Consider the following 72,089-nt stretch of genomic DNA (forward strand, 5'->3'; position numbering starts at 1 on the left):
AGTACACGAGAAAAAAGGCGTACGATTTTGTTTTTGCCCTCTTGTAAAATGTAGAAAATGTGAATTATTAGTGCCTTTTTCATAGTACGGAACGCCCACGATGCAGTTTATACTTTATATATACGACATAATGATAATATATATTGGACACGAAGTGTATATTATATAAATATAAATAATTGATTAATGACGTGTACGATGTTGATTTCGTGACTACAGAGAACCACAACAGTGTGGGCACCTATCAAAGATATTGCGATAACGATATTAAATATAATAATATATCGCAGCCAATTCGCGGGTGTAGGTCGCGTGATTATTATCTATCGTCACTTATGATATATGAGCCATAATTCATACAAATACTAAAATATTATATAGTAGGTACATTGAGAATAATATATATGATAGTAAATACATTTAATGTAATGACGTATTCGGTGAATAAAATCTAGCTATTTATTATCTATATATAGGCAGTGTATATGGCGCTATACATATATTATATACCTAGGTGGGTGGTGTAAAACTTTCTTTTTATACGTTATATTTTGAAGGAATTATTATAATACATTGCATTTGGGTGTGAACAAAATCAACATGTATTCTATTTTTTTCTATCGTTATTGATTTATATATATATTAATAAAAATAAAATTTGAGATAGTAGAAATATATATTATAATCTTAGAGTACCTACCCGCTATATATATATAATATTAAATATATATATATAGATAGGAAGGGTACTAAAAGAAAAATCCACACTGGACTATTGGAGTGACAGAAATATAAACGCACGAAGTAAAAAAAAAACGCATCAAATTACAAGATTATTATAAGCCCAATAGAGACTAATTATTAGTATAACACAGTTAACTAGCTGTCCCGTGGACCGTGTTGCATATTATAATATGTCCATTTACAAAATAAGAAAAAACGTCAAAATATAATTGAAACTTTCTGAAATGTTTAATATTATTTTTTTTTTGTTTATAGCTATGTGGTATAAGTTCAAATACCTACCTTACCATTAAGTATTAATGTATATGAAATTTGAAATTTATTAATATATTGAACTCTTTAAGGGAAATATGCCTCAGAAAGGAAATGTTTATATTAAGTATTAAAAAAAAAATATAGTTATAGGAATTAATAAATAATATGTCTATTAACCCTTATATTATATGTACCTATACTTTAAAATTCCAAACGTTATAATTTAAATAATTTCACTGTTCAAGGAAAAATGGAAAACAGCATGCTCGGTGAATCGACGCAGTAATCAGCCTAATTTTATACAATTCAGATACCTATTTATATTTAATATAGGTTCCTATAACCTATGTGTAAGGCGAATGAATGCAGCTAGGCCGTTAGGGTGACAACCGAAAGATAAACATACAGGTAATATTAGGTTATGTAGTTATGTTGTATTTTCTTGTTTTGACTAAACTGCAGAAATATGTACCAAGCAATTTAATAAGTTATTTGTTTTGCTAATTTCAATTATATATACATTATGTATATCCCTATATATGGCCTATATACACCATAATGTTAGCGTTATATTATATATAGGTACCTACATAATTGTTATAAGCTAGGTGTAGACTGTAGGCCGAACCGTTGGCATCACCAACCCCCACGCTAACCTAACCTCTGGCGAATCCGGTCGAGAGACCTTTGAAGATAACCGTGGGGCATCTTCCCCGCGATGATTGATATTAAACTTGTCGAGGGTTCTATTTTCGAGTTCCTTCCAATAAACTCGTATAATATACGTATGAAGGTAAAATGTGGCGATTATATTATGTATTGAGAAGTTTTACGTTTACGGTCGGAACCCTATTTATACGAGTATACAGTAGGTACCTAACATATATGGTATATATAAGTATTTAACGGCATATGGTGGTTAAAAATCACCCCATATTCACTCTTATTTTCACCCACGCTACCGTAGTAGTTGCTGTGCGGCGTCCGCAATTAAACAGACATTTTATACCTATAGGTAGCTAATACCTACCGTTATTTTGTTTTAAACCAACCCTAATTTTTCTGCATAATATTGCTACATAGTGTTACTATTCTAAAGTAAGAGAAAAATGTTTTTACAGATAAATGTTGTATAAATAATATACTATAGGTTGTTTATATACCTATTATTATTATTATTGTTAATATATTTAGGTATTTTAAACTATTATATTATACAGCACAATTATTAAACAATACTGGTATTATGAATAAATGTGATATGTTCAAAATACTATATTATATTAGATATTATATCAGGGGTGGCCAGTGGTAAAAAAGTTGTGAGCCGCACAATATTATGAAAAATAATGTAAAGAGCAGGAAAAGGCTATTGCCTATTGGCTATTACCATATTAGTAAAAATGTTAAAGTCTATGACGCGAGATGTGGTTTGGCCACCCCTGATATATATATCATGGATAATATCGAGTTCTACAGTTATACATAATGATAAACATTTAAGTACACACGAATGGTGTAAAATAAATACCTAAATTAATATCAAGTATATATAATAATACAAATATTTACATGTGTAAATACTATAAATAAGAATTTGAGATGTTGAGATCATAATGTAATAATTACCTAATTTAATTGAACCGATTTTCACTTTCAAAACCAGCAAGCTAAATATACATATATATAAATTATAAAGACTGAAGATTTTAATCGAAAATAACTGTTTAAGATGATTTTTTTTTAATTTATTAAATTGGTCGAATAAATCAAATTCACGTTGGTATATATATAATATTTGCATAATAATATACGTTTTGCACTCGTACACTATAAATATATGCATGCAATTACGGATAGTGCAAATATTTAAACTAGAAAAATTCTTCGAATTCCATATCAGTATATTACCTATATATTTTACCACTGAACGTTCACACTTCACACATGAACATCACACCGTCGTGTAACTATTGGCTATATACTTAATATATAATAAATTATGTTCTAACGCATTATGGAACTCAATTTCACGAAATAATTTTATTCCTATAAAATATATTATACTGCGGTTGTCCGTTATATACATAACACGCTGCATTATTGCGTATAGGTACGTATGTAAATTATGTTATTATATATAGGTATATATATGTATACGTCATGTTCATATGATATACAAACGTAAACATTGGTTGCGAAATGTGCACCATGCTCTGTATACCTATATATATAATATGCTTACTTGCTGTATGAATATATCATCACAATCATTCGTATTTTTTGTGTATATAGATACCTACATTAGATATAATATATTATATAGGATTGATATCCTATATTAATAAATAATTTAACAGGGACATATACATAAATAATATTATGTAGGTACCTACATATAATAGAATATACAATCATAATTATAACATACACAATCGAGACCTGCTGGCGTACGCCATGATGAGAAAGTGTAATTGGGATTTTTTTCAAATATAAAATAAGACCTATATATACGTAGCTACCCTTCTACTGCGTCCCCCAAAAAAGAGATGATAGCAGGTATAGTTTAAACTCAATATATAGTCAACCTGCATCCAGCTAGCCGGACACACGTCGTATAGGCTGGTACAACATATTATAATATGTTTACCTTATGGCTTATACAAATTATTACCGACATCGATAACCGTACATTTATATTAGGTATATGGATGTAATAATTATTTTGTTTAAGTTTTAAACTGCAGCTGTTGGTACGCAGTTAGTACCTATATAATATAATATCTTAATGAAAATATATAATACAAATTATTATTAAAATACAATTATTATTTACTGCAATTATCATAATATTATATTAGGTACCTATATATAGTATTAAATTATTATTACAATTTACATTTAAACTTTTTTAAGATAAATTATAATCATTATTATTATTATCTATATAGGTGTATAATATTTAAGTTGTATAGTTAATAAGAAATAAATGTATACATTTTAAAATTTAACCTGTATAAGTAACTATACTATAATATTATGTACTTACTAAAGATTATTGATTTATAAATATTTTTGCCAAACATATTTTTAAATATGTTTTATAAATATTAGGTATAATATATATTAAACAATTCTTATGATTATTTGTCTGCGCTTTTTATGAAATTGTTATAATATAATATATAAAAAAATAAAAAAAAAAATTTTAAAAACACACTTTTCCATAAAAACATTTAAAAAAAAATTTAAAAAATTGCACTAAAAAGACAAAAATAATTCTCTGTACTTAAAAATAATGAAAAATTTATTGATGAAAAATTTAAAAGTGTGTGGTGCATCATACAAAACATTAAAAGCCGAGCTAAGTCTCACATACACTTCTTTGTTCAATCCTGTTTATAAGATAGTGACTGACAGTATATGTCAAGTATAAGAGCAAAATAATGAAAAATTTACTGATGAAAAATTTAAAAGCCAAGGAAAGTCTCACATACACTTCTTTGTTCAATCATGTTTATAAGATAGTGACTGGGAATATATGTCAAGTGTATGAGCACCACACACTTTTAAATTTTTCATCAATAAATTTTTCATTATTTTTAAGTACAGAGAATTATTTTTGTCTTTTTAGTGCAATTTTTAAAATTTTTTTTTAAATGTTTTTATGGAAAAGTGTGTTTTTAAAATTTTTTTTTTTATTTTTTATTTTCTACTTTTTAGTTGAAAGTAAATATTTTTATTAAACGTTTAAGAAATATGTTTTCGGTACCTATATCAGAATACCGGTATAATGTTATTTGGTAATAATTACCGTTGTTACCATAGATATTATAATAATGGATAGGACACGCCTATACTTGCTTCGTAAGAGGTTGCGGTTTTTTTTGGGGAAGAGAGAAAGTTCAATATCTGCGAGAGATATTACGGCGACGTCGTGGGGACAATCCTTTTTTTTTTTTTTGGTCCATGTCCCAAAATGACAACGGATTATTGTATTGTCATCCAAGACCAAGGTCTATACCAATTTTCAGAATTTTTCATCTTCAAAAAGTGCCTCAAATCGAGCGCGCAAGATTTGATCACAGACAGACGTGAAACCAAACTTAAGAAAAGTGTTAAAAATATAAATTATGATTAATATTATTCTGTTTGTTAAATTATTACATAATATTATAATATATCAATAGTTAATGATAGGTATTGTTATCGATATGTATGCAACTATATATAATAAGTTTAAAAAAGACAAGCAGCTGGAACAAAAATTATTATTTTAAGTCATACCCTTTCCTGCGAACCTTTTATTTATTCAGACGTAGACTTGTATATAGTATATATGCACCGGGTTATACCCACCTTAAAATGTTTATTGGATATTACAAATAGTTATTTGGTATTATAACAAAAATTTGGGTGCAACCATTTTTCTTCAATGTTCATTATTTCCAAAAACAAAAAAAAATTTAACACAAATCATTATTGTTTTGTATTCATTTATATAAGTTTAACACTTCTTATATTAATAATATACATAAAATATATCCATACATAGCTAATTAAAAAAATGCACAACTATTTGTATATTACATTATATTTTACCACAATTATTTTTAATTTTAAATTATATTTCGAATTTCATGTTCATATAAATTATAAATATATTATAGAATAATACACTTGGCCAAAAAATTATAGGTATCTATATACAAATTAAAAATATAAGCTATACCTATATATATAGAGTTTGAACATTTCATATTTTAAAAATATTTGAGGTAGAGGGGGATAGTCAATGGACTTGTGGAGACTAAGGAAAATAGTCTATTTAATAAATCGGCTCATATCTAAGGAAAAAAAATGAACACTTAATAACTAGTTTATAAATATATAGGTAGGTATAATATACCTATCTAGTAATAAATACCTGCTAAAGAAACAAAATTTTAAATTTTAAAATTGTTAATGTAGGTGTATTATACATTATACAAGCAATCACCTATATATATATACCAGCTTTATAGTATTATAGTAATTATTACAACGACGGTCATCATCACTGGAATATAAATTAGCAGCTATATAGGTAGATATAACGACCGATAGCAACATAATATTATATTATATCGTCGACGCCATTATTATATATATTATATTATGCATAAACGGGTGTATCTATATAAAATATATTAATTAATCCAATTGTGCGCACAATATAATTTATAAGAATACGCGTTTTTTTAACAACGTCGGGAAAAAATCTATTCCAAAAAAGTGTAACAATATTATATTATTATTTAGGAATACGCGGGCCATGTACAATATAAAATAAATTTGGAAAGGTTAGGTACCTACTTTTAATACTATATAATATTATACTATGATAAACCGCACATTTTATTATATATAGCCATAAAAAGGTATATATCATATTATAACCGATTGGCATTTGTATATAAATATAAATATAAAATAATACCTAACTAGCATCTCGGTAATGCTGCATCGATAGAAATTGTCAGTATACCCGCGGAAGAAAAATATTGTTCCAAAAAATAACAAAATAATAATAACTTTACAATATTATACAGGTACGTGTGCAAACGCGTCTTTGGCCACGGTGCGGAGGAAATATTATAAGAGTCGGACGCGAACGGTCCGTCGGCAGTGCTGTCGCGGCGGTGAGTGGAACGGTCCGTCAGCTGGGGGAGGGGAGAAAAAAGACTGTACAACGAAACTGAGCGAAAAAAATAACGAAACGAAACGAAGAAGAAGATGAAGACGAAGTAGGAGAAGGAGAATGAGCCGGAGGACAACGATGATAAGGCGGTGGGAGGAGGAGGAAAAAACGGCGGCGGCGATGGGGTCTTCGTCACCGGCCGCCGCCGTCGCCGTGACGACCGTGGCGGTGCCACCGCACGCCGCTACGTCTGGAGGAGAAGGCGGGCCGACCGAGAGGCGTCGCGACTCCCGTGCCGACCAACGGTGGCCACGCTACCTTGCCGCACGGCCGCGCCTCCCACCGTCCCACCGCCGCGGCGGCCACCACCACCACCATAGACGCCGCGCCGCCGCGACCGTACCCAGGCGGCGGCACATACGCGAACCGCTGCTCCGAGCACGGCACACCGCGACAGTGTTCGGTTTCCGGCTTTTCGCATCGGTCGACAATTGCTGCTGTCCTCGCTGCTGCTGCTGGTGCTACTGGCCGCTGCTGTTGAGTTCGGCGAACGCGCGCGCGAATAAAATTAATATAAAAATACGTATATTGTCATTACCGACTGTGCACATAATCCTTCCGCTCGATTATTTTATTTTTTACCGCTTGTAATAATCGTTGTCGTCGTATACGTCATCATCGTGTCTAAACATATTATAATATTATCCTTACGCGGGGATTATATTATTTACTCGCGATCGCTTACACGTGTCCGTCGTCGGTATACACGCGGGTGTCGTCATCATCGTTATCGTCGCCGTCATCGATCGTTTTACAGGCACAAGGTGCCTATACTGTACTATATAATATTATTATATACGAAACGGGAGAAGTAGCAAATCAGTTTGTGTGCGCCGCGTATGATACGTCGCATCGTCTGCAGGTGGTCGCCGTCGTCACCGCGCTATTACCGTGCTAGCAGCTCTACCGGCCGCCGCCGCTGCCGCCGCCTTCGCTGTAGCAGAGGATCGTCGTCGGCAGTTGCGGCGGACGGAACGACGTCGCGGCGGGCTGCATCACCGCCAACCGTCGCCCGGCGGACGGCCGCGCATTGATCATTCCCGGCACCGGTTGACCACAGCCATCACGACGCCAGTGGGTCAGGACGCCGCCGGGGCGGTGCACCAGCCGCCTTATGCCAGGGGTTGCCGGATCCGCACGACGGCCGTCGGCGGTCCACAGCACCACGGCGGCCACATGGCCACGTCGTCACTGGCCACCACGTTTGGCCTGCAGTTCTACCCGGACGAGACGACCACCACCGCCACCTGCACCACTACAACCGGTGGTGGCGGTGGTGGCGCTGTGGACCCGTTGGCAGCTCGGCCACCCGTGGCCGGTCTGCCCGTCCAGTCGTCCAACGCCACCGGCAACTCGTCCGCGGCCGGCCAGCAACAGCCAATGTACGCGACGTCCGCCAACCGGAGCACGTCGCCGTTGAACCCGCAAAACCATTTGGCACATCCGTTTCACATGTCCTTCCCGGTCACACAGACCCACAATATAAGTGAGTACCTTTGCAGGATATACTTTTAATATTATAATTTATACCAAGTATAAGTAGCTATAAGTATATTATAGTAACTATAGGTTTATTATAATATACAATATGCGTGTACTAGAGCTTCGAAGTAAACTTTTTTTCCTCCCCATTTGTGAAATCCGTGGAAAAATATTTCTATATATTTATTATAATAGGTAACCTGTCTATTGTCCTACATCATTATAATATAATAATATGATATATATTATTATGATTACGCGTGCCGAGTTTTGTACATAGAATTTTTATTTTATATTTTATCCCACGGTGTCTCATCGTCTGTATAGAAGACAGACACGTCGTCGCGTATATAGTCGTCGTCGTCGTCGTCGTTGTCCCCGCAACTCGAAATCTATATAGAATCATAATAAAATATACGAGAGAGACAGACTGCAGAGAGGGAGAGAGAGAGAGAGGATCGCCGTCGTCGTAGGCACGATACGTCGAATTGTCAGTCATGCATGTCAAAAGAGAATCTTTTAACGAAAAGTGACGTTTATACCAACACGCAGTATATGATATTATACTCACAATACCTCTCTGGTGCTCTGTTCGTCGTGTACTGTGTAGTATATAGGTATATTAGTATCTTGTATACTACCTAAGTATAGAGAGGTACCTATACGTGCGTACACATACATGTGTCCGAAGGACAGATATAGACGGCGCGACACGACGAACGGCAACCGCATAACGTAATAATACACACACGCACGTACAGCTCACGAAAACTCTGCGTCCTGTGTAGGTATATACATACCCGCTGTACCTATATATAATAATATGTATGTTTATTATACTTAAAAATAGGCTACACGTTCGTCGCGATTGGTTATGCACCTGCAGCACACGGCATGTAATAAAAGATTTTATTAAATTTATAAGTTGTACCATGATGGGCTTCCTCGCACTATGCTTAACCGGTAGCTTCTACCACGTGTAGAATTGGAAATTCTTTAAAAATATTCATGCCGTTTTTTATCGAGTGAAATTATTTCAAGATATTATACAAAAGTATGCAACAAACTTTCCATACTGTCTACATTTTCAACTATTTAGATATGCTGACCTTGACAGCTAGATGAAATAGTTCAAATAGATATATAGGTATAGGTATATATAATACTCCAGGTACATAATAAGAATTTTTATTCCAACCACAAATCAATCCCGAATTTAAGCTTTAATAAGGGAAAGAAGTCTAAGTCCGGTAGTCAGGGCTCTAAAATAAGCCCACAAAGCATTTACTAATCAAAATCCGATTATTATTATTTTCTCATATTAGATGATAAGAAATAGGAATATAGAATATAGATACATCTAAACATCGTATATAAAATTCAACAGGACGGTACCTCAAAACACATATATGCACGACAAAAAATGTGTTCATAATAAGAAACGATCACTGTGTTTAATATAATATATACCTATTGTAACGTATTAGGTACCTATTACCTACTACATATCATATACATATAACAAAACAAATACTAAAAATCACATAAGACTTCATACATTTAGAAGCATAAACTTAAAACCAACTTTGATAGAGTCAACATTTTTATAAAAGCTTATTTTTTTTCGTCTATACTCTATTGAGTGTTTTTTGTAGTTGATTTTGTATATAGACGCATAGAGGAACCTATAAATATATATATTCATATACTATTAAAAATAAAAACTTAAATCAATTACCGGTTAGTAGGTTACCTATATATTATTATACTGAAAGCTTTGTTGGGATATTTAAAATTTCACAATGATCTGCTTTTGAGAAAATATACACATTTCATAATTTATTGAAATAATTATCTGTATGGACATATTATATTGTATTTATGTAGCTAATTAAAACATTTAATTTGTGTAAGTATATCTATAATAACACTATATTATCGGAAAGCATTTAAAACTCTCTGTCATCTGTTTATATAAATTCAGTTTTTGGGTTACCAGCTGTCACATTTTATTGCTTCACATTTACAGCCATTAAAATAGCGATATATTTAGCAAAACTATATAAATTGGCGTTAAAACTTTATTTCTGGTTCATATTTAATGTGTATAGGTAGGTACTCGCGTGTATCCATTTTAATGGATTTGGACGTAAATCGTTTCGTGTTATATAAACTACAGATCACGTTGTATATTTAAATACAAATATCTACATATCAATTCACATTGCGCTTGTTCAATAAATTAAATATTTTAACGTATGCAATTTTCTTGTATATTATTAACTATATTTTATACACAACTATGAATGTAAAATTTAAAGCAAAATCCTCTATAAATCATCAAAAGAAAACCCGTATTTGTATTTATTTTTTTAGATCGCTTACACGATTAATGATCTAATAAAAGGTATTTTTTCAACCATTTATATATAGCTATATTAGTTGGATAGGTATTATAATATATTTTTTTCACTCATAAAGAAGGAAAACATGGCCATTAATAAGAGTATAACCATCACTCAACAATTGCATTATATCGGTAAACCGCGGGAACTATATTATTTATTACAGGCAATTACCACCTATATATCTATATTAATAAATTTCTATAATATACATAATATTATCCAATTATTGTAAACAGCTATAGTATTCATATTTAGCGTTTTAATTTTTGTTTGCTATTTCTCGAGCCCTCCTTGTTCGGCGCGGTGGTTGCTGCCGAACATCATTCGAATCTTTCGCGCGTGTACTTATAGACAATTTTTTTTCTCTTCGAACGCCTTGCATTATTATTGTATTATAATATACAGTCGGCGCATTCCAAAAGACACACCGTAACATGACGACGGATAATTTTCCGAGTGTTTTTTCTTCCATCGTCCGTTTTATTATACACATACAGTATGTATATTTATACGTATAGATATGTACTCGTCTGTATGCTGTGTGCGTGTGTATACGTTTTTCTGATTTTTGTCGCTGGCCAAGACGACGGCGGCGGGTTAACGACGGCAACTCGTGCGTAACTCGACTTGTAGCGTGCGGTGTCAAAAAATAGTGGTCATCGCGGCGGACAGTTTGTTTTTTCATTCTCGCGTGGTACGTCTTATAACGATATGCCATCATGTATATGGATGGAGAAAAAAAATAATACGTAGATATAGTCTATCTGGCCGAAGCACGCGTAGCTCGTGCTCGTGGCGTCTTCGTTACGGATGATCGACTTATAACTCGACGCGTACAACAACAACAGTCACAGTCCTGCATGCACAGGCGTTTTTTTCGACCACTATAATACCATCTACACTCCCCGCCCCCCACCGGTCACAGACTACGGTATATAGGTAATAAAATAGGTATATACCAGGTTTAATGCCATGTGTGTATATTATAATATCAATATATATGTATATACGTCCTATGTAAGCGTAAACTCAAAGTGACGAGATATATATAATAGGTATATTGACGGCTGAGAAGTCAAAAGTTGTACGCCACAAAATGTCCAGTCATAACATAATATTATACATTAGGTACCTATACTTATATATATATATATACATCAATTCGAAATTAAAATATTAATTTACATTGTACACATTTTGCTATATTATTATGCTTTATAGATTTAAACTTAACTGAAATATCACACGTTTTTTGAAATTGCTGCAATATATAATATGGATGATCATGTATCTTACCACGTGTATTAACGCATACCTACCGATCAATTACCATACATAATATTTCTTATATTGTCTGAACATTATTTGACGATACAAACAAAATATAATATTTTTGAATTCTTATAGTTCACTCAATAATAATATCGTTACTCTATATTCAAACAAATACATTACTACAATATTAGTACCTATACCTACATTTTGTTAATATAATATATACAATATATAGGTACATATTATAAATAAATTATTATAAACTGAAATAAACATAAAAAAAAATTAAATACAAATAAACTCACTAAAATACAAAAACGTATTTTCATGTTCTTAACTATACAATCAATATATCTACCTGCATTTTACATAATCATTTTAACTTACACGTGTTAAATTTTGGTGGAATGCGGATGACATCGCATCATTCATCATTTATACAGTACCTATATTAGTATATTAGGTATATAGTAACAGTGTATCATTAAAAAAGTGTATATATATTAAATGTATAATAATATGATCTATTTAGTAAAAAAAAAGGGGGGAGATTATTGTCGTTGGTACATAGTACCTACAGTGAATTATACACCCGAAATAGGTTTACACAAAACGATAAACGCGTTATTATAGTTTATTACATAATGCGTGCGTGTATTAACGCGACGATATTTGAGACATTAGCGCGAATCAATCGCCCTCAATGACGTGCATTATACACCTAGAATCGCACATACTTAATACCACACGACCATTATCAATTATCATAATATACGATTTCCGGAATGCGTTGAAAAACGCGGGTGTGAAATTTAAAAACCAATAGTATTGTGTTAGGTATATACCAGCTAAATTATAGTATAATAATATGTATGTGTGGTTATTCAAACGCGGTATAATATAGGTACGCGTGCATATAGGTATAGTTTATGTAGGTATGCATACCTATATAATAATGGTATAGTGTCGAGTGTGCAATGTGTGCAGAATAGGACATTATTGCCCGCGGTGACTATATAGACTTTTCGCGCACGCGCAGGAGTGTGTGAGTGAATAATTTGTGCATATACCTACCATAAACACATACATACCTATTATTATAGATATTACTATAATGGCCGACATAATATTATATATATTTTCTTATAACACGCGTTTGTTTAATAGGCGTCGCGAGTCGCAGCGGTTTTCTATGTACGCGATCGTAAAAACGCCTTGTCTTATATAGGTATAGGTTGGTAGGTATATTTATATTATTGGCTGCGGCAGCGTATACTATAATACACTCTACATATATAAAAGCGACACCTATACAATATATTACATATTGTTTCTCTGCGGTTTTTATAATATATTTCATATTTTACATAATATAATAATACATTATAATAATGATCGCTTTTCGAATCGCGTATACCTACCCGACGCGTAAGCATATATGCTCACTACACTCCGATCACAGGAAAACCGTTTGTTAAGTATATATAACTTATATGATGCAGATAGTTATACAATTTACACCGATGCCATCAGAAATATATAATAATTTAATATTTCAAAATATTCATCATAGGCCGAGATTTTCGTTGTGCGACCGTCGTGTAAATACGGAACGAGATAGGTTTAGTGTGTAAATTTTTTCCCGCGAAAATCGGGGAAAATTCCCGCCAATGTTCGATCCATATACCATTGCGTCCCGTCATCGGCTCGGCTGATCGATATTATACCGTACGTATACCACATCGTATTTAGACAAAACAGTGTCTACTATTCGGCACACTGCACAGCATATATAAACATAACGTCTTATAAATCATCATGTACACGCGCTCGAGTATATACGCCAAAAACGGTTTCTCAGAAATAACCGCAAATAATAACATGATATATTATATATATTGGATCTGAAATTAGAGCATGACGAACGTGTCCCGGTCGCGTGTGTAAACGCGTTATTCTATAATATTATATGTAGGATTCGGGTATTTTATTTTTTTCCGCAATATTTATCGGAACACGTCATGAGCGAGCGTGAATCTCCGCGAGTGTTTTTTACTGTAAATAGTTTATGATATAGTCAGTGCTCACAGTCTCAAATACGCTCGTTGTGCAGGGCTCACACAGCATATGGTACAAAGGATGTCCAGTACAAAAACTTCATAAATGTACGAAAAATCTCCCTACGACTAGATCAGCTAACCTCGCGCAGTCCGATAACCCCGCTGTAATTCCGGTCATAAACGATAAATTACGCCGTTATCGCAGTCAACCGACACTATCAGCCGTATCGCGGCGTATTATCTTTATACCATCGATTTATTCATTTATCAACCAATTCAAAAGCATAATAATTATATAATATCTGCAGCTCTTAAAGTCATATATATATGTCAATAATAACTTATAACAATGTGTACTCAATATAAGAAGGTACTCTCATATGTTATCATTATTTTATTATATATTGTTTAAACGTTTTAAATACAATATTGTATCTGTACTCTATTGTACTTCTATACAAAACTTTGGTATATACAGATAGGCTTTAACCTATATCGAAAACGCTTGAAACCAAAAATATCGTCGGAAAATAATTTTATTTATACCCGTGATAGTATGCTTAAACCATGTGTCTGTTCCCACACAAACGCTCTCTGTTTTTCGCATGCCGCCTGTGACTATGTGACTACTAACTGACTATGATGGTGAACACTGTACATTTAACTTTTAATAATAATAATAACAATAATAGTACTGTAGCTATTAGATATAATATTGTGATGTTTACGCACCCGTTTATAACACGTTTCTCGACGTTTTATCTGTGTTTTCAGGCAGAGGCGGTGGCCGGTGCAGCAGTCTGATGATGAGTTGCGCGGGTTGCGACAAACCCATTATGGATAAGTTCCTTTTGAACGTGCTGGACAGGGCGTGGCACGCGGAATGCGTGAAATGCGCCGACTGTCACGGCACGTTGTCCGACAAATGCTACAGCAGGGACGGCAAGATACTGTGCAAGCCCGACTTTTACAGGTAAGAAGATTTTTCTGCATCGCGGTGACTTTTATAAAACAATAATAACCATTCGGTGCCACGTAATATATTATATTATTTTATTCCCACAATCGATACTTAATGTCTCATACTATTATAATGCCCGAGGAACTAAATCCGAAACGTAAACTTATACGGCATATAGACAACAATAATAATATTAAAGTATTGTAATGGGCGTGCGTTTACGACATCGTTTTATTGAAATTGTTTTCATAAATAACATACGACGCCGCGCGCGATAAAAAAAAAAACGCCTACGATTCGTACGCGGTAACTCGCGTTTTGCGGGCTCCGCCGCTTCGGGGAGGGATATTGTTCGTGGGTGGATATACGACACTATTATGTTATATATATATATACCTATATGTATGGTAAAATAATAAATTGTATATGTATCGGTGGGTACGAGTGCGCACCGTGTTAAGTATATAATATTTGAAATAGAAAACATTCGTTGCACCTCGCAGTCTAATATATAATATCTATATATTAGGTGTTTGTACGCCACCTCTGTACACATATATGTATATAAATATACTTCTGTGGTGCAGTTATGATATTATGCGCTGTGATGCATATAGTACCGTGTGCGTGCCAAAAATGGTAGAATTACATCGGAACGTATATATACCTAATAAATATAATATATATATATATATATATATATATATATTATGCATTATGTTATTGGCACGTGGCCAATAAATGCCTTGTACAAAAAGAAATGGTTAAAAAAAGAAACCCTCGTTGTGTTATAAAAAACACAGCCGTTTTTGTATTTTCATTTTTTTTTGTACGAAATTTCTTAATATTGAGTATAGTAAATATATAGGTAGGAACTATCATATTATACCATGTTTATAGAAAAATGTAATGGACATCCATATGCCTATTTTGAATATATAATAATAGACATATAATATATATACAGAATGTTCAAAAAGTTTGCAAACTGTCATTACATTTATTAGACTATAATTAGGACAGATCAACGATAATATGATATAATTAACGAGGCGATTAAATATCTTACCTAATAAATGTGTGGCATTGCAGTTATCTGTTATTGCCATATGTATAGGTACACAAATATGCAACCAGTACAATTAAAGCGTTTGCACATTTTTTAACACTATGTATTATAACTATTATTAATTAATAATTATCATACACGAAATTCATTAGCTTTCAGCTCGAAGAAGATAGCTTATATTTTATAGATACAAAATATGATCAGTCGGTAGCTTAATCTTCGTAGCTATTGCCAGCCCTTGATATATTTTCAGAACTTTTGTACCTAATATAATGTACTGTAGATGCTTTTTTAAAACTTTTTTTTACCAAACTAGTTGTTCATTTTCTAATTAAACTTAATTACGACGTTTGTATAATTAGGTATATAGCTGTAATAACAATGTTTTTGTCACGCTGTAAAATATGATTTTAAAATGTATTTAAGTTACAATTATAGTCATATTTCTTGTAAAATATTCAACATATACCAATACATATAATTTTCTTAAATCACTTTACAGTGTGCCGAAATAAGAAGGAATTATTGTTTAATGATTGCATTTGAACTATATAAATGGTTATATAGGTTTAAAAAAAAAAAAAGTTTAAAGTTGCAGAATCACTACAGTATAGTGTCAGTTAACGGTAATAAAAATAAAAAAATACTTCATTTTTATTTTTACTGAGTTAAATAAGTAATATTCAGTTATTAGATTATTATAGATAATATTATTTTACGCATTAACATTAAACATTTAGAACTAGGTAAATATATATATTTTGGTACTTAACTATTAACCTATAACTTAATATTCTGAACGATAACTTAACTAACTCAACCTAATTTTTTTCATTAACTTGTCCACTTTTGTTTAGTTGGGTATATATTATATTAATAAATATATGCTACATATACATTGCAGCGGAACATAATATTATAATATATCTATAGGCATTTCTATCGTATACAACTACTACAGCCGCAGTGTTATTGTTACATAATTTATTTATATTCCACCATTACATAATAATATAATTTTATAATATACTATATACACCTACATAATATTATAACCAAATTACGATAGTAATATAACATTATTATACAAAAACCGCGGTTATTTACTAGTATAAATGTATAATAATATATAGATAACCGTGATAAAAACTGCACAGTGGACGAGTGGAAGACATGGTACTTATATTATATTACGACGAGCGTAAACGCGCGCGCAATCAATTCGGACGGAGACCCTCGACGACGAGCGGCTCGGGACAAAATGGCGCCCGGCAGCGTATAATAATAATAATAATAATAATAATATATAATACAATATATCCGCCGCCGCGGCTGTTTTCTCTTTCTCCCTCGCACGCGCCTCGTCGTCGTAGTCGACGTCGTCGTCGTCGTCGTGAATCCGTGATCCGCAACCATAAAAACCCCTGTACACAATGCCGCCGCCGCCGCCGCCGTTTCGGTTTTTATTACACTATACGTTCGGTTTTTCTGTATATGCGTAGTATATATTATAATATATATTATATATGTATGTGTATTTGCCGGAAAATACAAAAGGGGGAAAATTCGCGTGTATGAGTATTTATATGTATATAAATGTGGGCTCAATAAAAACAATCGATGTTCAATGTTTGTACAGGCTGATACCGCATATATATTATATATTATTATTATTATTATTAGTATTTAAAAAGTCGCGTGCCCGTCGACTTTTTAAATGTTGAGAATCTATTACAATATACGATACGACTATTTTATTATACTATCGTTCGTGTCGATGAGCTGCTCGCGCGTTAAAAACTAACAACACGCGTATCTATATGCGAGGATCGAAAAAAATGTACCTGTATAATGGGTATATATTATAATAATATAATATATTTAAGCACAATATCTTTAGTAGGTACGACATTACAAAATCACCTAGTCATTACTATATCACTCTATATAGCACTCCATACTTATAAAACCCCCAAATAAATCATTTATGTTTGTCATAGTATGTGCATAATATATAGGTGGTATACTCTTACAGTTGTATTTATGAATATATAATTATAATCATACTCCGACATGATCTTGGTCGAATAATAAGACGTATTTTATACATTTATATGTAGACCGAAAATGTTGTTAAATCGTTAAGCCGATACAAAGTGATTAAACAAATAAAATATAATTAATAAATTAGTTTTTAACCAATGCAGGTAATATATAGATTACCTATATATTACGTATAATTGTATAAACTCGGTTTTAACCTAACGTAATATTTTCTATCGAATTATTAATTGTAAAAATCTATAAGTTGTTACAGTGGCTGATTCTTAACTATATAACCATCATTAATAGTTATTTAGTTATATAATTATAAAATTAACATTTTAAATTTAATAATATATGACGGGCGTTGAAATATATATTTTACATAATCTTTGGTGTACATATACAGTATAAAACTACAATATGTCATACTAAATCGGTTACCTATAATATAGTAATAATAATACGGACTATATAACCGACGCGTTTGTCGCGTTTTTGAGCGGTGTAGGTATATCATTATTATGTATTACTATTGTGAGAAACCTCGCGGAGTTGACGATTTGACGAGACCCCGTTTTTCGACGTTAGGTACCTACCTAAACATACTAGGTAATATCATATAATATTGTATACAGGAGATCGGCCGTGAGTTGGCCAATACCTATCGTATATATATATATATCATATTATATGTATACCCTCCGCGATTTCCCATATGGGTACGTATAAGCTCTCTTTCGATGTTATTTTAAAGAGGGCTCAGCTACACGTCGTATCGGTTGCATCTGCCCCCGAACAATATAATATTCTGCGACCGATACACCGACACTATATATATATATATATTATAATAATAATAATAATAAAACCTACGTGTAAAAACCTCGTGTTTGTGCTCGCGCGCCTTTTCCGTCCGTCCGTGTCCGTCCATCCATCCGTCAGCGTGGTTTTGTGTATACAAACGACCGACGTTTTCGCGGGCTGTCGCTTCCCGCTTGCATACAATACACGCGCGATAGCCGATGATCCTTTTATTATTACCTACGTGTGTGTGTGTGTATGAGCGTGTAATAATAATAATATTGTGTACATAGTCGTGGGCATTGTTATAGGTATATATATATAACAGACATATATATTATATTATATATGTGTGTGTGTGTGTGTGTGTGTGTTATTATTGTAGTTATATATACTGCGTGCGCAAATGTATACATAACAGCACGCGGAGAGAGGGCAAAAAACGGAAAACTTCTCGGGATTGTTTTTTTTTTTCGCCACACTACCCCCTTATTGTGTGTGCGGTGTTCGCGCTGCATAGACATGTATTATATAACATATAATATATAATACATATGTATTATTATTATGTACCTACCTATACATCCAGATCCTCTCTGTATATACATACTCGCGAGTATTGGTATTATTATGCGTGATGTGATACAACGTCGCTGAAAATTCTTTCTCCGTGTGTGGTAATATTGCACTACTGAACATATTATAATAATGTATAGATACCTCTATGTATAAATGTATGTCCAACCCGTCATCGACTTGTATAATATAATATAATATATTATTATTATTATTATTTATTGTGCGTGAGAGACAAGTATAGGTACCTATATAATTGCAAGAGCTATAATAGCTATATTATAAGACACGATATGGCCGGTATAGTTGCTAGAATTTAGACATCAAAAAATTATCAAGATTTATTATTATGTAAATCATATAATTGCTAAAAAACAAAGCGTTTCGTATGTATATAATATATTATAATGATTCACTCGAATATTACTATGATCTCGTGTTTATACTATTATATATAGGCATATGTATGGCGACTATCCAATGGTCTGATGCGAATATGTGATCTGCATGACAGGCCGTGTATAATATTATCATGTAATGATTGAAGTGACCTTCAAATTCCATCAATAGTTGTGAAGTTATGAATAAGTACAATGTATTCTATTATTTTTTTTATTCTATTATGACTGATAAATACATTATTATTCGAAATTATGAACAGAATGATAAAATATATTGTATATAAATATAGCGGCGATGATGGTTTAGTAACTTACTACTACTATAATACTAGTCCGGTCAAATGGTATATGTTATTATGTAATATCAGAAAATGGGTGTTGGGTGTACCTATTTTAAATAATTTTTCAATATTATTCACTTAAATTTTTAGGCAGGTAATATAGTTGTTACCTACTATAACATTTCAATACATGGTGTAGAAAAATAATACTCCTCTCATCAATACTGCAATACAACGCAAAAGAAACTCTAAACTTTTAAAAATGTATAAATATTTTACATAAAATACCTACATGGGAACTCGTAGAACGCCACGCCCCCCGATCATAAATTCATTTAAGCAGGTACCATAGTAGTAATAATAATAATAATAATAATAAATTTGTATTTTCTTCGCGCGCATAAATACGTATTATTTATTCCGCAGCATACGCCACCGAATCAATTTCAACGGATAAAGCGCCGTGCTTTATCTGCTCTACGGCCGCAGCCGACGCACATAAAGAGGGCGCGGTGAGCAGCTATATGTATAAGCTCACACACATATATATGAGGTTATACATATATATACGAAACACACACACACACACACACACACAAATAAATAAATATAGGGAAATTCCGAGCTCGTTTTATGTACATATATATACATAAACTGACTGTGCATACTAATGCCACGCCTCGCATTTTAAACCATTTTCCAAACTTATATATATATATATATATATATATGTCTTTACTCTTTTCGCGCGCGCCATCGGCCTAGAGTTCGCTTTCTCTCCTCGCCCTCGCGATCCTAATATATACCGCAAGCGCGTATCGTCTCGACGTTAAACTTTTTTCCGCACCCTTCCGCGCACCCCTTCCACGCGGCGTTCAACCGTCCAGAAACGGAAAAAAAATAAAACAATAATAATATCTATGTATATAATATATACCTATACAGTAATATACGCACAGTGCAGTAGGTATTATATTATATTATATATTATACAGAGATAATATATAGTACTTATTATTATACATATATATAAATGGAAAAAATACATTAAACGAAAAAGTTTTTCTCTTTTCGTCGACTGACTTTATAATCTCATCCGAAATTATTAATAATTTAAATTTCCTATTCCACCCACCCGCGTGTATACGCGTATATATAATATTGCACATGTACCGATTACGCGTATTGTTTATTCTACCGCCTATTTCTATATAATATGTAACGGCAGTATTGTTTCGGTCGACAGTATAAATATCAAAATTCATATGCATCGGAACCACTACTATCTCGATCATTGTACAGGCTGATAAGTATTATTATTTTCAATAATCATGTATGATAAATGATGATATAATAATTATTGGCGTTTTTCGCCACAAGTGCCGTATATACGCATAAACCAAACGCACCTATGCGGCACCATATAATATACCTAATATTATAATATTATTTTATTATTATATTTTATACACGCACGGCGAAAACAAAAGACCCACTGTAACGTATAGTGTAGGATGTAGACGTGTATATGTTTATACATTATAAGTATAATATTATAAACACAGCGCGGTGCACCACGCGTGTTTGTGAAATTGTGATAAAATCGATTTTTATAGGAAACAACAACGTTGTGGTGACTTATTAGCATATTATATTGTTCGACGTCAACAACAATGGTATTATTATATATATATATATATCATGCCAGGGAGAAAAGTCGTCTCGCGCTCATACGCGCGGGCATATTATAATAGTGTAAATGTGTAATGTATTATTGAGTCGTCAATTATTATAATATCCAACAATAATAATCGCGATATAATAGCTATTAAACATTCTATAATTTTTTTTAAACACCTAAATCACGTAACCGTGTGACTGCTGCAGAGTATCTACATGATGCGTATACCTATCTACTATTTTATATGAAACATCACGTCGTATCTATGGACTATGTTAGGTACGTATGGTACGACGCAATGATATAAAAATCGATAGTACCTATTATTATAGGCCTACGTTACGTTCGTGAAGCTGGCCCACTGCAGACTTAAAACAATTGACTCAAATGTCTTGCCAATATCTGTATAATATATAAAAGATACGTTTGGAGTGCATTTTCCGCGGTCGTAACTCGTAAGGTTTGATATAATATACATAGACACCACGAGTGTTTAATTCTTAAAGGTACCAAATTTTGTATACAGATATGATACATTAAATAATATCTACCATAGGTATAGAGTATGTACAAAACGTGGCGGATAAAATAGCGACGGGAAGTCGTCATTATCGTAGTATAACGCGCGCGTATATATTATAGTTGGGCAATCGGATATTGATGAGCGCAATTTTTGTTTTATACCCATCACCAAAAAACTCCAGCTGAGGTCTGTCCCCGATTAATCACGTACGCACACACACCATGAACATGACATGAGTGTGTATATATAGTATATACAGCTAGCGAGCACGATTTTCGGCTCAAAGACGACCGGCTATAATTTTCTACCGCGGCTGATGTCGCGCTGCGGCAAACGAGACGACGACGACACAAAAATTATTGTTTTTTTTTTTATTATTATTATTGATTTTTTTCTCCACCGTCGACGAATAATATCTCATCGTGCATTCGTGCAACGGTCGCGGTTTGCGCACGTCCAAATATCCATCAGCAACGGTCCGTGAAGCGGATAGACGCGAGCAAATCGCTAAACACCCCCTGCAGGTTATTTTCCCGTGCGACGAAAAACGCCATTTCCTTTTATTCAACGCGCTATATATATATAAGTACCTGATAATATATAAATATATACTGCAGCAATATATTATATGTACGGGCAGGTAGGTAGGTACGCTGTATTATCCGAAGCGTCGGAAATTTTTTTTCACTCCTACGACCGTGGCCGCCAATTTTTGTTTGTCATCGTCTGTAATATATATATATATATACCTATAAGTCTATTGTTTCTCCATTCTCGTCCGGATATCGCGCGACCTGCACTTTTTTCTCTTCCTCTTCACGCTGTAGACGCGCGTCCGTTATCTTTTCATCCTGTTCCCTTTTCATCCGTATATATATACCTACTTCGGGTTCGAGACATCATTCTTGCCCCTAGGACGCATTACAATATAATACAATATGCAGTGTGCTGCATAGATCGCAAATATGAGTACCTATTTAAATAGAAATCGATTGCAATCTATAGATTTTTTGGTGATTTATTATGTGAATATCAATTTAATCCAAATTCGCCACGCATATCTGCAAGTATAGCCATAAATATATACATATTTGTTCATTATTTCATAGTTATGATGGGGTTGAATAATATAATAAAATACAATATAATATACATACAATATAATATAATACTATATTAAAGTCGAGCAAATATTTTTCCACGCGTACAAGTTAATTTCGTCGGACAACCTGCATCAAAAAAGTAGCTATATATATTGTAATATTTTATGCTGCAACGTTTTACGAATCATTATTGGCCATAAATAAAATATAGCTACTATGAAAATCAAAGTATATACGTGTGTAAATTCATATTTTAAGTTAAGTTCGAATACATGACCAAACTTTTCGAGAAACAGCTATAGTATTTGTCATCGCGGCGTATTTATGCGTAGTTTGCACCAGCAGGGTCTCTGAAGCAGGCCGTATACAATGTATACATACCAATATAATATGCACATAATAATATATATGTATACGTGTATACGTGTGTGTGTGTGTGTGTGTAAGAAAGGGTCGCGCGCGGTGGTGGCGGTCGAAGAGTGGGCGCGGGTGGTTTCACATTATAATAATTAATCGGGCAAATACCCGAAACGACGTGTTAAGACATCGTATATTATAATAAACGTTAACAGAAACGTTAATGTTTATAACACGACGTGCATGTGTCAACTCGAACAGTAAGTACATATATAATATGTACGCGTGGTGCGGGGTCGTGCTTTGTGATGAAGGGGTACGAACCACCTACCTGCGAATATGTGCAGCAGTATTATACTGTGTTCATATAACCCGAAGCTTATTGTATCCGAACACGACGATGACGACTACGATATAATTTCATTTATTTATAATACTATATGTATTTCTTTTTTGGTTTTTGTTGTAATATTTTCGAGTGGGGAAACGATAAATATCTAGGCCGAGTGACAAGGGGGGAAATAACGACAGCAGTGACGCGCGTGCTGCGGTAATTCGTTTCTGTGTGAATTTATGTTTTGGGCCTACGCCGCCGGTGCAAATGAACGCAATACTATAGCCACTATAATATAGGCACATTCGAATATATTATAATATACTTACAGTAATAATAAAATAGCCCCTGATGCATAACAGAAATCATAATGGTTGGTTATTTATCCTTACACGAAAGGTCCGTATCGAGTGGGTTCTATATGACTATATCTAGTGAACTATAGAAGTAGCCGTTTTTTAAGGTTGTCGTCGATATTATCAAACAGGGTGATAAAAGCTAGAATAGTAATATATAAACAGTAATCGCAATAATCCATTGTTTTTAGTAATTTCAATCAACATAATACAATATTAATATATAATGTTTTTTTAATCAGTTTTTTTAGACTTGTCCAACTATGTAATTATATTTGTTTATTACATTTTTCAATTACCTTAGTAAATTAACGAATTTATATCTTTTGAACATTTCACTTTACAATACATCTTTTGCACTATTTTCTAGACCATCCCCCATAAATTTTCGACTTGGTGTAATTACATCTATAGCAATTGTTTAGATCCCTTAGAATTACGTCTTACGTTCTAGATTTAAGATTTACGTCTCGTCAATATTCATAAAAATTAAACTTACTCTGAAGTTTTTTTGAACCCATGTAAAAGTACCTATTTATTGATTTATTAATTTTTCCAAAAAACAGAATCTGAAGATAAAACCAATAATATGATTCGAGCATGCATTTCAGAATCACCAGCGAACGAACGATATTAAACTGCATGGACGACCGCACCGAAATCGCCCGGGATTTATCGCTCGATCGCTCACATGCAAATCGCATTCAGCATTAATAAATTAAGTCAGCGCTATAGAAAACTGCCACAGAGCTATTAATATTATTATTATATAATTAATCTAAATACATATACACATCGTATATATATATATATATATATATATACACTTATATATATACTTATACATACATATATCATATATTATGGTACATACATAATATGTGGCTGTTATTTTACATAGACTCGTGTCAAAGACAAACGGTGTGAAAAAAGAACTGTATTTTCCATAACTAGTACCTATACATTTTCGTGAGAAAAATCGACGAGTGCGATTTATATTCGTATACGCGACGGCGTTTCTATCTGTATAGTGTATGACATGTATAGTATATGAAAAAAAAATCTGTCATACCGCATGTACGACGACGATGGGCACACCTCGTGTTGCGCTGCAGCCCGGTAAAGATATTACCCGCGAAGGAGAAAAATTACGGAACATAATAATATTATACATAAAAAATATTATAACTGCATAATATACATATAGCGTATAATATACAATAATATAGTATAGTATACGTACACACTAAGACGACGACGGATAGTGTGTGAAAGGACCAAAAAAAAAACACACCCCGCGGGACGCCCGATAATTTACACGAAATTACCGAGTAAATACCAGTTTCACGTGATGTCATTATACGAGCACCCAAGCGTGTGTGCAGTGGGCTTTGATTAATTGTTATTAATATTATCGCATTGTCCGTACGATATTGAATATGTGACTTACGCCTTTTTTTCCCCCTTCGTTTACCTTATTCTTCCCGACGTGATTTAAGAAGTGGTTCGTTGTCGGCGTATTGGTGCGTACCTATACACACTCAAACGCATATACGCGTATATTACCTATATAATAATAATATTATATTTATAGGTAAAATGCTTGTCCATATTAAATGTAACTCGCAACACGCACCGTATGTGTGTGTGTGTGCTGCAAGATATTATTATAATATTATGATATCTTATATACATATATCTATATAATATTATGTATGCGACACGAATTCTTCGGTGTACATAAAATATAATAAGTAAACCGCGCTCGGTCCATTATATTATATAGGCGTAGGTATAATATATGATAATAAAATATTCGATACCGATACGTGCGTCCAAAGCACGAATCTTTTTGACGAAATTTACCGCATTTTTTTCGATCGTTGTAAATTATTGTTATTACATCTCGCGCGATACACTCGCCTCGATAATATATCGTATAATATACAATACGCAGTCACTCGTACATGTATAGGCACCCATACGCGGCCATAGTGTAATGCTCGCGATAGACATCATTATTATATATTCAATATTGTATAATATTATGTGCTTCAGCTATATAACATGTGCGAAGTCCTATTTTTATATATACCTATCTGCTGTATATACGTAGGCGGGTAAATGAGATAAATTATATTATGATAATGTATGTGTGCGCTTGTAAATCGTCCGTTTAGTGTTTTCTTTCGACCTTTTTTTCGCTTATTTTATTATACATACTTATAAAAGTTGAATTCACGCTCGTGCTCGAGTAATTTAAAATTAATTAAAATCAGTAACGCTCCGTTTGAATACGTATAGTCAACGGACGGTGTATAGACGCATAATAGTCACGTTGTTTCAGCTGCACCATACCTATAACTATAATATTATACATTATTTTAATGTCCGTACCCATTTACACCCGTCCGCCATATTATACATATTTTATTATTATAATAAAAATAGCGCTTGGTTTACCTTATTACAAAACTGCAACACAGCAGCGGCGACTGAAAAATAATACTGCTGGGAGTCTTGAAATGGATGCTTAATCATTTATTGTTTTATACATATTATAATATGTATATATAACAGGAAATCCGTGGTCAATTTATACGGATTAGTTGTCTTCTGAAAAACAAATCACGCGATATGTTTGTCTCCGTCAACAAAGTTTAATAACATATAAATAATATGGTCACGGGTGCTATTTATTATATTTTAATAATATGTCCAACGCATATATTATTATAGGTATAATGTTTCCTGAAAATGTTTTATGTTGCGTGCTACCTGTTATTATTATGGATTATATACTTAAATAGTTACATGAAAGGTTATTCTTTCGACGGGAATTTATAAAACAATATTCAAAATCTTGCTCGAAAAAATGTGTGTAGACAATATTATCAATTTTATATAATCGTTTTCACGAATACAAAATCAACAATTTACAATTGCGGGTATGTATCTATATAGGGTTTGTGTGAATTATTTGTGTGTTATATAACTGTCCTCAATATTCAGTGGGGACACTGGCCACACGTAGTAAATATATATTTGTATTTTTTCGTCATAAAAAAACATATGACAGATTGTTTGTAGGATGACAGTAATAAGTAGTATATAATATAATATTAGTCTTTCGCGAAAAATGTAGTCGGAAATATTTTTCTTCTGTTAAATATAATATTATATATATATAACACTACATGGTATACTCCTATTGTCGTTGATACCCTATACCTACATAATATACATAGTGTGGCGATAGTAACAGCGCGTATTTAGTCATCCTCACAAGTTTCTAAATAACTGGTGCTCACCAAACGTCCGCACGGGTGCTACTTGCTACATTGTTCGTCTGAAATAATAATGTAATAACACCACGAACGGAATCGGTGCAGCAGCGGTAGTCGCTAAAAAAAAACCTAACATAATACCCCGTATCATGCACGTGGCGGCGGCGAAAAACGCGTTTTTATAGTTTTTCGGTCGGTCAACCGATTCCACCGCACGCGAGACATATATAGTCGAGAGGTATACCTATAATATATGTATAATAATATTATAGTACGCGACCTACCTACATAATACTATACACAATAATTTAAGTATGTATTTTTTTGTTTTTTTTTTTTTTTATTACCCCGATTGTCGGCGGCGGCGACCGTTCTCAGAACGGACAAAAAAAATATAAAATAACCCTTTGAAAAAGTTTCGGAAGATTATAAAAAACGAAACAAAACGGTGGAAAAAATATGTGTACATAAAGTTTTTTTTTCCTAAACACATTATATTTATACATACATACATAATATATATTATACGATTTTTAGACGCGTCGTAAACACGTCCTCGTCCGAAATATTAAACGTATGACCCGTGACCCCCGCGTGTCCTCGCGCGAGGCTTTTCGGCACGACCCGAGTGTGTGTGTGCGCGCGCGCCTGGACGCCCTGCCGTTTCACGAACGTTGCAGAGAGAAGAACGCATTTTTTACGTTATTGTTTCTCTCCTGTCTTGCTCTCTTTCAATCTTTCTCTCTCTCTCTCTCTTACTCTCTCTGCAGTACGTTTTTATCTGACCCCCATCCCCCTTCACCCGCGTAAACTCTCGCACTATTTTCTCCTTTTGAACCTGACCGACTCGTTGCGTCGGCGGCGGAGGAGATGATGAATCGTTTTGGGACACCACCCCTTATACGCACATAGGTATATAGGTATAGGTATTGTAGGTATAATACGACTCGCACACTAACACATACACGCATACACACACATTTTATACATATATATATATATATACATATATACACATACTATCGACAACCGATATATTACGTTGGTACATATGATGTAGGGGATTTTTTTTTTTTTTGCAACGGAGGTGAGACGAAGTTGATTTATAATTTATTGAATTTTTTTTTTGTTACTACAGACGGTATGGCAAAAAGTGCAATGGTTGCGCCCAGGGCATCTCACCCACTGACCTGGTGCGGAAAGCCCGGGACAAAGTTTTTCACCTAAACTGTTTCACGTGCATGATATGTCGGAAACAGCTGTCTACCGGCGAGGAACTCTACGTACTCGAAGACAACAAATTCATATGCAAGGACGATTACATATCTGGCAAGAATGGGCAAGGTGAGTTATTATATTTTGTTATTTAACCGTAACATCGTTTATATATATTATGCGCTTAGGTATAGTATTTTAGTTGGAAAATACAAAACTAAATTACCGACAAATATAAATACTAAAGAAAAGAAAAAAAGCATTTAAAGCAAATATCTCAGATAAGTTAGGTAATAAAAATAGAAATAAATAGAAATAAAAACTGAAAAAAAATTCGTATATAAATCGATTAAGGCCTATTTCTATACACATTTTTCCAATTCTCTTCCACGCCACCGAAACCCCTCCCCGTCATTTCTACCTCCAAACTTTGTTTCCTGTCTGAAAACGGGGGACATAACGTGGTTACCGGTTACTCGACGTGCAAAACTCCCGTCGCATAGCTGTATATATATGTATAGACACACACCCACACACAAACATCGAAACATATACACTATATACACCCCCGGCACGCACGACAACCCTTCGCCATGACCCGTTTTGCACGCATAACTAGATTTCCGTTGATGAGTTTCAAATCGAGTTTCCCAACTATGGAAATGAAGTTCCGGCTGCCACCCCCCTAGCCTGCAACATCCGTCCGAAAACGTAGTGTATATCCTATATATATGTGTGTACGCGCCGCAACTCTATACTACACCGCACCGAGCGCGTTCGCGTGCAGCATTTCAATATTTCATAATATACAAAACCGCTCGGTTTGAGGGGAAACCTACTGCAGCGCGGGTGTACGTGAGGTTCTTAAAACACGGTCGCGTATGATATATTATATCGTAATACTGTTGGTCTCCACGCGACAAAGCTCGTTTGGCCAATGTTTATTGCACGTGTGTGCGTTGTAGACGTCAGAAAATTAAAAACGTATTCGACCGCGTATTTCGGTTTACATGTTATTATATGTGTGTATACACAACAATTATAAGGCATAAACCAACGGCCGTATAAATATTATGAACGTCAACGTACGCGTATAGTGGTACCTACATAAATTATTTCTAAGGATATAGGTACCTGGGAGAAAAAAATATGAGTTTAACCGCAAAAGTCGCGAGTAATTGGATTTAAATACTACATAATATTATATTTTCATGCGTATGACTGTACTAACTGTAAACTGGTTGTGTGAGTTGAGTGTCAAGGTCCGCTGCGGCGCTAATGATACAAATGAAAATAATAGTTTAGCGCGTTGTACTTATATACTCTATAGGTACATATACACATACGCGTAAACCGGTTAAATCGCAGCAATACACTATCAGAATATAGGCGTACTTGCACGCGTATACAACATAATACATTAATACTATATAATATATTAGTCCGGTAAGACGTGCAGGAATCGTTTTTCCGACCCAGACATGAACGTGCCTGTGCGTATAGAAGATGGTCGACATTAAAAAAAAGTCCGAAGGAAATTAGACGGTTGGATATACGAGGCATTTTCACGCGCAAAAAAAAACTGAGTACTATATATAGGTACCCAGTATATAACAAGTTGAAATAATAATGATGGATGTTCCTAGACGTGATCCTAGCCCCGGCCATTATAATATATACATGTAGTGAAAATGAAAAAAGTAAAAGTAAAAACAATAATTACCGTCGACCAGTAATAGAATAATAATGAAGTTACAAAATATCGCGGGTTTAAAATAACCGGTTATAAAATAGGTACCATAATAGTAGATAAAATGTTAAATGATGTGCACAAAAGTATAAACCTATATAGGTACCACATACACCTGCAATACTTATATTGTTATAATAATATATGCGTGGTGTATATCCGTATAGGTGACGTATAAATATTTTAAACTGCCGGCGTGCTTATACGTACATTTTAACCCCTCGGAGTTCACGAAGAAGTGCCGACGTAAAAAAGAAAAACACGAAACCTTGCGTCAAAACAAGCGAGCCGTACGTTAAACTTTCAACGGTGGCTTTCGTGCGTCTGTATCATGACATCACCCTTAAAATAAAACAAAAGAAATACGACAAAATATATGTATAATATACGTATGTATATATACGTCATTATACAAGCGTTGTTTATGAAAAAAAAAAAAAAACAATTTTTACACCAAAGCGCACGTAATGGCATTGTGAGTTGAAATATTGGAATTTTCTTCCTTTCACGTTACACGCCACACACACACGCATGCGACACACACGCACAATGTACTCGGTGGTACACGGTGAGTTAAATAGGCGCCAGAAATTTCGTTACAGTCTGCGGCAAGTACCTGTACATAATACGTATAGGTATATAAGACGCGGTAGGCACGGTATACATAATAATAATACAGTAGTAGAGCATGTGTATATATAATATGCGTGTACAGAGGAGAGAGAAAAAGAAAGAGAGAGAAATAGACCATCGCGAGCGTACACACGCATTCCCCGCGGGTCATTTTTCCCGCGTCTCCTTCGGGGCCGTCCTCGCACTATCGGCAGACTATTATTATTATTACTATTATATATATATACAATATTATATTATGTGTGTGACCGCGGTAGCTAACGTATATAATATATATATATATGGTCACCACTACACACTATAATATACAGGTAGGTACCTATACAACTATTGTTCCATTGTTGGTCCACGTCGCGGTGCGCACGGGAGGGAGTGAGCGAGAGAAAAAATATAAAGAAAATATAATGTCGAAACTATAATATACAATAATATATTATCGTATGTGTATACCTCTATATTATTATATATACCACCGTCGTCCGTGTCGCGTTCGCTCTGTAATATATATATATATATATAAATGGTATCCACCTGTTTGTCGTTACGGATATTTCGTGTTAATTTCAACCAGCGCAGTGTATCGATCGTGTTGTATTTAATATAATGTCTGAGTCTCTCACCGAACACGACGCCCGCTCGTATATACATTAATATACACACGTCACACAAATATACGCGCGCGGTTCCCACATAATATAATATTATAATAAAATATATTAATAATACGCGTTTGACGGCGGTATGCTCGACTTGGAAAAACAATAATTATCAGAGGGATACTCTATTATGACATAATATAATATAAGACATTTTAGTTCCTCGGCGTATTATATTAGTATAATAGATGAAGACGTTCACCCTCCCACTAGTTAGGTACTCCAATCACTGTTATCACTTACCAGCAAAAATGTTATAATAATATATTCAACATTATGCAGAATTAACAAAATGGGTGCTTTTAACGACGTAAGTACGTAACACTTAACTCAGTGGCACCACAGTGCCCCCTCCTCCCTTGATTCGCATAAAATAATTTATTAAACATAATTTTTTAGCTTGAATATATTATAATATAATAAATTATCAACTATAATAACGATTTTATGATAGTTTCGTATTATGACAACAAAATGAATAACATAACAACTATATTATAATAAGAAGAACGTTACGAAATAACGTTCCACTTAATATCAAAACGCGAATAATATACTATATATGCATCATGGACATTGTACTTAATTATCCCCCTCCTTTGAAAACTGCTGGTTGTGCACTAATTTAACAGTCTTCTGACGCTCTATACTTTTAACTCGAGTCTTTTAGCTGTGCCACCCCCACGCCAAAAGTTAAGCATTACCTGTACGTAATATCTGCTTTATTGTGCTAACGTGAATACATAAATAAGTAATCGTAAATAATTTAATCGATATTTTTTACGATATACATAACGCTATCATTTATATACCTACGTCATAGTATTTTACGACAATATTCGTTAAAATATATTGATTATGTGGACAATAATATTATCACAAAGTCTTCTGCAGCTACGTTCGTAATAAAATCGCGTATAAAACATGCGTAAAACGCCGAACCGTGTGGAGGCGGTGGTCGTCGAAAATCATCATGGCGTACCGCGGCGGCAGCTTTCTCGGAGGCAGCGATGGCCGATGTACGCGCGCCACTGCAATATTCACCAGCCGGGAGCCCGTGGGTGGAGAATCCACGTGCATACGATATAATTTTATACACATTACGTTATTGTAATTTAATATTAGGTTATGAACCTACACAATATATATTTGGACGCATGCGCCCTCCGACGTCGCACACAGCAGTATATTATATAATGCAATGTTGTTCACTATATAGGGATTTTCGCCAAAGTCACGATGATTATAACTGAGCAGACAATTTTCTGACGACAATTTCGAAACAATGCGCTCTGAACACATGCATCGATAATGTATGGTTCGTTATGTTATTAGGTATACACGCCTGCTATATTATGGAAACAGAACACCTAAACAATTGGTATTGATTCACGCACGACGCACCAATCGAAAACGTTTCTTTCAAACACTAAATAGGTATAGGTACGCACAACCCGTTTAACACATTACTTTACATATAATTGGAAAAAAACAATTAAATGAGGGATTCAAAAGTGTAAAAAAATTCGAGTACCTGATATTTAAATATCTTATTGATTAGGATTTAGGATATAATTAGAAGGGGTGATTAGGCATAAATATATTTTTTTAAAGAAATGGGGTTTCATCACCCCCCGCGTCACCCCACCCCCCCCATTTAAGTACTGGTTGTACGTTCTGATGTTTATATACTTAACAATAATATATAAATATATTATATGCTCAAGCGCGTTAAATAATAATCTTTAACGAAATAATAATATCGTAATGGTATAATATTATATGGATTATTATAGGTGCACAAATTATGAAACTGTTGTCGCGGTAATAGTATAGGTGTACAGGTATAGTGCATACCTTGCAGCATTAATGTATATACCTATTAGTGCTTACTGCTTACATTTCAAATCTTTATAAAAACCATTCAAGGAAGTGTTTTTTTGTTTCCATAGTCGAAAGTTCAAAACCCGTTATATCCTTTGGCACGATAAAAGAGGTCAATTGCATAAAAACTGCAAAATACATTTGCGATTTTCTTATTTTTTGTTTCGTTTCTCCGAGCGCGTTTCCGTCTCGTTTCGCCGACAATGACTATACGATGACGCCATTTTTATAACGATTTTCTCGCGCGGAGTTTCGCGCGTATAATAGGTACCTATGTATAGTATAATATATATATTATTATTATTATTATATATTATAAACTATTTGGCGCGACGGGAAAAGCAGCTCGTCCCAAATGAACCGTATACCTTGCAATGGCGGCCGTGCGCGTGTGATTTTCCTGTCATCGTCGCGTTTTTTTGTTTCGTTTTAATTTTGGATTTTCACGCTTCCCCGACTTGCTTGCGCACAAGAGACACCACTCCAGCAGCAGCAACGTTAATAAGTCTCGTCCGCGTGCGGTTTTACCCATACAAGATGACGATGAACCAAAATAAATATCTGTTCGAATCGAGTCCGGTTTATATAGACCACTATAATATAAAAGATATATATTGAGAGAAGCCCGGGATACGACGACGACCGCGACGGGCCGCTATATACACTTTAGGTAATAGGTAACCCACCTTGTACACCTATATATTTGTATGTTGTGTCGACGCTTATGCGCACCTATTGCTTGGCTCCGATAGTGATTTATAACCGATTGTCAAACTTTTCCCATGTATATATTCCATCGCCACCGCCGACGGTCAAAAAATCAACAAATGAAAAATGCATTTTATCACTACACGACGACGTCTAGACACACCACCGCGGAGGATAATTAATTATCTCTCGCGAGAGTGAGTGTACGAAATATTTCGTGCAGGTCCTGCGCCGTATATACATATATAAATATTATACGTATGTACATAGCGTTTAATCCCGTAACCTCGAAAATTAAACGAAAGTCTCTTTATTTTATACAAAATGTATACTATAATACCTATAATAATTAGTTGACGGTACATCGTTCTTAGTGAATTTTTCGGCGCGTGTAATATATACAACAAAAAATTCGCGTTTATGCATGGAAAAACATAGCGTGAGCGCGGGAATAGATAAATTATTACTTCCTGAGCGGGAAATATATAATATAAGCTCGAATGAATCGAATTATATCAAAAGTATAATTTATTCTTCGATACCCGATGCGCATTTATACTATATCGTTAAGAGTTTTCTTATTCGCGGTTCCGATGAATATTCCGTTTCTAAATTACGATTCGTAACTCAAAATACAGGTTATAACCACGTATAATGTACCTATATATTATAATGTATGGGAATACATTACATTATTTTTATTCGCACACGAGTATCATGTACGTGAGTACGTCGGATGAGACGTGATTGGCGACGGCGGCGCGATAGGACGTTCAAAATATAATATTATATAAAATAATAATAATAATGATAATAATAATATACGCTCGCGGTGTAACGACGACGGACGAGATGACCTCAGCGACGGCGGCGGCGGCCGGTTCTTTTGCGTCTGACGGGCGACGTCGAAATCGCGAAACGCCCCGCGGGCTATACGTCGCCGCCGCCCGCCGCCTGCCGCCACCGCCGCTATACACTGCAGCCGACGGCACACAGAGGAGTCGTGCGGCGGCCGCTCTCAGCGGGGGGCCCGTTTGCCTTTTTACCGCGTCGCCGCGGGGGGAACTACGCCGTCGACGCCGCCAACACGACCCTCCGCCGCTCGGCCCTGGCACGGTGTGCACCTCCCTCCAACGCCGCACGACCGATGTCCCTATATAATATACAATGGGTACTACACGTGATATATTAGAAACACTGTAATATATATAATATATAATAATAATAATATACGGTACGATTATAACGGCCCCAAGTATAGTATATTATTATTATTTAATATAATATATATTATGGTGTCGGTCGCCGAGATTTTCAGACGCCAAACGTCTCCGAATTAGTACGCCGATGCACAACACGCGCGCACATCACAAGATATCGTGCTCCCTATACCTTTAATAGAAACCTGCAGCTGCTGGAGTGTCATATTTTCAAAGTCTATGTACATATTTACTATTGCAAATGGGTGTAGGTATAATATGAATATGACATAAAGCTATATATAGGTGCGTGTCTTCATACATTTCTACATTATAATATATAGGCATATATATATTATAGGTACATAACAATAAGATATTGTAGGTACATAATATGTTATATATTTAATATTGATATAGGAGTATACTGTATATAGATACCTATATATATACCTACCTAGTGCTGCAGTGTTATCGCGTTATTGTTTTTTCTTCTTCTATTCTTTATTCACGCGTATATATTATATTCCCAGACACGCGTTCCGGCCGGGCCGAAGGAATCGTAAATCGGCTTCGGGCTAAAGAGATGATAAAAAAAAATTACACTACGTGACGTCCACGGCGTAAATTAGACGACGCGCGCGGGTAGGAAAAAAAGTAAAATAAAATAATAACGACGATAAACAATGACATGTCTTCGGGCACGAGTGATTTAGTGGCCACGTCGTCGTTAGATATATATGTGGTGTTATTTTTTTTATATACCCACTTTTTTATTTTTTTGTAATTATTATTCCGTCCGCGATATAACGGGCTCGGGAGAAGGTGTGAAACGGCGGACGCCCGAGAAGTTTTATGGATATAATATAGTCGCATATACGACCAGAGCTCATTCACACACACACACACACAGGTGTGAGCTCAGCACGCGTGCCGTATTATAGTTGCCGACACTTAACGAATCCAATTAGGCTACGATCTATCTAGTCCCGCGGTATGCGACGGGTGCGAGCGACATTGATCAATGCGCAGACTGTGGAAAAAGTTTAATTTCCACATAAATCCCACTGTGGTTTTCGATATTATAATATGTATGGTACCTACCTATTTTATTATTGTAGCACCGCATCCCGTCGATATTGTATTTTGAACTGGTTGATTTCCTCCGTACATAATATCATAAACATTATGATGCTGCTGCAATGGTGCGTCGTAAAATATAATTGCTCTCGACCGTCCGGGCCGATATTAAATTCGATTGGAAAATATAATAGAAGGTGAAAAAGCAATACGCCAAAGTGCCAAACGCGTGTAATAAGCACGCGCTAAATATATATTATAACGAGTGTATTATTATAATATTGCAGTATATACTATATAGTTATTCCGAGCGGTTGACGTGGCATATCGTAAATTCGTCAAAGATCGCGTGTGCAGTCCGTGTCTTTCTTTTTAAATACTATACACCAACGCCGTTTATAGTATATACTTATATTTCAAATACGTGAAGTTCTATTGAAATAAGCGAAAGATCGGAGAGAGCGAAAGAGACTGAGAAACAGAGAGAGACCAGATTACGGAATTTGAAAAAAAAGTTGTAATTCATAACGTTATGTGTATTTTTCACACGTTCTTGAGGTTCGAACCAAACAGGCTGGCGGCGGATCGTAAACTTGACGTTTCGATGGCTCGAAACAAATCTGACGTCTGTTCGGGACACGGTGATAATGTCATTATATTTCATATATATATACACAATATACATTTATACATTATGTGTGCGTGTATATGTGCGTACGGGAGCGTTTCAAGGGGACCGACAGAGAAGTTAGGAAAAAAATAATAATAATAAAATAAAAATTATGAATATTGTACATATGTATAATATTTATATATATTATACAAAAAGAAAAAAAAATCATAAAAGAACCGAACACCTAAGACGGGTCGTAAAAATTGACAGGTATTCTGGTGGTTTTCTGGTCACTTTTTTTTCTACGTCCCTCGAGCATAAATTATGTAAAAAATTCGTGTTATATGTAAATATGAGCGCCTGCGATCGTTTTGACGGCCCAAAGACTCCGGTCGGTCTGGGTTGATCATAAAAAAAAAATCCTTCAAAACTATATTTATATAATATATGATATCCTTTATACCGAACTGCGACTTGGGCGTATAATACTATACATAACGCCGAAAACCTACTCGGTTATTATACGGCAGCTTGTAAAATAACCCGAAAAGACAGTAATGACCCAGCTCCCAGTATTTTACACATTTATTATTGTACATATACTATATATTCGTTTTTTATTTTACGATTGTTACATTATATTATTTTTTTTACCTAGCTAATTTACCGTACAAAAACTTCCGAAAGAAACGATTTTATGCGGTGTAGGTATATATTATTATTATTATTATTATTATTATTATTATATTATATGAATGTGCACACCCGTGTATACCTATATATTATATGCACGCGGTGCAACAAAAAGACCGTAACTTTTTATTCTTTTCGTTCTATGTCCCTTAGTATTATACGACAAACCGCCGCCGACTCTAGACGATAAAAATCCGCGTTTGTTTTCGCTCGATTCTAATTACGATTCATATGCATGTTGCGCATATATAGTTTTTGGAATCAAATGAAACAATATAACAACAAACGAAAAGCGCTCGTATACAGCGTAGGATACGCCGATGGCCTGGTTTTTCGATTTTTATACCCATACTATAAGTGTATACGACAACGCAAACAATGTCACGTATTACGTGCTTATGATTTTTGCGTCCATACACGTATTGAATTCCGAATTAAAATTAGATCACTTCCCGAAATATCCTTTACACATTATAATATATAGGTAATATGTGTTTCAAATATATGTGCTATAGGACTCAGTAGCACGCGCGTGGATCATAAAGCCTTTTGCGTGACATGCGTACGTAATGTTATATTATATATATATAGAATAATATAATATCATATTATATAAATATACTAAAGTCTATAATATATACACCACCGCTGGAGGGACGAGAGCAAAAAGCGCCGAACACGCGATTGAATTCGTGATGGGATTTTTGTCATCGATACACCCCCACAAAACACTAGGCGGCCTCGATATACACCCTTCTCCTTTTCCTCCTGTCTGCCAACCGCATTGTTTGCACAGGATACTAACCACCACCATCACCAGCATCAGTATTAGTATGTGTGTGTGTGTGTGTGTTTGTATGTCGAGTATTTGTATACGTGTGCTTATAGATATATACATATTATATATGTATATTATTATTATATCTCTGAAACGGTGAGCCGGCGCGTTCCTATCATCCCCGTCGGCAGACGCGGGTTTAATACTCCCGAGCGCGGCTACACAGCATCAGCGTGGTAGTCCTCGGGCGCGCGTGCAGTACGCCCCGCGGGCGCGAATGGGTAATCGAGTTTGATTCCTGAACAAATATTGTCGTAAGCCCTTCTCCACGCGCACCCGTTGTTTCCATCGCGTCGCGTCCTTCTCCTGCGCGTCCCCGAACCTATCCACCACCCCAACCCCACCACTAACTACCCCACGTCCATAACCAATCGCACCACAGTCAACCCAGAGGGATATATACCCAGAACGCGCTTCAACGCTGCACCCTCCGAGGGACGTGTATACATATAGTATACTTATATAGGTATAAACCTATACACATGCCCGTGTGTACTCAATGTTGTTGTTGTTGTGTGTGTGTGTGTGTGTGTTTATTATTCGCCAAGCTCTGACGCCTCCGCCTCTGGATATTTATACGTGTTTGTTCGTAACGTCTGCCAATTATGTACATTATACTTTTTAACAAAACGTGCGCCGACCCGTGTTTTTCTTACCCCCTTTTTTGTTTTCTTTTTTTCCGCCTCTGCGCGCCTCCTCTATGTGTCTATTTGTGGTATTTTATATACTGTTTCGTTCTCACGCGTCACAAACGCGTGATGCGTATGTGTATATATAATATATATTATAAATGCTCGTCCCCCCCCCCATTTCCCGCGACACATGCACAGACCCCCGACACACACAACACATAATCTGTTTGTAGTTATTCAATACGATAAAATACAAAATGTTAAATAAACGCACGTATTACAAACATATATTATATTATAGTTGTCATGTGGTGATATATATCTGACCGATCGGTTTCTACGCTTGTTTTTCAGGTATCGACTCGTTAACGTACTCGGGATCGGAGGACGAAGACGACGACGAGACCACCTCGAACAGCATATCGTCTACCAAACACCACCTCATCACGGGGCTCCATGGATCGGGCGGTCCCGGTTCGATATTGCCGCCGACTACGCCAGAAGCCAACAACAACTCGCTGTCGGCCGGTGATCTGCAAGCCCCTCACTCGGGCCTAGACCTCAAGGAGGATTCGGAGGACCAAGGTAAGCGACCCATTCACTATACTATATAAATTATAATATATGCACATGAACAAGCATTATTACGCGTTTGGACAGTTATAATACCTACGTATTAATATTCGTCTTTTCCTGATAAAGGTTCTTTGGATGGTGACCCGGAGACCAGGGACAGTCAAACGGAGAACAAATCGCCGGACGACGGCAATTCCGGATCCAAGAGACGGGGTCCCAGAACTACCATCAAGGCCAAACAACTAGAAATACTTAAAACGGCCTTTTCACAAACGCCCAAACCTACCAGGCACATCCGCGAACAATTAGCCAAAGAGACCAGCCTGCCCATGAGAGTCATACAGGTAGATACTTTATAGTTAAAATATTCATAGCAGCATATATTATAGTATATAATAAAATATAATACCGATTCGGACCATGGCTTCGAGTACTCAGTGTTTAATTTGTCGTACGTTCTTATACATAATATTATATTATATTTATATATGCGTATAGAACACGTGCTTTTTCGGCACACACGCCGCGATAATGCATTTAAAACGACTGCGCGTGTCAAAGATTTATATATTATTATATATAGGTACCTATATACACCGTGTGGATGAACGATACAGTACGGTACGGACGGACGAAAGTCGTAAATTCACTTCTCTAAATTAACTGTCACTATACGCACAACGCCCGTGCAGTGCGACTGCAGCGATTCGTATTTATGTATATATATATATGTATTTGTTTCGGGATGGTGCCGATAAAAATAATATATTTATTTTCTCCGAAAGGCTATAATAATAATTTACCAAGTGCATCATGACGCGTTTCGAATATTTTCTAGCGTCTGGTGCATATTACAAATCTAACATTTATCCTACACTGCAGCACTAGCTATATATAGGTATTATAGGTGTACACCGGTATATCATAACATTAATGTGTGGTATACTATAGCAGAAATAATAATAGTAATATATGCTTTGAGTTAACGCATGCGAGACGCGCCGCCGCCGACGCCCATCATATAATATATAGAAAACGACAAGCGCCAGATTTTTGACACGTCGACGCCGACGGTAATGGACTTTGATGACATTTTGATAAACCGAGTAAAATGACTCGTTCCGACGCGTTTACCGAACGTTTATTTCGCCGATGATATTATATACCTACTCAACGCACCGAGTCTCCTCTATATTATGTATATATTTATATAGGCACAACTGTAGATTAACACGTAAATATAGTCGGCGGCAATGCGTTCCGCGTCGGATCCCTCGTCAAAAAACCGTGCGATTTTAATTATTTTTCGTCTCTACTCCTTTTTTTCCTTATATTTTTTTCCCTCCTCCTCCCACCGTTGCTTTGTTTATGATTCTCACGTTTGCTCCGGTCGGAAGGCTAACGACTTTATTTATTAATATATATATATATGCACATTGCTCACGGTATTATACATTATGTATATATGTATTTTTTTTCTTCATAATATATATACCCGAGCACCGCCAATACAAATTACGAACGGAATAACAAATTATACAGTAGATATAAATAATAAATACACATATATATATTATAATATAAACATAGGTTTATGCATTTGTACGTAATGTACAAAATGCGAAATAACCTTATGGAAATTCGCATAATTTTTCGTACCACACACAATAAGGTTTTTTTTCGTTCCGCAATACGCCGGCACTCACGCTAACTCGTGTAGGTATACACGGAGATGATAATAATGTATAATATGCGATGATTGATAATAATTCGTAAGAGAATTTTAATATTTATAAATACACGCATATATAGAGGTACAGGACATACATCGTAGTATTTGTAGAATTGTGTAGGTTTTATTTTTGAATATTCTTATATCATCTATATATAATATACTTTAGAAAACTATATAAGCTATAAAGAATAAAACATTATAGAATATCCTTGATCACGATTTAGTCATATAATATTTTAGTCTTTCGACATTTACTTACCTGCAGCTGGAATTCCTCTGCAAATAGTCAGACGTTGGTTTACGTGAGTGGCAAAAATTGTACGTTTTAATCGTATTCTCTTCGTGTACTTTTGCAGTTGTTATATTTGCCATAGGTACTATATGTGTAGACAAAGCGTATAAAATATATTATATATCATACGATTTTGCGTGTGGTATGACGTTTATCATGCGGTTTTTCTGTGTCCTGTGGTCAACAATGCGTGTTTTCGTCTTTACGAGCTGCGGTCATTATCGCGCGTGTGCTTGCGCATAAGAAAACAACGACGTGTGTACTTGATTGTTTTTTTTCTTTTTGTCTCTCCGTCGGTTTTAACCACAGCCAGGGAGGTCCAGCAGTGAGTGACGGCGGTTTCCCGGCTCTGCACCAGGGTTGTGGTCGGTCTACGAAGAAAAAAAATCCCAAAGACTTTAGTGAGGTCACACACAACGTGCACGCGCTTTTATTTCATTTTTTCCACCAGTCTTTACGATCGGCCATCAATCAATGTTTAACGCGCCTTTCCCTGCTCTGAAACCAAAAGAAAATCATTAAAAATACATTAGGTAGAAATTGAGTCTTCTGTTTTTTATTTTTATTTCTCTCTAGCTATGGTGTATCGAAAAACGTTATACCTAATGACGAACATTACCAATCGCTTAAAAAAAATTTACATTGTCGTTTCCGACTGCAGAATCATTTATTGAAGAAAATTTACCAATATTATTTTTGACGATAACTCGCGCAGTAAAAAAGTTTATTCGATTTAATTTTTATAAAAAATAATGACATAACTTTTTGTTGTATGCTTTATAAAAAAATACGACATACATAACATTATATTACTTGTACGTATATTATATAGGTACGGTAATACAGTCGATTTGATATTGTTTATTGTAATGTAATGCACGCGGCGTGAATAATAAATTATACACAAATGTTATTTATTATTATTTATCAAATATTACGAATTATGAGAGTCAAATAGTGTTCGATAGAACAAATTACCACTATGGAAAAAGAGTGTACATATAGAAACCGGTTTTCAATAAATTTGTTGTTTCTTTTCACGTTAAAGCACGGCTACATCACCGAGCAGTTGGCATTGTTTAATAGCACATGTTTATCCATCGAAAATGATAGCGATATTTCATAAATAAACATATTATTATATAATACTCGCGGCTGCTGCAGTTGTACACCTATATGTATTACCTGGGTCATAGGACGCGAAAACGATCACCGATGATCGATATCACATAATTTACATAATATTTACGTTTTCGGTTGTTTCCGCAGGTGTGGTTCCAGAACAAGAGGAGCAAAGAGCGGCGGCTGAAACAGCTGACGTCCATGGGCCGAGGGCCGTTTTACGGTGGTGCGCGGAAAATGCGCGGGTTTCCGTTGAACATGAGCCCCGGATCACTGGACGACCAGCAACCCGGTTTCCCGTACTTCGCTGGCTCTGCCGAAGTCAAGTTTGAGTTCGGTTATGGGCCCGGATCGTTCCACCCTGACTTCTTCGGCCATCACGGCGGTCCACATGGCGGCGGCGGACCCGGAGGACCCTTCGGACACCCAGGTAAACATCACCTATATTATGCTCATTGCAATCAATATGTAATATAAATTACATATTGACACGAATATACCATGACAATCATAATAATATGTGGTCTTTACTCTTTAATATAAAAAAAAAATTTAAACAATATAATGCATATATGCATATTGCACATAGATTATGGTGCCTATAGCCCAAGAGTGAAATATTATGATGAAAAGGCTTGGAGAAAGTGACTGGAATACTCCAAAATAGACCGTATAAGAGCGCAGTATACAACTTTGAGAACCTGACAGCTTGAATTATTTTTAATTGTACAGGCATCATAGTATGATATAGAGACGTTTTTAGGACATTTTTCTATTTTAAGAAACTGCCACCACTCGTATAATCTGTAATAATTAGACGAGAAAGCCAAATTATTTAATTATATAAAACGATTAACGTGTGCTTTGACGAAAAATTTCAATTACATTCAGTACACATGTCGCGTCCGATAATACGAGGACACACGATGTAAAAATACTTCCGAAACCGCCTTTTAATTAATTTCGAAAATAGGTACTAAATGTATAATAACTAATAAGTATGTACCAGGACACTGCACAAGAAATGCCTACTATAGTTAATAATATTTCAGAAAAAAACAATATTGCAAATGGTCAAAATATATTATTTTGTCGTTGTCTTTGAAACCGACGATCATCGGAAATGCACGTCCGATATCTAATAATTACGTGGTTACCTGTCTGTAAAACCACAACCACGCAAAAATAACATACTATATAGGCGAAACACATAATAGTATTATTATAAATAATATATTATATTTTAGTAGTTTTGACCACCGACGATAGTGTATTTATATAGGGAACAAAAAAAACTTACGTGACGACCTTTCAGCGGGAGTAATAAGACTAACGATGTTGTTGTCAACGTCGGACACGTTTACATAATGTTATTATGCGATATTATATTATATTATACAGATTATGCACACACGCACGCGATCAAAACGCGTTTGCATGTACAACTAAGGCATTTTTAGAAAATATTTTCGCTAACTTCTCCCTTGTTGTTCGTCTTTTCGTAGGTGGTATGGATTCCAACCCGATGTCTGGAATGGGGCCCGACTATCCTGGCATGGGCCAAGACGCTCCACCTAGCTTCATTGCGCAGCAACAGCAAGCAAACGACCAGCAGCTCGTGTCACAAAGGCCGGGCAGTCCGTCAGAATTCATGGGCTCCCAAGGCAAGTAAATTTACAAATGACATATTTTATTCAATCGTCATTTTTTATCGTCAGACAAAACGTCCCGTAAGCACAGCTCTTTGTACAAATTTGGACACTATTCTCTTGTGGCGTAATAGTATAATAATAGTAGTTAGGTAGGTACTGCATTTTAAAATATGCGCATACCACGCTGTTGACAAATTTCTCAATCACTGTTATAAGCGTATAATAATACGATAATAATTATTGTAATTTTTAAAAACAAGTAGCTATGTAAATCTAATAAACGGTTCATATATTATGTTATACGATAGTGGTAGATGACGCACATACTATATTATTATAATATTATATGATCTCTATATAAGTAGGTACAACGTTAAAATGAATTGAAAACACTTAAGCGTCCACATATTGTATATTATAATATATATAGGATTTTTATAACGTGAAATATATGTTTAGAAATTATTTATACATTTTAAAATCTATACCTTTTGCAGTAAAATATAGATTTTATTATCGTATAGTAATATTTATCTCCAAATATTATACGTAAAATTATACAATGGTCGTATAAACGTTTTATGACTGTCAAAGCATATTATTAGAATAATAATATTGTACCGGACAGATTACAATGCAAAGAAAAAATTTTTATGAAGCTTATATACAACTGGTATAGAATAAAAATAAACGTTCGTTCAAAAATGTTTCGTATATATTACATTATTGTCTCTTATATACATATCATAATATATCTATATACAATACGTTTATAATACCTATATATACCGCATGCAGACTCCGTAAAAAATCGAACGAACAAACAAAACAAGTTAAACTTCTCTATATAATATAAGAGAATCTCGCGCCTGTGTGTTTTTGCACGGCGGACTTGCCAATTATACAATGTATAAATCGATGACATTCGTTATTGTGATACATCTATACACTTGAAAGTCTGAAAAGGCGTGTTGAGAATATTTACATAATATATACACGGCTACACATCATAACTGTTGTGCGAGCAAAACCTAAATAACATTTATGTATAATGTGCGAATTTGTCATTTTCACAGGTGGTAGTAGCAGTGGGTTTTCGGACGCGCCAAACTTGCAGAACGAAGGCATTGTCTGGTGAGATAATGTATACATGTACATCGATCGCAACCGTCTCCACAGATGTATGCCCTAACACTCACAATATAATATAAGAATGTTGTTCTGTCGAACGGAGGTAAAATTATTAGAACCGTGCCATAATGTTATTATTATTATTATTATTATTATTATATATCACTATATTGTATTATTATAGCGCAAAACATCGTTACGCATAATAACTAAAAATACTAAAAATTAAAAAAAAAATTAAATCGCGCACCGCAATACGCGTTATTATATTTTTCGAAAATGAAATGTTATTATGTATAAAATAGAGAATATTTATAACTTGTGTAACGGATTTAAAATATACATAAACGTTTAACATTATTTCATGCATAAAAATATGTGTATATACATAACGCGAGTGTAGGCATATAAAACGCAGTATTTTGTAGGTTAGAGTAAATTGATATTGTAAAAAATTTTGCTTTTTCGGTGTACATAGAGTATATGTAAAAAAACTTCCGAGTCGGGCAAGGTTTTTTCCTCGATAAATACTAAATACATCCGTCGTAATTTCGATCGCATGGAAATCAGCGGTCACGAGTTTTTTTGATTAAAGTTTATAAAGTGTAAACGGCTAGATGTATCCTAGAATATAAATATGCATTTAAGTATGTATATTTATATGATATAACACACCTCTAACTATTTATAATATTTACGATTATTTGTAATAAGCCCCGTGTGTTTCGTGTCCTAAAAGCCCCAAAAATCGTAAACTATTGCTGCGCTGCAGTGGACGTGAATATAATTTGTACCGTATATATATTATATTATAGAGAAAAGTCCCTTTTGTCTGTGAACGGTTTTCACAGAAAACCATGTATTATTATTATTATTATTATTATTATTATTATGAAAAATTAGATTTACGATAAAAAATGTTATTGTTTTACTATTGTCCCAAAGTTGAAAATATTTTTTCTTTTTTTTTTTGTTGTTATTGTATACGTTCCCTATGATCATCAAACCTGTCTATTGTAAAAAAAAAATAATAATAATATATATAACTCTGTTGTCATTATCACATCAAAAACTGACGTTTATTTATTGTCTTTTCCCCTATATAACTAAAATAGTATATTATATAGGTACAATGTTTGTCCTCGGACTTGCAAAACGCGTGTAAACACGATACCTATGTCAAATATGATACCGACTTCGACATCGTCCCGGTTTTTGGCGGTGGAGGCGTAATTATGTCGTTTATAATAATAATATCATATATCTATTATAATATGATGGTAATATTAATTTATGAGCCGTCGACGTGTCGTCATTGCAAGCGTCCCGACTCCAAACCTCGGTGGCCTGCACACGTCATTACGTACACGCAATAATAATATACGTATACAATATATATATATACGCATACACCACGTAAACACGTAATGTATAATAATAATATAACATAATGAAGTTTCGAAAACAATCGGTTGTGGTGTACGCATGTGTAATATAAATCGGCGACCCCCCACCGACGAGGAGGGTCGGAAAAAGTACAAAAAATAAAAACCATTATTCGATTGTAATCGAATTATATATTGTGCGGAATTGACTGGATGCCTCCTCCGCCGCCGCGGCTGCCGTTTGATGGCCTTACGGTTAGTGAATGTGTGAGTGTGTGTGTGTGTGTGTGCAAGCGCGCGCGCGCACGCTCTTTATTTGCCGTCGCCGCCGGGCGGGGTTAGAGGGCGTCAAGTGCCCCCGCCGCCGCCCGTCCCCTCGATAATAACCGTAATTATGGTCAATTTGTGTAAATAAATAATTGCCCGAAAGCCCCGCAGGGACACACGCTGCAGTGTATATTATATAATATGCACGTTACATACATATATATATATATATTATATCTTCGTAAATATGTATACGACAATAACATAATTGATTACGTGTGTGCGTGAGACGCCTAACATGCGTGCGTGTGCGAGTGTGTGTGGGTTTGTGACAAGTCGTTGTCCGTCGCACATAGTATAATATAAAATGTATATTGGGGTAGCACGGTGACATTTCTTCTTCCCCAAAATATACTATTCTACCGTAATTTAACATTTTTTTTTTTTTGTTCGATTTTATAAGCACACGTCCGTCAAAAAATCGTTCGTCTATCGCGTGCGACAGTACCTGCATATTATTATTATTATTATTATTATTATTACGCTATTATAAAACATATAATAGGTATACATGCATACGCGAGTGCGTTAGGTATATAGCTGCCTACAACAACTACTGTACAACTATTGTCGTTTGCAGCGCACGACAACGATATTAAAGCACGCGCGAAACCGTCGCATCTGCCCACGAGTTAGGTAATATTTATATAATGACGCAAGACGAACATAGTAATATAATATTATATTATATTTTTCGATTAATATTCGTGATTTTTTTTATACGTCTTAGAGCGGGGTGTGTGCCAACTCCCATACAACAGCATATATTATACGCTCGACATTTTTTTTTCCATTTCAACGATTACCTGTGTATAATATTATCTTTTTGTTCCAACGTCAAGCTACACGTCCATAGTCGTATCAGTGCTCGAATTGGGGTGGGGGAGGGGGGGGGGGGGGGGGTGCGCAGGGGGACGGAGCTCCCCTACCATTTTTATTTTTTTTGCGTACTATTTTTTTTTAACTTGGACGGGGACGGTACAAACTAATGTCCGAAATAAATTTTATTAAAATGTGGATTTTAATAATTGATGTCAATTATATAACAAGTTTTACTATTTTTCATATCAAAATTATTTTTGATAATATTAATATTAAAGTATATTATCTAAGGCACTGCAGATACTAATGTGTGCTAGTATACTATCTCAAATCGTGTTCCGAATGAAATGTCATCAGTTTCAGTTATATGTGGTTATCATTAATCGTTGTTTTTGAATTTTTGAATTTTTTTATACCCATGAGCGTGGGGGGGGGGGGGTCAAGGCCTCCCACGGATCTGTGTGGAGTAATTGCGTCATGCCATTGGAACGCAGTTTTTAAATCGTTAGATTGAGCTCCTCTACTTAATTTTTCCCAATTCGAGCACTGCACCTATGCGATATATTTTCACCCTTAAGCGACGCTCGAGAAGAAAATATTTAACACTGATGACCGCGGCGTGTTATTAATAATTCATTTCTAATCCGGTAGAAACAGCGACTTTAATATGTCTATATATTTAAAACACTCCAAATCGAGAACATTTATAGTTGCACTCTGCACGCAGAGTGTATAGCTTGTGCAGTGTGCTGGCAATCTACCACGCCAAAGGTGCGTACGTCAGTGGTTCTCAATATTTTTAGGACCACGACCCAAAATTATCCCCAAAAATCTATCGCGATCCACAAGGTTCAAAATTTAAAAATTAATTCTAAAAACAAAATTCGGTTACTATTATTATAACTTATTACCTTATTAATTGGTAAATTATAATGTATATAATATTGGTACATAATGAATACATTTCTTAGAATCTATATAAATCAAAAAACTTCTCGCGACCCACCAGTGAGTTTCTACCCACAGTTTGAGAAACGCTGGGGTACGCGCAAAGATATTGCTGTCTTATCATCCTAGGCGTGAACGACGGAAGTGAATCCAACGACGACGGCTAGGTGATGACAATACCGACGCTGCTATGACGATATTTACAGATGTATACAAATACAATACACTTCATTTGTTTCGCGTTCATAAAAATGTAGAATAATCATAATACTACGATAATAGCAAAAACGTCCGAGCCTCCAAGGTAAGAGATGCTTTTATTCCTATTATTATAATGAATGACGTATACACCGTCAATTGTATAGTTGTTGAAGAGCTGGTTATTATTTTCCGGGGCTGCTGCAGAGACGACGTTTTTGAAAATCACGACAAGAAAACTATATAAGTATATTATATAATATATAATATAATATATACATATAATTTACATACCTAGGTATACGACATTACTTGTACTTTGTACGCAGGTTTCGCAGTAGACGGTATATTATGTAGGTATATGCATAATAGCTTTGCGGTGACATTACTCATTGTTACGATGTGTTTTTAGCTTCGTGTTATTATGGAATTGGCCTATTTCCATTGTCCATTGTTGGCGGCCACTCGATACCTTGCAAACGACTGGACTGCGCAATACAATATTATAATAAAATGCTTCAAACAAAACACTTTGATAATTTTCAATTCAATTCATATAATATTTATATTATTTTCTTCGCCACTCGTATTACTCGTAGTACGTAGTGTATACGACATACATCCCATACTGACGTATACTCGTATGCCATGCAGGATTATACGTCATATCGATTTTCGTTACAAGTGTTTATGTTTGTAGTTTTTACCTGCGTATAATAGATCCAATACTAATTCATTGTCGTACATCACTTGACAGTCTGTTGGCCACCCAACTAAATAATTCAATTTCAATTATTGAAAATGCCATTTTTTTTTTTTTTTTTTGAAATGGAATATTGATTTTAGATAGAATTTATGAATTTTGACGAACGAGTTTTATTTCATAGTTGAATTGTGTTGCTTTCCAGTGTATTGAAGAAAAATTATTAACTTTTTTCGATGATTCGTGAGAGATACCGTATCATAAGCATGGTTTAATAATTAATATTATATAACAAAATAAATTTCAAATATTTCACTGAGAACACGTGTAAACGACGCGTATGTGTTAAGAGTTAAGACTGTTTTGTGAGATGATATGACTATACGAGGTCGAGAATTTAATTGCTCGTGTACCTACTTTGTAATAAGGAAGGAAAGGTACCCAATTTTAATCAACGCATTTAAAAAAAAAATGTAAGTGTAATTCCGTATCTATAACATAATATAATATGAGTATCGAACAGTTTAATAATTTGTCATCGGTCAACAAACGTTTATTTACAAGATGTAAAACACCATTTTTTCTACTTTTAAATCGTCAACCAGCCCATGAAATTTCTATTACACTGTAATGTGATTCATATGTTACAAATCAAATGATTCAAATTACAGATACAATTATATTATGATAAACTTCAGTATTTTAAGTACAATATAACACCAAATAACTTATAAAGTTATAATCTTGCATCATCTACAGATAAGTACTCTGCAGCGCAATGAAAATATCATACAATGAAATATGATTAATTGAATATTACACTAATGACATTTATATTTTTTTTACGGCTATAAAATATGTATTTACGGAAAAGCATTATCAAGGGAAAGAATGACCACGCGAAAAATTGATTGAAAACATTCAGACAGCCTAAACACCAATTACATAAATCGAATAAAATAATATTTCCGAGGGCACATTTTTTAACATATTAAATTTAACGATCAGTTTTAAATTGTAAAAACTTGAAAATGAAATGCATTATTCTTATTTTATTAGTTGCCTATAATATTCAATTAAGGATAACACATATTGACAAAACATTTAATTGTTTTTACAATATAATATATTGGATTAAAGTTTGAATTTTTGAATTACGTGGGAGTATAGGCATATTACCAAGTAGAAGAAAATGTATAAAATAATATTATGTTCAGTGATCTATTTCCAAACAGTTTATATTATTTTTCATATTGTAAAAAGAACAATTATTGTTTTTATTGACACAGTCACTACCTACTATAATATAATATATCTATATCTAATCTATAGTACCTATAGGTATATGGTTCGAAAAATTAATAAGAAATACTCAACATAATAATATGCGAACTATTAAAATGCATTATTATTCTAATAGTTGAATAATTTCGAGTTCATGAACTTGCGTGCTTTTTCATGAACTCTTATGCATACTATGAACTATATATAATAAATAAACCGAGTTTTCCGAAATCTGCAGATAGTTGTACTGCTGAGTAGTAGTTGTACAACAATTGCACCATAATATTATAATATATCTATAGCGCATACCTATATGGTTCGAGAAATTAACAAGAAATACTCAAAATAATACTCGAACTATTAAAATGCATTATTATTCTAATAGTTGAATAATTTCGAGTTCATGAACTTGCGTGATTTTTCACGAACTCTTATGCGTATGCACTATAATATATAATAAACAAACCGAGTTTTCCGAGATCTGTTGTAGGTATAGACGTATTATAGTTGTACTGCTGAGCTGTTAGTAGTTGTACAACAGTTGTAGTACAATATTATTATTATATTATTTTGTATATAATTGTAACGGGACGCGGACGTGGATTCGGCGCGGGGGGAGGGGGTCTTGTGATGCGGCGTCGAGCGCTCGGCCGGGTGGCTGTGACGTGGCGCGGGGGTGGGGGGACGGCGGTTGATTACCTCGTCCGCAAAACAAATCGCCACCGCCGCCGGAACGAAACGGACGGCAATAAACGCGCCGCGGGCAGTGCTATTGTTGTCCGCGGCCGCGCGCGCGCGTGTTTGTGTGTGTGTGTGTGTGAAACGCGTCGATGACGGACGGACGACGGATGAGAACGACGTCGGTTCGCGCGAAACCGAACCCGAAAGAGATGGGACCGCAGGGACGGCGGCGGAGGTTCGCGTGATCGCGCGCGGAGAGACCGCGCGCGCACGGCACCGCCACCTGACGCATTTCTCACGTCAACACCGCCGCCGCCGCCGCGCCGAGGTGCTTTTGGGGAGGTTTTCACGGAGAGAAAAAAAAAACACAAATACAAATTACTATCGTTATTGTTATTGTTATTATTATTATTATTATTGTCGTTACACGCGCGCGTTTCCCGTCGACAGGTTTTCACATCCCCTTTCTTGCGCAGTTTATAATATATTATATTATATTATAATATACAGGTGCTGCTGCAGAAGCAGTAACCATCATAATATTATTTACCTGTCGAGTCGCTGCACGCATAGGTACTACGACGCACTGAGAGTGTAGGTTATGTTGTGTAGAGTTTGTGTACAATAATATTAGTATAATATTTATATAATAATATATTTTTAATGTTTATTTAATTGGTATTATGTACGTACATAGAGTACTACATACGTCAGCTGATGACGATTAGTTAGAGACACCCTCTTGTTAGATCAACTAAATCGTATTATGGTTATGTTTTGTTGTATTGTACAGTTTAATATAGGTACGAATTTAAGTATTGTTATATATTATAATGTGTCACTTTGATAAGCTAGATATTTCGCGTTACGATGTTTTAGTTTATTACAATAATTACGTAAAAAAAAATGAACCGTCTACAATTTAAATACACTTACGTGACTACCTATCAAATATAATAAACTATGTATATAATAATATGTTACACCTATAGCTCTATATTGGATTCTGTTTAAACTTTAAGCATCAACATTTTCTGAAGTATATTTTAATTTGAATTATAAAAGTTGGATTATTTAGAACAGTGTTCTTTTTATATAAGAACGAATTAAAAAATATCCGACAAAATTCAGCATTGACTTGCAGGCTATGGTTGGCTCTAGTACGATTTACGTATTTTGTGTTTCGTCTGCTGCCTTCTCGATAGTAATTATACGAATAGTGTATCTCACGTGTATATTAATAATATACAAGCCGACCACCATTTATTCGCATTCACGCGGAAAATGATAAACGTGTAACATTATGTTACGGGGTAAGAAAATTGTGTGAACGTTTATACAATATTTCCGTGCTAAATTTATTTCTAAGAATAATGAATAATAATACTGCGAGAATACAACGTGGTGTGTAAAATATGTGTACGTACAATCACTTCGACTCGTCACTATATACCTAGGTAGTATAAAAAGCGCGTCATATAGAATAACCGGTTGTAAACACTGTATAAATTCGCATAACACATCAATCAATGCGTTGAACTTCACAAGTCGAAGCGGCGGCCGCACTCTTATAACAGCACGAACGATACTTATTATTATGGTTATTTAAATTTATACTACTATATTCTCTGTCGAGTATCGTGATTATATTATCAAGTATATTGAATTCGTGCCAAATAATTGATAAACAATGCTCGCCACGATAGACAGAACTCGTGGAATCGATATAGGTATACAACAAATGGAATACATATTATGAGCAATGGCGTGTAGAGCATTTGTTTTGGGTGAGACCCAGACATTTTCTATACCTACCACCACCACCCCCTTATGATCAAATCAGTACCTACTTATTTGTGTTTATTTTTTACTCATTCCAACTGGAATTATCATTCAATTACATACAAGTTACTGATGATTTTTAAACAGTCTAAACTTTGAATAGGCTTGCTTGATTGTAGCTATATTAGAGTAACAATACAATAATTATTATTATTCGTTACTTGTTTTAATACACCGTTTCACTTAATGGCTCCTCTTATTTAGACTACGCTGCAGACATTGCATAAAACCCAAAAACAATAAAAATTTCAACATTATCAAATTTCCAAAAATTGTAATCCATAGATTTTTCCGAATATAGACGAAATACTAAATACATTATATTATACGTACCTAATAGTGGATATAGGTAGTAATAGAGGTAGATATTAGTAGCATAATATGTGAGCACTGTTTATTAGTTATATCATGAGCCATGGCTATTCGCTAGTATAACCTACAACCTATAACCTATAACCTTTATAAATTAACGGTAAGTTAAATGCAATCCATTTTTATTAGTTATTAGTTATTATTACTTAAAACTCATCACTCATCTATACGCATCTAACCTAGCATTCCGACCATGGCCGGACCCAAACCCGGATTCTGGTTGGGGCACAGGCCTCAAAAACAGTTTTTGTCAAGCCACTGCATGTGAGTGTAATATTATATACGACATTATATTATAATAATAACTGCATAGTCTAATCGTAAATAGGTCCTATTACACAAAATATGTATTATATTATGTACGTATCCTTGCGGTGTTCGCGAAAGAATATTATAGAGATTAGAGTGACAAAAATGAAGAAGAATAATAATTATAAGAAGGGAATAAAAATAATAAAATGTATTATATATGCTCTGGAGTTATAAACCAATTAAATCAAAGTTATAACTCAAGTCACCATGAGCTTAATTCCTCGCGGAGAGGGGTTGCTGGGGATTTGTAGTGTATCCGCTCGGTGCCGGGAAAATCCCCGTGGCTTATGTACGCGCGGATAGCGGCGACTGTGGGTTGTGGGACGATGATAAGGTGGGTGGGTGGGGGTACAACCGCCACAGCCGCACATTATACGAACATATTACGTCGCGGCGTGGCAATTTCGACGTTCGTCTACAGTGCGCGTTTAATGCCAACCGCCGCTGTGTAGTTTGTACACATATTACACCACTTCACTACGATATAGTTAATATTTTCGTACAGGAAATAATGTAAAAATAAGACGGTAGAAACCCAACCCAGTCGGACGAAAATCCCGTTGCAGCAATGGCGTGTGCAACCTTGCACAGACGGTTTTCCAACAAATGTTGTGGAACCCATTAAAAAGTAAAAACGGGGTTTTTTTTATCGAGTTAAGGCTTCATCATCTGAGTTTATTAGCCTGAAGGTTATTTAGTCGGTTTTATTGAACGATTGATTAGAACTTAGAACACGTGCGTATATTATGTGGTGAGGGCGGTTTGTCACTAAAAAACCGGGTGATCACCCATCCGGGAACTATCGACACCGGCTGATGCTTGATCTCAAAGCTCATTAGTGACTAAAGTGACTCAGGCCAACCACGACACACTAGGCCACAATAAAAAAATTATAATATCAACACAAATATATGAGTTTTTTTAAATAGTTCATCTGTATGTTTGTTGCCTATAGACTAAAATACTACACTACCGATTTTGACGAACATTTTGGAGATCGTTTTAAAATGTAGCAGAAAAGTTTATAAAGTTATTTGAAACACGATAAAAAATATACAAGAACTTAATCCGAACTGAGGTACACTACAATTGAGATACACCGACATCACACCGTATTTTATATTTATTAATTTTCCCCTGGCGAAGTCTAGTTGTACAGCCAGTTCATATGATATATGTACCTAATAACTCGTATGAATAAAAATGCAATACGTCTCGGAAAATCAACGGAAATGCGGTGCATATATGCAGTGCAGTTTGAAATTGTCCGGAAGTTCAATCAAATCAGAGCACAAGTTTTATGGACAACGATCCGCACAACTACGACGAATGATTATTATGGTTACGAATACTACGTCAGTTATTATCACAGTATGCAGTCATTTTTATAGCTATATCGACTTTCGTCGTATATGTACCGCCTTCCGTATACAGTTATAATAATATTAATATTTCGCAGCTTCTTCATTTCGAACAACCGAAACCCTGTCAAACTATATGTATACTGATATGGTTAGACAGCATAATATTATATACATATTTAGTAAATGTATTTACATTATATTATATAGGTACACATCGCGAATGTATTATATAATAATATTATTAGGATATTCAAGCAGTAGCCTCATTGGTTTCAAAATGTTTTATATATTTATTATTTGTATGGTCAAATTATTACCATTATTATTATTATTATTGTTAAATATTATGTTGTCTACAACATTATAACAGCATATACATTATGAAACTTGATAATCTAATTTAACTTCAGCCACGCTGTTCATTGACGCCACTGTGCATGGTATAATATGAGACGTGATACAAACGAATTTATTACAAGTTTACGAATATTATATTGTTTAAATCATTGATATAACAATACACAGCACGTCAGAACGTCTGCGAATATTTTGATAATATTTAATATAATCATCACATTCATATAGCGTTTATGAATAATTAGTCTTATTATCTATAACTACAACTTTAACATGTTTTGTTTTGCATATCAGAGACTTGCCAATATAAATACATCATTTTATATAGAGATATGGCATATTTAAGAGTTCGATGAAACTGCGGACTGCTATAATATTTGTTTACCTACCTACTGTTCATGGATTAAAATAATAAACGAAATGGTTTTTATCAAAATAGTCGTTACATCAATATTATATTTGTGCCTAAAAACTACTATAAATTCAAGAACGAACTGAGAATTTTGTAAAATGTTATCAAATTTATAATACAAAAACTAATTTGTAAGTAACAATTGGTATTAATTTTATTGTTGAGTGTATACTCTGCACATTTGTTAAGAACATTATAATATTATGTTGTATTGTTACGTAAGCGAATAGAAATGTGATTTTGTAAAAAAATTCGGTTCAACACGTTTTATATAGGTTTGAATGAAAAATGGTAATAACTAATAACATTACTGCTCAGTGCTCACACGAATCACGCCCAGGAGATTCGGTATTAAGTTTTTATTTTTTTTTTGTATCATAACGTTTTATCATGCACCGTATACGCCAACACCGGAATCGTAAATGCGACGTTACACATTAATTTTAATAATATAATTCGATACTACCATTTACCACAATATTATTTGATATATTATGTGGTTGTTACGGAAATACGCGTCCGCATAATATTGACGTGTTTAATACGTTTTAAACGAAACGTTTTGTACGTTACTCGAGCTTAGTATACAAAGCCCACAGTTGTATATTATTATAATATTTTTAGACTTGCCCATGAAAATAATATATATAAATATACTACCTACATTTTAAAGACGAAGGATGCACCATTTATTTGATTTCTTTTTAATTTCGTGTTTCATTAAACGTTTGTAATCGACGGGCTAGTTTCTATGGTGTATGGCCAAATTCTTTTAACCTATAATGAAACATTCCGAATATTAGTACCGTGAAACAAAACTATAATTTACGTCTATAAAAAAGTGTTATTATAATTTTTATTTTATTTTTACAATATCGTTTCGCAATATATAGTAAAAATAACGTTATACCCTATATTAATATATAATATGTAACCGATTTAAAAACAATTTTTTACAATGTATGTATAAAGGTAGGTACATTTATATTAATTAAGTACAGGGTGATTTACCAATGCGTGTAAATTTTAAATTCAAACGCTCATAAAACATTAATGTTAATTTCCGGTAAACTTTTTGTTTTGTTAAAGGTAGAAAACTTATGAGGAATCTTGTGACAAATTTTCAAATGTGAGTGTTTATTGGAACTCGTCATAAGCACTCAACAACGAGGAGCAAGTACTTGCAAAGCAAACTAAATATTTGCAACTAGCATAAATTATCTATATTTTCAAAGAGCACATTTTTAAAAAAATTTAAATGAAAAAAGGTAGTTAAGTGATTAGTACCGTGCTGTGAAGTGGTCTACTGTCGAGTATATCACTTTAATAGATGAATTACATTCTAATTCAATGATATCAAATCATTGTCTACACTGCGTACTGTATTATACGAATCATGATCCTGAACGAAGATGGTCTATATTATTAAAAGTATATTTTATGATATTATTCCTATTAAAGTGATATATTTCACTATTAGTAAACTGTAAAAACAATAGGTTGAATTAATTTTTGCAGAAAACATTGCATTTGAAAATGTTATTGTGTGTATAAAATAGAATAATATACTTTAAATGTTTGTTTTAAGTACTTACGATTAATATTTTTTAATTACAACTAATAACAACTAAACATTTTTAAATATAAAATAATAAAATTAAAATTAAACTAAAATGTCTATAAAAAAAACTTACCTCCCATCTGTGAAACTTGTAGCTTACAACTTACAGTGAAACATACCCTAATTGAATGTCAACTGTACGGACAGGAGCGAATAAACCTCAACTTGACCGCGAAACTCTCAACGTAACTCTTGCACCATAAACGCGGATCAAAACAAGAAAATCTTAAAAATTTTAAAATTAACCAATTTAATCGACAAAACATAATTAAATTGTTAAATTAATGTAACATAATGTAAATTCCTCAATAACTGTAATTAGAAATTAAGACACTGTAACTAATGACCCTTGCTGCTTGAGTTGTAATTAAAATCAATAAAAAAAAACAACTGTGTTTATATATTTTTAGGTTTTTTTATTAGGTACAGTCTGACCTACGTATATTAATAAATTTGTTTTAATTTCTCAAACCTTAGGTAGAAAAATTGAAAATGGTCTAAATTTTTAACTATAAAATAATATGCAAAGTTTCGTGATTTTGATAAAATATACAAAACAATCGTGACCATGTATCTTTAATATATTTTAATTGTTATTATAAAAATGTATGAAGAACCTTAATAATTATTATATGAAATGTTCGAATCTTCGTCAGATCGAGCTAAATATTATCCACCTACAATAATTGAAAATAATAAGGACCCCTATTTTTCCATTAATAATAAATATATTCAAATTCTGAATTTTGGACCCAAACTATAAACGTTTTATAACTCTGTCAACAATATTATTAAGAAAGAATTTGTTTATATCAAGTGCAATGACTAAACAATGAAATAAAAACATTTTCCCGTGCAGTAAAAACATTGCAAAGGCGTGCTACAGGTTTGCCATCCCCGATAATATACAATATAGGTATACCTATTGAATACCAGTATACCACGAGCTATGTGACAATATCGATATTATATGAAAAGAAGCATTTTAATAATCTAGAGCAGAATCTCAATAAGGACATATATCTCACTTTAACGGAATTGTGTGATGATTTTTTTTCCAGAAAATACGTACAAACTATACCTACGCATACGGTGAATAAAACATGTATACAAAACGTATATTATTATGTACCTATAGAAGAAGTCTGGTATACATTTTTTTTCCATGCACACCATTACGGTTACGATAACATCGTGTGAGCGTATTGCTTGTATACCGCACGTAATATTTTATATACAAGTGCACGCTGATTATTGCAATATACGCAGATAACGTGGTTTTCAATATGGTCATTTATTGGTACCTATATCATTCCCGCAATGGAAATCTTGAAAAAATAAAAAAACAATTTGCTCTCCGGATCATCATCACGGACTTTCTTCATGGTAGTCACTAATCACGGTGCGGGTACGCGTGTACAGATAGATACAAATAGAAATGTGGTTTCTTTAACGTCGCCGGTTAATTAGGTTTTATTTTTTCCTCACGACACGCGTCGTCGTCGATACCGTTGTATTTCCTGTTCGTTTGCAGCAGCCACATCGCATTTCATATTTTTTTTCTCCCTCGGCCAAAACATATAATAATATAATGTGTCATGTCTACTTCATCCATACATACTATATAGGTATTATACACATACAGCCGGCCGCGGCGTATTATAGCTGGTATATATACAATATATGCACGTACATGCCTAACTATACACCTAACACACACGTCCTAAACGTCTTTTTCGACTTCGACTTGTTTTCCCCCATCGCGTTTTGATTAACAGGAAATTATTTATACACGCGGCATTACTATATTATAATATACGCTCACTTTGTTTTCCGAGGTTGGACGCTGTCAATGTGATTTTAAGTAAAAAAAAAAAAAATCTTCTCCACGCATGGGAAATCTTATGATTGAAAAACAAAAAGTTCAAAATTATAAAATTAATCACACAATAATATAGTATATTATAATATATTATTCTACATATGTTACCTATATATACCTATATTCAATCGGTTTCCTGATAAAAAATAATTACATAATAGCTACTTATATACCTATAGGCTTATCTACAGTACCTAATACATGTACATTTCACTATCGTTATTAAATTAAGTGTCTGTAATATATTAATATTTGTCATTTGCTTAAATATAATTTATTAGCATACAAAAATAAAAAATAAATAAAAATGTATACTTTATTCAACTGTAAAAAAACTTATGTCTTACTAAATATGCATACTTCATGTTACGCACATAAACATAAACCTTAACTTAAACATTTTTTTATTACAACGTGAGTAAAATATGTTGTCTAATTGTAGATATCGTCGAATATCATAAAACCATTAATTTATTATTGATTATTCATGAATCATGCTGATATTATGTATACAACTATAATGTAGATACCTATACATTGACAGTGCAGTTAAGTGTAAATAAGATTATAATATTATATGTTATGTGTTTATTATTTAAATTAAATAGGTATATAAAAATTTTTGTTCAACGATATTTATATATGGGAATTTAAATATTGTAATCGCACCTACATAATTTGGTAATATTTATCTGAACTAAATAAATACCGGCATTGTAGTACAGTGTATAGATATATATGATATCATATTCGGCATCGTTACCACCGATATAATAAGTTATCGATGATTTATATTATTATATAATATTGGGGGTGAAAAAAACCCCCAAAAAATAATGTCTATTATATATCATCTGCAGCAGCAGTTGTACTCAATACATTGGCGGCGGTCAAACAATCTTAATGCCGCCGGTGTTTGTGTGCCAGCATATAAAAAGACCTTTGTGGGAGCTTGAGAGCTCGACATGGGTCCTTCGCCACTGATTATTGATGCAACTACACAACAATAGTCTTTCTTTGTAGGATTCGGTAACAAATCGTTTTATCGGTACTACAATACAGAATCCTTTTTGCCAAACACTATTAACGCACAACTGATGAAATATAATGGTTTTCAACCTGAGTAGTCTCAGCGCCGCCGCTGATGACCTCTTCCAATATATTTATCGGCGAACGTATCGTACAGCCGCGTTTTCCACGATGCCTCTCATGGGTGTAATATAAAAACCATATTTTATCGTGATATTATTATTGTTCCAACCTAATAATGGTTAAAAAAACCATATATCATATAATATGATAAATAGGTACACATTAACGAGGCGGCATTCGAAATTATATTAAGAACCTAATTTTGAGGGATACAATACCATATGTATATAGGTACCTATATTTGCAGTAAAAAAAAACTGATTCTATTATTATAGGTACAAAACGATTATTTTAATGGAAAATAATAATAACATATTTTATTTTTTTGAAAAGTATTTACATTTTGAATATTATTTTATTTTTATAAAAATGAACGTCAATACAAAATTGTTGGCAAACAAATATTACTACATGCATGTATTTACTATATTTTGATCGTTATTATTTTTTAGTTGCTGTATTGTTTGGAGACGGATAAAAAAATCAGCTAGATTTTCAGAATATTCCTATATTATAGATTTGTAGGTATTTACTCGGACTAAACCGTAAGAAGCGATCGGGAATCAATATGCGTGCGTGATTCGATAGTTGCAATTTTAATTCCATTGCTTTAGTAATAAACAAAATATAACAAACACTGAACGTTCATCTAACGTTTCTTTTTTTATACTACGCACAGAGTTCAACGATGACTGCGACTGCACATCTGTTATTATTATTATTGTTGTAAACTTTTGCGGAAACCTCATGTATATTATACAGTATGTTGCACGAGTTCTTTTCGCGCTCTGTGCGTCCCGCTGTGTGTGTGTGTGTGTGTGCGCGAGCGCGAGCGCGTTTCGAGAATAATATTTAGGGCGTTTGCGTGTGTGGGTCATTATGAAAATATACGTGTATATAGTCGCAGTCGAACATGTGTCCCATTGTCGTGAACGTCGATAATTTGTACCTAATAACAGCGTTAATGGCCCGTGTACACGATAGACGCGCGGAGAGTAGGTATACAATATATGTATATATATATATAAAAAAAAAAAACCGGTCGTTTTAAAATCCAATTTGTGTACTCTCCTCCTATCCACCTCGTCTACAATACTCTGGACACGCACTATACACGATACATCGTGTATGGAGGCGCTGACAAAAATTTTTTTTTGATTTACGCGCCGGCGTTAACCCTTTGTGCGCGGGACCTTTCTTTGCCCGAGGCGCAGAGGCCGCCTCGGCGGGGGGGCCCTCGCGCGCGCCCGATTTCGAGTGCGCATCGCCCCTTGTACTTCAGTTTTCGTCGTCGTCATCCTCATCGTTCAACTTAACACGCGGCGGTGGGTGACCGTACATACAGACGATATAACGCATTACATATTGTATAATAAAATTTATAAATATACTTTATACTTTTTATACACGTGTATATAGGTACTGTATAATATATATATTGCCGCTCTCACACCACGTGTGACGTGCGCCGCGGCGGTCCTACGAAGGGGGGTCTCGTCGATGATTCTTCTCCACCTCCACTATACAGCCTATTCTGTGTACACGCGCTGTTTCCCCTCTCGTCCGTCCACCGGTTGCTCCGGGCACCCATCGAGTTTGTGTTGTTTATTCCCCTCTTCCACAAACTCCTCTCTGCCGTGTGTATGTGATGTGTGCGCGCACACCAAGTCTCCCGGCGGGCGGCCCGATAGACTTTTGACAACAACAACAAAACAGAAAAACACTACAGAACTAAAGATATACGCTTGGACAGAGGGTGGGAGAGTGAGAGAGAGAGAGCAGAAACAATCGGACAGCATATACGTATTATTTATATATATACATATATATGCGTATATAATATACGTGTCTATACAGAATATCCATTATTATATTATAATAATATGATTACATTAATCTCAGACGCGAGAGAATAATATAATGTTATTATTCTTTTTCTCCATTCGCCGACATCGTATAAAAAAAATGTTCACGACCCGTGGACGAGTGTATAGTCCAGGGCAAGCCCAAGGAACCGTAATAAAAAATACCGGTGATGGAACCGGAACCTTCTGAAAATCTTGGAAGCGGAACCCTTATTTAATTTTTTCAGGGTGCTGATGCATATACCGAGCGTGAAACAGATATATTCGGTTATCATAAATTCGAATTTTTTTTTATATTTTTATTATTAGGTAGTTGTTTTGCATCTACTTATAGCATCTTATTATGTACATAGATAAAAAAAATGTTTTTTTTAGAGCCCTAATATAATTTTACAATATATCATTATAGTTGTAAATTTGTAATGTTTAAAAATAAATATTAGGTAATTTTGTATTTTTTCATACATTACGGTAACAATTGTGGAAGTATGACTTCTATGATAATTTATATTTTGCATTTTATTTCCCCTATGAGTTTGATTATTTTATACATTTATATGACATATTTTTAAGAACCAAAAAATGTTAAAACGTAAACTATAGGAACCAGACTACAAAAATTATAATTTCAACCAATAGGCAATAGCCCTAGTATATTCCAGACTGTATATTATTATGCATTATAGTACATTATATTATTATAGTAGTCGCGATCGCTCGTTTCAATGTAGCGAGGATCAAAACAGCCGTTACAAAAATAAAAAACAAACAGTCCAACACTAGTAGAAGGCGTAACATTTATTGTATGCTTTCTGTAGATACAAATACTCGAGTCTGCACGTGCGCAAGGCAATGGTCGTCGTTTTGGTGTGTGTACATAATATATATATGAACGTACCAAAGTTAATAGGTATGAACGTAAAGTGGATTTGTTCAAGAGGGATCTTATGTGGAGTGCGTGTGGAGACTGTGAGGTAAATATATTATATATATACTATTTGAAGGGAGCCACCGGTCGACCCTATAAATATAAAAGCGTTTGTGTGCGTGTTGACGATAACGACGTACAATACCCGTGGACAGGGCCCATGGTAGGATCACTGTATATGAGATTAAATATAAAACATATATATATATATATATTATTTGTTTATCGAGTGTGTGCGTAAACTTTAATACCGTAGTCCGTATAGTGGTTGTTTACGAGACGCTCCGATGACGTTGATACTCGTGACAATATTGTAATAATATACAGCTACACAATAATCGATCCGGAATTGCGAAATTGATATCAGAAAAGTTTTTGTTTGATTTAAAAAAAAAATGTGTGAGTTTTTATTTCTTTTTCATCGTAACGTCAACAACATTTCATTAACTTCCCATTTATCTTGTACATTTTGACACTTCCACATCGTTCACAGCTTTATTCCCCGTAGGTGTGAGATTTTATCACGCCATTACGGACCTTTTTGGGGATATCGTGTTTACAAAATATATAATGTAGTTGTGACAAATTATTGGCAAAACTGCTGTAGAGGCGTAGAGCTGTCCACAACGAATCATCATTAACGTTCATGTTGAACTGTTTTTTACGATAAATTTGTACAGTTGTCCTTGCATGTATGGATATGTAACTTTATTGTGTATGATATTTTTTTAAACTTAAGAACCTACATCTTATATTAAATACGTACACACTACACATAAATATTATGTAATATTGAATGTAGTCAATGCAGATATTATGTCATCTCATCAATAGATTTTGGATATTTATGACCTTAAAAATGCATGCGAATATGCCTTGAAACTTAAAAATATGATATTATAAAATGCTTTAAAATATTGTACTAATCTAATTTAAAATAGGTATACAATTAAGTTATAATAAATTATTAATATAAGACGTTTCTGCGTGTTCTAGGGAGTTACCTACTGTGGTACCAACTATAGTACTTACCTATGGGTATTGCCTACGGCCGTCTGTAAAATCATAGTATAAAAAGCAACTGAATTCGATAAAACCAAAGAAAATGAAAATTTAAAAAATATTCTTTAAAATCTAATTTTAAATTTGTAAAAACAAAAAATTCATTTAACTCATAGGTAAAAATGTAACAATATGTCAAATAAAATTCAAAATAACTGCTCCTATGTCATACCAAGCGGATTTATAATTTGGTTTGCAATGTGCACGACTAAAACAAAAAATATGTATAAGTTATAAACATCCTATATTCCCATATCATTTTTAACACTATATACCTAGTCATCATCAATCATCGTATATACTATATATAAATAAAAATATGTAAGCGTACATGGATTTTTTAAACTTATGTTAATTTTATTCATTCTAATCCTTATCGTATTTTTCACATGGAAATTACAAAAAAACAGATAACGTCAAAAAGTGCAACACAGAAAATAAAATATTATAATAAAAATAGTAATTACTATTAATCAGTTCAATACAGTTCATAATAAAATTACTCTTAGGTATATAAATTATTATAGTATATTTTATAGGTATACTATAGGATATAATTTAGTATAACTTATAAGTATATACTGCGAGATTTCTTATATTACAGTGACATTGATATAAATACTAAAAGAAATACCCTGATAGGTTCCCTTAATTATTTTTTTTTAGTGCTAATCAATGCTACTGAATTATTTTAACAAATTTACTTATTGTAATTCGATTAGATTAAAAAAAAATCAATGTGCTATATACCCTATATGTTATATTTCTTCATCATATTGATCATGTTTTTAACGAAACAATTTAGTTTAATACATGCCTCGATATTTGCGTGTAATGTGTATATTAAATAAAATCGTTTATTATTAATAATATCATAACTAATAAACACTTACGTTTTCCTGAATATTTTGTCATATTTGTTACAATGATAGGTTATGTACTGTAAGATTCGAGCAATTTTTTCTTCCGATTCACATTAGAATAAAACAGAGCCGTTGACGCGTTACGGTCGCCGAGAAAATAACACAAACGTACAAAATTGTGGATTCATTGTAGACCATGGAAGAAATGGTTGAATGGACCATACTCAACCACAGTGGTATAACGTAGTACAATCTATAAAGTCTTTGGCGGTTTTGTATGAAAATTAGTGTAATACCGAGTATAACCAATTACCAAGGCCAGTGGTGCCAAAATATATATTTACCTATGACAATTGTCATAGGTGATTTTAGTAGGTAGGGGGTCACCTTTGTCATTCTATAGTTATTTTATGAATATTTGTTTAATAGACAACACAAAAAACTATAATTGGTGTATGGTAAGATAATTATAAGAAATAGGTGAGTGTCAACATTTTATGTGCAGGTGTCTAATGTCGTAGGTAAAATTTTGGACTTCGGCGCCACTGACCAAGGTCCACTATAGTCGGTGCTATCACAAATACCGTGGTAGGCGTTTTGCTTGTCGTGCCAAGAACTGAAAAATATCTTTTCGCACCGACTGAAATATTGCAAACATGACGTTACCAATAATATTCTTGTCAAATATTTTAAATATTAGAGGTATTGATCATGATTATAATAACATAATATACCGCGTTGTAGCTGAGTTTTAATTAGCTGTAATCTATCGATTTATTAATTAATGTCCATCGCGTACCTTGTTGGGCACATTCCAGAAAACTGTAACCCGAGCAAACCTATTTCCATTCAGCGTACTACAATGACATCGAATGTGTCTTCCAAAGATACAATTTTAATAATATTTCAATACCTGACGAAACAAAATTATAGTATAATTTTCAGTATTGATGTTATAAAAATGATTGAGTAATACTTTGAATTTCACTATACAAGTTTTGACGTTAACAAAAAATTACAGACCAAACACCGGCCACCGGGTTCATTGAAACCCGCGTTATTTTGTGTAAATTTAAACACGCGTTCTTTACCACGCTTCTATGGAACAGGAAAAAGTAAAATCTAAAAACAAATCAAAATTATGTTACCCGCCGAGAGAAATCGCATTGGGTGGCGACTGGAATACTGATTATCACGATATAGGTGCCCACAAAAACCGCAAAAAATAAAAAATAAAATATACGTACTGTAATAAGGATGTCTGGATATCGGACGAAGGAAAAACAAATGTCGTTACAGAAATATTTTTAAATAATGATGGGTGCAGTTGCTGCAGTATAATATAATAACATATTAGTTATAATATTACGACTGTTTTGCTACCAAGTCCAAATAATAATGGCTATATAATGCTTACGCTATACAATACACTGTGGTGCGGTACGGCCTGGAACAATTCCCTTTTATTAAAATCTATACAGCTAAGACCGACATTGGCCTCGATCGGTCGTTTTTGTTTAGGCAGAATGAGGTCGACGAAAATATAATCGTACGGAAGAACGTCATTATAATAATATGTAGTCGAGACGTCGTCGGTATGTAAATATTATAATATGATGAGTAATATACATAGTTGTTGGTATACTTGGTACCTTTTGTAAATCAATACCTATCAAAATATATGCATACGGATAAACATAATAATATATGATATTCGAGCTGCAGTCTATAATTAGTATTTTGGACCTGAGCACATCGCGACACGACGACTGTGGAAGTTGTCCGTTTTTGCGATGGTTTAACAAACAGTAACACAAATCACTAACATGACACTATTGATATTGTTAGTGGAAATGCAGTTTCCTCGTCATTAGAACTCTGGCGAAAATTTGTTTATTCCGTTACGATTATTGAAATGTTGACGACAGTAGTTTTAGAGTGTATGAAAATGAACACACCCAAATCGAAATACTATAAGATGATTCCAATTTATTGTAATGAACAAGAAAATTTGTATTCCTAGAAAAAGTGCACATACGATGTTAAATGGATACCTACGTGTGCACCAAGCAATGGATTTACGCAGTGACTTGGAGGAGAAAAAAACGTACCACAATGGCCAGTGTTTAAAAATAATAATGCGAATAATACGATGACGTGCGTATGGTTCAATTCGGCGCGTTGACAGCGTGGACCACACGTAATCGAAATGTGTGTGTGTGTGTGTGTAAGCGCCATATAAGATTTTGTGCTATTGTATATTATAATATTTATTATGTTCTGCGTCTTGCAGATTTATTATTTATTATATATAAATGCAAAAGGGCGCGACTCAATGCGTTTCTGCCCAAAACATCACATATTATTTCTTTACCGGGAATAGAAATTCATTTTTTTTTTTGTGCTTCGCGCGACATTTCTCTGCGTTAAAATATTAACAACAAACGTGTTATAAAAACATTCACACGCACATTGTATTATATTGTCGGCATATTTGTTGAAATCGGTCGTCCCCTGTATATAATATATTATTTTGTATATATATATATTCACACATACCATATATGTACAGTATACACGATAGGTACTTTTGATATATTATACTTAGGTACCGGTTAATACAATAAAATCATCTTGGATGCGACACTCGTAAACAAAACTATATTATTGAACTAAAAAGCACAGGAAAACGTATTCTGTTTCACCATACAGGGACTGCAATGCCTCTAAATGAAATTGTTTTGTTTTATATCAAGTACTAAGTTAAATATTAAATATAATATATCAATACATTGTAGTATCGATTTTATTTTTGAGAAAAAAAAAATTAGGACGAAGGACTAAATGCTCTCTATAATATACGACGTATAAAACCGGCTTAATAAAAATTACTTTGAATAAAAAATGTATATGCTTTGGTTTGCTAAAATGTGCATGGTGTGTTTATTCTTATTTATGCATGCATTTTTTTTATTATCCCCCAAGGGCTTAATTCACGTTTTAATACCCATAAAAATATACACATAAATATTTAATTCGTCATTATTTACTTATGCATAATTTCATTTTTCACAGACCTCATTTTTACTAGATAGGAACTTAATAGGTTATATCGAATATTAAATGTGCGTAATTGATTCCTCATATATTCAATATACGTTTGCATATGACACGTGCGTATAATATTTTATCTGCATACTTAATGTACAAAATATAATTTACTACAAGTAAATATCATCCCGACTAGTTAATATTGTAAACACTTTTTTAAACATATAGAAAATATTATATACATATAATAAAAAAATTATTTGATTTCGTTTTTTTGGTTTACTAGGCATAAATAAAATCATAATAAGACACATGCAATCAAAATCAATCGTCAATGTCAACACGTCAAGATAAACTAAATGTACAGGTGTTTATATGAAAGCCTTGGGCGTTAGTTAAGTCATCGTAAAAAGGGATAACAATATTTTCTACTACCTACCTGTATAGTTTTTCAGTAAAACGTAGTTATACAACATTAATATGATTTTTCAGTTCAGTTCACTATTCAAAATACCGGTTTACACACAAAAAAAAAACATCGAAAGTAGTAAAAATGTATAGAAATATAATTATATTTTTACCAAAGCATTGACAATCTTTATTATTTTTCAAAGCATACAGTTTAAATTTTTAACTAACCTCATCTAGTTTCTGAACACCTTTCATTACTAATAATAATTATGTATTTCAAACAATTAGGTATGCGTATAACTTTAGATTCTAATAATTATGCAGTTCTAAACTATATTGCATATTTGCATATAAACTAAAAATGATGGTATAATATAATATTAATATACATAATAATGAGTATTTAATTAAAATAAAATATTTTTTTATTGGTGTCAGTCAACTGTCATATCCTTTAAACAAGGATGGTGCAACAGATTTTCAATTTATAAACATTTTATTTTCAATTAATTTACTTAAACTTTTTAATGCTAAGTACCTAAAAGTAATATTTTTATTCATAACTATATTGGAGAAAGTTACTGACTTACTGTATTATGTGTTTGTTCTTATGATAGTCAAAACTAAAACTGTAATATTATTTAGGTATTTAAGTGTTTAATATCTGTAGTGCCGAGTAGTGGGTATATATGATATACCTAGGTACCTAAAATGTGGACTATGATATTTAAAGTATCTTTCGTAATATCTGAATTTGGTTTGTAGTATTGACATTTGATTTAGTACCTATCAGTGAGTAACTCTGCTAAAATATGTTTATTAGCTTACTTCATGTGTAGGTATTCTTAATATTATAAAAAATACACGGAAGCCGGACAGTCGGTAAGTAGGTATACTTGCAAGTCACTATTGAATATTTTTTCAAATATTTAGTTATTATACACCCTCGAGGTTCGAATAGGTATTTTTATTTCGTTGATTGGAAACAGAAAGTACTGAGTAGAGTCTAGTTATGTATTAATACTATAGCTGTATAAAATAAATGTATAACCCGACATCGACCGGGAAAAAATTAACAAACATATAATATGGTGCTATTTCGGTGTATCTCGGTTTTTGTGTAAGTATATACCTATCCCTCAGATCACGACGGAGAGACTCGGAATCGATGTGCCTCGGTTTGAGAACTATTTTTACCTAGATGGTGAACATGATATACTTTCTAAACTTTTTTAATTCCTTACATCTCTAAGAACAATTTTTAAAATATTCATCAAAATCGGTCGACTAGTTTTTGATTCTACAAGTTACAAACATTGGGACATTGCCTTTTGTTGTAGGTATCATGTTATGCACACACAATAAAATAAATATTATTTTATTTAAAGAAAATCCCATACCAAAGCATGGTGGGTCGGGTAGTATATTCTAGTCCATAGTAAAATTTAAAAAAAAAATGTATAGACTATACAATTTTTTTTATTAATTTTATTTCTGTAACCTGCAATATCAACCCTATGTATATAAACAAAAAATTAGTCAATTCTCGTTAGCCAAAACGAAAATCACGAGTGAGCCATAGAGGTTGAAAATAGAATCTTAAAACACTCCCCGAGTCTTAAAGAGCTTATTGATATAACTTTTATTTAAATCCATCCAGCCCCAGCGTATAGTTTCTGAGATTAGTCGTTAGTAAAAATCTCATTTTGCTTTTATAATATATTATTATATAGTATAATATACCTATGAATTATGTTTCAATATTTTTTAGAAAACTTTTTCACGTTTGCCAACCACTAATAATTTCATGGAAGTATGAAAACGGTTCAGTATCTGTGCTACTCGTTAGTTTTCTGATTTCTCGTCGGTTGGCACCGAGAGTTTAGTATTTTTCTCACAATCCCCGATTTCGTGTCAATCACGTTCGTGGTTTTTTTACCGTTTTAAAATCTAATCGTATTTTAAAATAAACGCAATCACGTATTGGTTGATTTTTTTCGGATGTACAATATGTACAATGTGAACAAATAATCGACAGAATCCATCGCTGTGGACTGGGTATGTGGCAAATCAGATAGGTAGCTGAGCGGTCAGCTCT

General features: G+C 33.9%; 1 protein-coding gene across 1 annotated transcript; it reads left to right on the forward strand.

Moving 5' to 3' along the window:
• Positions 1 to 7,091: 7,091 nt before the first annotated feature.
• LOC132950091 (LIM/homeobox protein Lhx5) lies at positions 7,092 to 47,221 on the forward strand. The gene is made up of 8 exons (XM_061021313.1): positions 7,092 to 8,225; positions 14,739 to 14,937; positions 28,879 to 29,084; positions 39,996 to 40,226; positions 40,344 to 40,561; positions 43,514 to 43,796; positions 44,872 to 45,030; positions 46,095 to 47,221. The coding sequence occupies exons 1-8, from the start codon at positions 7,916 to 7,918 to the stop codon at positions 46,154 to 46,156; spliced, it is 1,668 nt and encodes a 555-aa protein (XP_060877296.1). The 5' UTR covers positions 7,092 to 7,915; the 3' UTR covers positions 46,157 to 47,221.
• The last annotated feature ends 24,868 nt before the right edge of the window (positions 47,222 to 72,089 follow it).

Source organism: Metopolophium dirhodum, chromosome 8, assembly GCF_019925205.1.
Source record: "Metopolophium dirhodum isolate CAU chromosome 8, ASM1992520v1, whole genome shotgun sequence".
Taxonomy (NCBI): domain Eukaryota; kingdom Metazoa; phylum Arthropoda; class Insecta; order Hemiptera; family Aphididae; genus Metopolophium; species Metopolophium dirhodum.

What these genes read in the sequence shown, in the direction of transcription:
- LOC132950091 (XM_061021313.1), top strand. Translation starts at nt 7,916, where the DNA reads ATGGCCACGTCGTCACTGGCCACCACGTTTGGCCTGCAGTTCTACCCG. An exon ending in GGAGGATTCGGAGGACCAAG is followed by an intron (nt 40,227 to 40,343) that starts GTAAGCGACCCA and finishes TTCCTGATAAAG; the next exon opens with GTTCTTTGGATGGTGACCCG. An exon ending in AGGACCCTTCGGACACCCAG is followed by an intron (nt 43,797 to 44,871) that starts GTAAACATCACC and finishes GTCTTTTCGTAG; the next exon opens with GTGGTATGGATTCCAACCCG.